Source organism: Thermobia domestica, chromosome 1 (assembly GCF_964235325.1).
Source record: "Thermobia domestica chromosome 1, izTheDome1.hap1.1, whole genome shotgun sequence".
NCBI classification, from domain to species: Eukaryota; Metazoa; Arthropoda; class Insecta; order Zygentoma; family Lepismatidae; genus Thermobia; species Thermobia domestica.
Window position 1 is genome coordinate 244,757,806 of NC_137454.1, and position 72,089 is coordinate 244,829,894.

A 72,089-nucleotide genomic window follows, 5' to 3' on the forward strand; every position below is an offset into this window, starting at 1 on the left:
TGGGCGGCGATTAGGGGGCAAAGGGGGACAGTTACCCCCCCCACTCTTTTGAAATGACCCATTAATGTCGCTATATAGTTTCATTTGGAAATATAAAGTTTTTGTATGTATTAAGATTCATAGAATGAAAATGGTGCCATAAAATATTTGCCGTTCCGTGAGTACGTATTAGTTGTCTTCCCGTGCAGTTAAGAAAGCTACAGGAGTTGCGTTTTAATTGGCACAAAAAATGGCTAAAAAATTAACCTATCCGAGTGTACTTTCATATTCATTTCTTCTTACAAGGGCTCGATATGTTAGTCAGCAGTCCTTCATAAGCAGTGTTTCTTTCAGAAACAATGTTCTGGGGGGGGGGGCGGCACTGCAGGTACTATTCTATTCATTATTATATTATAGACGTATTATTTTGGTCTCCTTCGGGGGGAGGCTCTCAGAGCTTCGGGGGGCAGTACCCCCCCAAAAAAAACATGTCTGGAAGAAACACTCTTCACAACTTATTCTGTAATTGCACAAAAATCGACAGTTCCTGAAATGTCTTTTCTTCTTTCTAATAGTAAGGAATATTTGATTTGATTTGATTTTTTTAATATCCCTTCAGCAGTGAGACTACATGAGTAATACTATGTAACAAGCAGTAACGACTACATATTATCAGGTGCAACATTTAATCAATCAACATATAACATATAAAGCTTATAAAATTTTAATTAGTCGGCTGGATTACATCTTATGACAAAAGTTGAATAATTTCCACCTTATAATTATGTTAGTTGTTTGACGTAACGTAAGCATGAAGGTAAGCTTAGATCTTTGTTCGAAATTCACATTGAAATGATATTCGCAAAGAATCTTCAGAGGGCTGAATCTCTTTCGTTCCAGGTTGGCTACAAGACTGTGATAATCGTAGGACGTAAAAATGAAGATTTTATTCCCCAGTCAGAATTTTTAAACTATCCTATCTCTTCAAGTCAATAATTGTCTGTTTTGCATTATTACTTTTCAACCACAGCGCAAAATAATTCAGTCACTCTACTCCTGTTTTAATGGTGTATGGCAGCGTGTAACAAATTGTTGCGAGGTCCTGGGCAAGAAAAGTTTGTGATCGCCCTTTCAGTTTTTAATTGCTAATTATAATAAAATTTCTGGAAATCAGTTAATCTACACATTTAATTATTTGTGCTAAAGAAAATAAAGGTTTGTTCTCTTACTTTCCCGTTCCACCATTTCTTTCATCATCATTCATTTGCAATTTCATCCATCTCCTTTAGCAGTTACATAACTCTGGGGCGCTAAACTAAAGATTCCATCTTTTCTTTCATTACTACAATCTTAAAGTTTGCACGTATTAAAGTTTGCACGACATTATTAATTGTTGAATTGGTGGATTTATAAAAGTCAGTGCTAAATCATTTTAGGCTCGATAATCTTTCCAAGGCCTCTGGAGGCGCTAAGCTCTGAGCGTGCCATTTAGGGAGGAACGGTGGCTCAGCGATAGAGAAATTACCTTTGTTCGAAGGGTCGCATGTTCGATTCCCGTCGAGTAAGTTCGTGGTGGAGGACATCGTGTTCGTGGGTTTTCTGGGGATTCTCCAGTTTCCTACCACATTCTCATTCAACTATTTCTTTCATCATTCACTTCTGTCTCCTTTAGCATTTAGCTTGCATAATCGTGGGATCTTAAACTAAAGATTTCATTTTTCATTTGCCTTTACGTATTTGTAGTGTGAGGAATCCTTGAGACAACGTTTGAAAGATATCATTTCATAATTGTGGGAATTACTGAAAATAAACTTTCCAAAAATGATAGCTGCCAAAAAATGAACCAAGGCCAAAGTGATAAAGTGCACAAATTGGCCCCTAGGGTAGTTTCTTAAGACAAAGTTTCATATTTATGGCAATTATTGAAAAAAATTAAAAATTTTAACATTGTTAAGGTAGGACAAATGTATCTCTATTAGTGGTGAATATTAACAATATTTGAGCATCGAAATTAACCATACAAGCACATTGACACATTTCAGTTTATATTTTAAAATACCAATTAACTTAGATTCACATTCAAATCAATGAAGTCATTCATGTTATAGGTTAGAGTGGGTAAGAGTGGGTATATATTTCCGAGTGATAATTCAACAATAGTGTTCTGAAGTATTTCATTTGTTTGCTGACGGAGTTTCAAAATTAAGCTCTTTAGATCTTTCCCTTTGAATTTGTTCAAATTCCTCAGTTACGCTACATACATCAGGTATGGCCAACGTGCTGACTGTCAAATTCTGACAGATAGTCCGCGGCAGTCACTCTACCGCCACTCATCAAACCCTGATTTCACCCTCACCCTCATGAGAGCCGCACTTGTGTGGCTGAATACTTATGCTTGCATCGTAGTTCAAGGAACATTTTGAAGTAAAGGCATTGGATACTGTTGATAAATGATGTAAACGTCACTATCGACCGAGATCTCCATTGTAACAGTTGTTCCATTTTAGGTGTTCCACAGTAAGTTATACGATGATATGTTTAGTTTCCTTTCTTTAGGACGTATGTTAAGCAAGGGCGGATCCAGGACGGACTTCTGGTGGGGGTGGTGGGTTGTAATACTGCTACTTAGAGCTACTTTTAAGAGCTCCAAACTCTGGGATGCGTTTTATTTGTATATATAAAATAAAGAAGTTTCCTCTTCTGGGGGGGAGCGATCGCCCCCCCCTGGATCCGCTACTGACGATAAGGAAATAATTGAACAAATAGGTTGAATAATTGATGCTCTGTTCCTCACGAAGGAGGCCCTCTCGAGGCCTTCTCACCCTCAATTACCCTCGCCCTCAATGATATGAGGGCGAGGGTGCGCAAGGGCGAGGAAAAGTTTTGTGCACGAAGGCGAGGGCGAGCGAGGATAATGGACAACTACTATCGCGAGGGCGAGGGCGCGCGAGGGCGAGGACAAGCTTCGATGGCGAGGGTGAGGGTGCGCGAGGGCGAGGAAAAGCTTCGACGGCGAGGGCGAGGACAAGTTTTGGCCGCGAGGGCGAGGGTGCGCGAGGGCGAGTACAAGCTTCGACGGTGAGGGCGAGGGTGCGCGAGGGCGATGGACAATTCCATTCGCGAGGGCGAGGGTGAACGAGGGCGAGGGCCAACTGCTACTGCGAGGGCGAGGGTGAGTGAGGTCGAAGTAAAATGAACATCTATGTTCCGTAATGTCCAAGTCTCTGAACCATACAATCTAACACTCCATGTGTAGTGCTTGACTAACTTTTTCCTTAGTCCAATATTAAGACTGCTAGTTAAGAGCGATATTTTCTTGTTGAATGCTTGTTTGTCTATGGCAATTCTTGAACTGATCTATTTGGTACAGTAAGCATCTCACATCAAAATACCTCCGAAATACTTGAAATTATCGACCTCTTGAAATTCCCTTTGTTCCACTATGATCCACGGGATATTCCCATGACTTTTGATTTTTAGAGATTGATTTCCATTTCATATAGCTTCCCAGTATCAACTGTTTTGTCAATCATCTCCTATATTCCTTCTTTGGTTCTAGCTACAATAACCAATCATCCGCACATTCAACGTGGATAATTGGGACGACATATTACTCGTACATACTTGTCTGACTACTAACAGAAACCCAGAGCGATGGTTTGAAGTTAAACTACGCCAGTAACATATATAAAAAAATGAATTGTGAATATAGATCATATATAAATATAATAAATTGCAGTACTTCTTAACCATATAAATCACTACTAAGATAAATTCACAATTTATTCAATAAAATACTGCAAATAATGTAATAACAAAAATATCAATACTAAACTTTCTCTTACACGAACTCAACAGAAATTTTGTCAGATCTAGCAAGAAATGTGTTTTTACATAAATTACAATTATATAGAATCACAATATAAGCCATTATAATGCATAAATAGTAATAAAAAAATGAAACCGTCTGAAAGATAGCAAAACCTACAATAAAATGAACGAAAGATCAGAAATGTAAACCCAAAGTGATGTTTCAATTCATTACTGCTCACAGACTATATTTTCTTTAACATACCGACCAGATATTTGAAAAAATGCAAAATTAAAATTTAATTATGAAAAATTCCTTTTAAACGAAATTAACAATAGAGAATAAGGTACGTATAACTTGTTGTTCTCCTTTCATCTCATATGTAATACAGATCACGCTTGGCCTAGTGGCTACACGCTTACCTTTGGTGCACGTGGTCCCGGGTTCGATTCCCGGTGCGGTACAGTTAAACGAAAAAAGTGGTTCGGATTCCACTATAATCAATAGGTCCACGTCTCCTTTAGCGGTTCTGGCACAATCGTGGGACATTAAACAAACAAATCAAATATCATATGTCTGTTTATTAAAAATATAATATATACGCATTGTTATTTAGGGGTGGGAATTATTATGTCCATATATAATATTATATACATATATCATAATACATAAAAAATTGGTCTACCAGCTTTCCTGTATTTAACTGTAAGGGATCCCGAGATATGGGCATCTTATAATAATAATAATAATAATAATAATAATAATAATAATAATAATAATAATAATAATAATAATTCCCACCTCTTTTCTTCCTTTCTAGGTAAAATATCGGAAACGCTGAACTACGTATTGAATTATTTTAAGTGAGAAGTCCATATGCCAAATTACATATTTCTAACCTTCAAAGATTCTTAAATATTGATAACTTATTATAATAATTGCAATTCCTGCCCCTTTTGATTTCCACCTCTTTTTCCTCCAGTTTACTAAAGTATTAAAAAAAAAAAACGTTGAAACGCGTGCCAAATTATTTTAAATGAGAAATCCAGATACCAAATTTCAAGACTCTAACCTTAAGGTATTTGGAGAGATGGCCATCTTATTAAAATAATTTCCACCCCATCCCCCTTCCTTTCTTCGAATTTCCAAGAAATTCTTTATTAGTGAAACTCTACGTCACAAATCTTATCTACTGTCCGATTTACAAGTTTCTAGCTTAAGCGGTTTTGCCTGCGCAAAGATCAGTTATTCACTCAGGACTTCGTCTTTTATATTTGAATTACAATAACAAACTTGTGTTATTTCCCAAAAAAAAGGTGAAATGTCATTAAAAGTCACAATGAATTCCTGGTTCCTTCCTAATGTTTCCGTGTTGAACCCCAAGACACGACTCTTTTTGTTGATCTAGTAGCTAGTGAACGCACCTTTGAACTTGGATTCCCGGTGAATGACCATCGGACGCACTACAGTGGTTCGGATCCAACTTTAAACTCTAGTTCTTGTTCTGTAAGGCATCGCTTTTGACAAACGACGTAAATACATATAAATCAATCAACCAACCGAAAAGCCTAATCTCAGATTCAGAAAGCTCTCCGGTAAGGAGCGCTGAAGATTCTATATTTCTCTTTATTCAAGGTAAAGCTAATTGAAGCTTCGGGACCCGAATTCCATTTCCATATTCTTTTTCTAGAACACAATTTCAAAATATACGTTTTTAGTTTAAAGAGTGAGCCATCTTACCGTCCTTCCTACAACTGTTCGTCCAACAAATGAATCATATTGTCGCTCCTTTGGGGCTTATGGTGACCGTCTCAAGGAACTAGGAGCAAAAATATTCACAATTCAAATACAGTAGACCCCCAAGTATCCAGCCTAATGTGGCGAAGAGCAGTCCGGATGACAAAAAAAAAAAAAAAAAAAAAAAAAAAAAAAAAAACGGATAGGCCAGAGTTCTATGAACTCATTCCTTTACCCCACAAATAATTTCTCCTCCATAGTAACTACAACTTTCTTTCGTTTATTACCAATCTTCACTGTAGTACACTTAAAAAAAATTAAGCATAACCAAAGAACATTTTACGAATATAGTACTGTACGTACTGTACAATTATAATCAGGAATAGCGGTAAGCGTACTGTATTGAGGTCCTTTGAACATACTGACGAAACAATAAACAAGGAGCAAAACACTGCTCTCTTCCTGTCACAACTCGTATTTTGCACCCGACATGTAGGAGGATCGTAGCAGACGCCCGCATCCAATGTTTTGGAATATAAATATTGGAAGTAAACAAAAAGACTTTTCCGGGGGTGGTTGCCCTCTTCCCCCCCCCACGTGGATCCGCCAGTGTCGTCCGATCAATCTCATGAACACTAACCTAGAGGCCATATCGTTCAACATATCTCAACCAAATTTTAAACTTAAGGTTTTATGTGATCCTCCAGAAGGGAGGTTCGAATTTTCTTCCTACCCTTGAAGATCAAGGTAGTTTATTTAAGGGTAAAAATGAAAATTGCAAATTTTCTCAGAAACAGCTTTAACAATTTTGTTTACATTTCATAAACCGTTTCCAAAAACAACCACATCACGTGGTATAACTCATTTCTCTGGTAAAAATTGAGAAGGGATTGATTCTTGAGGTCGAGTTTTCTTTCGTACGATTTTCTCAAAAACGACTCAAATGATTTTGTTCAGATTTCATAAATAAATATGTCATAAATAACTCTTGGCGTGAAGTCGATTTACTAGAGAAGTTTGACACCGTTCTGAAATGTGGACTGGAATCGTTACTCAATCTCTCGACTGCATTTAAAGAGCAACGCATGAATACAGGCCTCCCTTCCAGTTGATTCTGGAGGTCTTGATATTCGTCGAGCTGTCGATTTGGCGTATCCTTCATTTTTAGCGTCGTTCTATGGCTCCCGGCATACCATTGAGATACTCCTCAACCAACTGAATGAGCTTCACATAGAATCTGATGTCCAAGACTGTATATCTGACTGGTCTAACCTAGTTGGTTTAAGCCCTCTTGAAATAACGGGCAGAAGTTCGCAATCAATTTGGACAAGCCAATCATCAAATTACATCAATCAGTGTTATTACAAGAAGCAGACAGTCAAGAGGATAAAGCTAGACTTCTCGCCTCCTCATCACCAATTTCAGGTGCTTGGCTACAGGCATTACCTTCACACACCCTAGGACTGCACCTTCCAAACGAAAGTTTTCGTATTGCAGTTGCACTTCGCCTAGGAGTAGACATCTGTGAATCACACAATTGCTCTAAATGTGGTGCATCAGTCAAGCAGAATGTCTTATATAAGTAGCTCCGGAAGACATGTGAGGCATTCGAACGTGAATGACATTATCTGGAGAGCACTCACATCGGCGGAAGTTCCACCTATTCGTGAACCTGTAAGGTGTAACAGACCTGATGGCAAAAGACCAGATGGCATGACGCTGGTACCATGGAAGAGGGGAAGGATTCTTCTCTGGGATTTCACCTGCTCTGACACTTTCGCATCATCTAATCTCACTCTTTCTTCATCTCGAGAAGGAGCTATTGCAGCCCGCAGAGAATGCGAGAAAAGAAGAAAATATAAAGATCTGCTCAATAGATACATGTTCGTGTCCGTAGCCATTGAATCGAGCGGCATTTGGGGCCTCGAAGGGCTCAATTTCATCAAAGAAGTAGGGCAACGCATTGCACACCTCACTGGTGACAAGCGGGCTACTACTTTTCTGATACAACGTATCAGCGTGGCGGTTCAGCGAGGAAATGTGGCTTCCATTTTAGGTACATTACCTCCTGGAAAATTATTAGAAGTTTTTCTTTTATAAGTAACTGTTCAGAATTTGCTGTTTATCAGTCTGTAAAAAAATGTCAAATATGTTCCAAATCATTAATATATATATTAGAGAAGATTTCGTATTCTGCATTCAATCAAAAAATTAATAACTCTAGAATAATGTGTAAATTGTTCTTTACAAAAAAATCACAAGGGGTGGTTTACCTTTGCGGATATTTCTTGACAATTTTGTAAAATGCGACTTCTGCAATGTTGCTATTTTATATACAATTATTGCATTGATAATCCTAACATATGGAATAAGTTTATTTTCGTATGCAAACGCCGTATAATTTCGTTTCTATTTCACAAGAAAATAGTAACTGCAGCAGAACATGATTGGGAATAAAGAATGGAGTGAGAAATTTTAGTGTGGTGGCCGGTACCTTTTATTTACGTTCATGCGCTTTTGATACTTTGGACTTAGGCTCTTTGACGTGAGGTATTTTTGATTTGGTCTCCTCTGAGCTGCGTTTTTTTTTTTTTTTTTCATAAGCTGAGTCCTACTGACCATGGTCCTGCTCACATGTGAACTTTTCGACCGGAACCATTTGAAGCGGAGGTTCTTTTCACCTATGCCCTTTTACCATACACTCCCTCTTTGTTCGCCCTCTTCTGACGACGAGGGACAATTAAGATCCGGTCGTTTTTTTATACTGAGACGTTTCGACCTTCTGATTCAAGGAAAGTTTGACTCATTGTCTTCTGTCTTCACCTTTCTGTCCGGACCCTTTTAACATGGAATCCAGATAATATTGAGTGATATCAATTTATAATGTGACATCCCACTTTGACTTTCAAATAACTACAAACCGACAAGGGGATACAAATTTCCAGAAGCCATAAACCTTAACATATGTGAGATCTTCGTAGTATGTAGATGACGAACATCAGAAAATATTCATAACTATCCTAGTATTCGTCACCAACATACTGCGAAATTCTCTAAATGCTCCCTGGATATTTCCTGAATTGTCCTTAACTGTCTAAACAGACCAACTCTGAATGCATTCCGAGTATTTAATTTTAATTTTCAATTAATAATTGAAGAATATTATTGCAGTTTCTGCGATTTCCATTTACAATTTGAAAAATAGTTGAGTTGATTTTTGAGTTTAACGTCCATTTCAGCAGCGAGGCTATATAAGACGTGAACCTACTGATTAACGTGGAATCCGAACCATATGAACTCCCACCACGAATCGAACCCGGGTCTCCCACGCCAAAGGCGTTTATGCTAACTGACAATTTGAAAAAGAATTACCGATATGATAAATATATTTTCGTTCTCTCTTTGAAACACGTCTTATTTGGTTTCTTGCTCTCTGAACAGGATATATAAAGAGATAATTATGCCGTTACGACGAAATATACTTGCGTTCTGTTTCCAGAATAGAATCGAATTAAGGCTTTTATTTATGTTTTGGTACAGGAACCCTAAACATTGAGATTTTCCTTTCCTTAAACAGAACCGACATGTTGAAATATATTCTGGTTCTGTTGCCAGAAGAGAATCAAGTTAAAACTTTTATTTAGGTTTTGGAACTGGAACCCAAAATATTTTCGGTCCCACTACCATTAACAACCCTATTTTAAACAGCATAAACGTTTCACTCAAGTTTCTTCTGTGACGAAACCTATGTACTCATGGAATATGTGTTACTAATGGATGCGTACAGGAGATACGTTGCGAATATAACTTAATAGTTCATTCGCAATAAAAATGTAAAGCAATGGGAGGACTAGGCCCAGTGTCCGTCCTACTGGAAGTTAATTGCACTACAAGCTAAGCCTGTAGTCCAGACAGAATGTGTTAAAATATATTAATATCAGACAGCACTATAATAATGTTTAAGGAACAAGGTGCGAAAAAAAATCTAAGCTGATTGCTGAGCAGGCAAAAAATGAAACTTAGGTATGAAATTTTCCGTAATTTTCCAACATATTAAGCAAAACCTGATATGATCAAAGCGTTATCAGTGTACTGCTAAGTAATCTACAGGACCAATAATTATTTCAACAGAAAAACTTTGAGGTCTTTGAGTAAGTTTACTACTACTGCATTGCTTTTAATTTATTACGAAATTTTCCCACTTCGAGGTAGCCTATATATTCTAAACCATTTTATCCAAATGTTTGGAGTGTGATTGATTTAAATTATTTGGAAAACATTTGTACATTATTTGCATTTTACTTAAATTAATTAGTTTTCCATTAGTTTTCCCATTGCAGTAACTAGTAAATTAATTAATTATACATATAATTTTTGTTAGGTAAATAGTTTTTTGACTCAAATATGACGCTGCTATAACAAGTTTACAAAAAATATTACTGTTTTTGAAATTTAAACTCATTTGATGATAGAGTAAACCAAATGTAGTCATTATAACAATTTAAATTATCTATATATTCAACGAATTTAAGAAGTTCTTTACTGAATTCTCTATGTCTGTGTGTCTGTCTGTTATTTGCGATTTTTCAATTTTGAGCCTTCCATTCGATAGAACATCAAACACTATCTGAAAAAGTGATGACATTTTTCGCGTCACTCTTACCGTTCCCGAGATATTGGTAAAAATTCGCCGATTTCGTGAGATTTAGGGAGCAATATTTCGGGAATCTTAAGTCATACACAGTTCATATTAGTGTTGAACAATACCTAGGAGGATGGTAAATAATTTTGTACCAAATAGTAACCGGTGGGCACTGTTCAACTGACCACTGGTTTGGAAAGTGGCCACCAATTAATACTGGTACCAAAATGTTTACCATTCTCTTAGGTATTAATTAACAGGAATATTATCTCTCTGTGACTTACCGTTCTCTTGATATTGGCCAAACATGGCTGACTTCCAGAGATTTAAGGAGCCTCATCTCTGGAACCATAAGTTATAGAAAGATGATATTGGTGTTGATCAATACCTAAGAGGATGGTAAATATTTTAGTACCAAATAGTAAGCAGTGATCACTGATCAACTGGCTACTGGCAAACTGGCCACCGATCTCTAGATATTGGCCAAAAAAGTTCGAATTTCGGGAGATTTAAGGAGCTGTATCTCGGGAACTGTAAGTCATAGAGAGATTATAGTTTGCGAAATTTTGCGAGAAACAAAACAAGATGCGGATAAAAAGATTTACTTTTACATGTAGGAAGAATCACAGTTATCCTTCCCGCTCCATTTTTCCATTCTTTTTAAGTTCGTTCTGGCAATGCTGTTGGAGCATTCTCAACTGGTTTGTTCATTATTTCTTGTATGAATGCGCATTTTTCTATGGTCTAAGATATGACTCTCTAAATTTCTAACATCAACCTCTACATTGTACATGAGAAATCAATTTTTCTCTTTTATCTGTTTTTAAATTTTCTCAATAATTTTAATTTTCCAAAATTTTCCCTCTTATTAAAATGTGTTAAATAAGCTCAAATTATATACTCCTTTACTGTGTAACATTTTAGTTTCAATTTAATTTAAACTAGAGTCCGGATTTATACGCACTAAATCAGTTTAATATAAGCATACAAATATGAGCTAAAAGTTAGAAAATATGCACTCATGAAATACTAATACTAATGAAATACTAATGAAATACATATGACTAATAGCTTACTCATTTAAAAATTACTCTTTGAAGTGTTTACTGTATGCAGAATTAATTTCTTCACTACACTACTAGGATGCTTCTTTTTGCTATTGTTTCTTATAGGTTCTCTGGTGTCAAGCTTTGTCTACTGTCTGTTAAGTTTATAGGCCGAAAATGACCTTTCAACATCAAATGGCATGATTCGACGATATTTGTACAGTTGCATAGGAAATCTGTAACATTCATCTGGTAAAGATTTGCTGATCCCACATACGTACTGGTTCATTGCTCGATCTTCCCTAATGCTGAATTTGAACTAAACACCTTGTCGTATTTCTTATTTGACTCTTTCCAGTTTCATTTGGGGCAGAACTTAAACAAGTTCGAGTAACTCGTAAAGAATAATGCATCTCGAGTTTCCAGACGATCCACTCTTTCAATTCTTGACAATTGTAACGAAAGAAATTAATATCTTCATAGATGGTTTCATTTTGTAGTGGTAGGAATGGTATTGTAGAAGGTAGGAAAGATCTAAGAGATCTAATACATCTGAAACTACCAATTCAATAGGCCTGCCATATTTTTCATGAGAATACGGGACACTTTCGATCTCCCCCCCCCCAAAAAAAAAAAAACTTTCCAACATACACCAATGAATTGTAGCTCTGGTTATGAACAACAGTATGATAGGCGAAAGTTCCCTAAGCTGCAGCTAATTTTTTCTCTTCATTCACTTCAATTAATTGGACGTAGTGAAGATATTTACAATCCAACTACAAAAGAATCGCCTTAAAATCTCGAGATGTCTTATAAAAATGCTTTACAGGAAAACAATAATTATGAAAATAATCTGGTTTTATTTAAATCAGTTATACAATGTACATTACCTTCAATATTTTTTTGCGTGTTTAGTAATATTTATTTACATGGCTGTATTTGTCAAAATTACATTTGTCAGTTTAATCTGACCAAAACTTAGCTGATTTTTCTCCTTGTGCCGTGTGTAATTGTCAGGGTTGCATCTAGACCACAGCATAATTCTGTGCCCTAGCCTCTCAAAAAGATTATTTAGAATTCTTTTTAACTTATCTAATATCTTGCTGGAGAAAAAGTCACTCATCTTCCCTGTGCTTGTATATGTAGAAGCACTCGAAGCCATCTCAGGTTTGCTTGTTTTTTGGTGTTAGAGAGTGTCCGAGTTTCCACTAGGTGCAATGGAAAAAATAACATTGCAAATTTTGAAGTCAATTTCATAGTTCAAATTCGTTACTTTGGGAAATACTTTTTCTACAAATTGGAAGAATAAGTGTACTTCAGTTTAGGCATTCTTATTGATACAAAATTGGGACAATTCACTTGTAATGTATTATCAACGACAGCTCAGTTCGTGCACTATAGGCTATCAAGTATTGGAGATCAACTTGACTACTAACGGACAAGTGCGACTCTGCGCTGCGAGTCTATTGACTTGCTCCTATCAAATTGGAGAGGGTGGTGTGATAACTTGCTCGAATTTGTTGCATGTTACAGCTTATTGCTCATTCACTAATTACGGATTCTCAGCCAATGTCTGAATGTTTTATTTTTTACTTTTCGAATAAGCTGATATTGATAGCAGAAATGGAACGGTATTAAAATACGGGACATTTGCCTGTTCTGACTACATTTACGGGGACGCGGGACACAAGGGTCCAAAATTGGGACTGTTCTATTTTTTACGGGACGTATGGCAGGCTTAATTCAAGACGTTAAAAAATATTAAAATGATTAGTAACTTCAAATATATGCAGAAATATGGAAATACACTTGAACATCTTTGGTTCTTTGTTAGTTTGAGTTTTTGCTTTTGGCGTTCTTATGCAATAGGCGGGTGCTTAGAACATTATGCAAGATGATTCTTCATAGTATAGGCCTTCTCTACCTCACAATCTCGAGAGCTGGATTACGGGGCCACGCCATCGACACCGGCTCCCTTGACCTATTGAAAACAATATCTGGCACGAAGGATAAACACTCTTGCTAGATAGAAATAAATTCGTTGATTCTATATTGTTGAGCTTATTTGTATCCTATATTTATTGTGTAAAATATACTGCAGTAAATATATCGCCCAATTTACGGAGATGATATTTAAAATAAACTAAATAAGCAAAAAATGAAAATAAGTAAAAAAAAAAATGAAAATAAGTTAAAAGATTGAAAATAAGTAAAAAAAAGTGAAAATAAGTAAAAACAAATACCTCTCTCTCTCTCTCTCTCTCTCTCTCTCTCTCGAGCTTCTGGGATTTAGCTCAAAATGTTCGAGAAATTAAACAGATAAAAGTCAAGCTTCATAAAAACAATAATGTTTCGAACACTTGATCTATACTATTGAGTAACCACTAGAAAACCTGCGAACTCTTCCTCATCTTCTAAAATGAGTAACGAAAGTACAGTAGTATTCACGGATGTAAATATTTGTGTAGAGCGTATTTACTAATTCCCATATCTCGAACTACATGAACTAGGTCACAAGCTAGGTCGGGAAAACGGCTGACACACTTGAAATAACTTTTGAAACATAGTATCTACGTCAATGTGGGTTTTATAAAGTTACTTGGAAAAGTTTGTATTTCATGAGGGTAAGGTGTTTCAAAATTTATGCCAAAAGTAGGGTATTTTACGGATTATTACCCCTACACTTTCATTGAAATACGTATTCTAAGGGGGAAAGAGGATTCAAATATTTCCTATACACCTATTCTCCCCGTGCGATCAACGGATATTTCAGCTAGTCTTGCATATACTCTTATGTATTCTTTATAAAGTTAAATGTATGTTTGTGCACTATAGAACATTAAGACCTTCCTCGAACTGAGATTTTAGCACTCACTTTGATTAAATGTGTCTCCTATAGGGAGGGAGGCGGTTGAAAGTTTATGCCAAAAGTAGAAAATCTCAAGAATCCGTAAATTAGAGAGGTGGAACTGAATATATCAATTCCTCATTAAAAAGGGTTGGACATTGTCCAAGTGTTTTCAAAAATTCTGCTTCTAATGTGGCTTGAGAAGCGCAATTTCATAATAATTCATATTCATAAAATAATATTTTATGATTTTCGTATTCATAAAATAATAATAATAATAATAATAATAATAATGAAATACTAGTTAAACTATTTAAAATGAATTTTTGAAAAAGATTAGTGCTTGGGTTGAATTTTTTTTTTTTTTTTTTTTTTATCATTGCATTTTGATTGAAATGCATGTCGCAAAACGGGAAGTGGATTTAAAATTTTTAGGAGTAAATGGTGCACCGTTTGGAATAAATTGTTGAACACATTTAGCATTTTCTTATAATTTCATGTCGATTTAAATACGCATCCTAGGGACGGAAGGGGGTGGGGAGGATGATTCAGATATACCTCTCGAATATTTTCCATAAAACCATTCTTTGAGTGCGAAGACTGGTGCATTTTAAAAACACAAATCAGGATATTTGTTCCCGTGCGTACATGCAATATTGAAGTATATTGTGGAAAACAACCACCTGGTGCTTACTTTTGATCTAATTTCCCTGTTGATGCGATGAAACGTTTAGAAGAGCCTATTGAAAATTCAAAACGTAATGTAACTACGGATAATTACAAGTATATCACTCGTACAAGTATACCACTCACAGATTACTTACTAACGAAAAAGATAACGTTGGTTGGAACTCTCAAGAAGAACAAAAAGAATCCAGTAGAATTTCTACCCAGTAAAGGGAGTATTGTTGGATCATCTCTATACGGATACCAAGAAGACAAAATGCTACTTTAGCACGTTACACGGGAAAGCAAAGCAGTAATACTATTGTATACAATGCATGATGTTCCCCAAGTAACCAATAATAAATCTGGAATGATAGATGACTACAATTGTAGTACTAACAGTGATAAACTATGTGCTACATATTCAGTTTCAAGAACAACAAAACAATATAGGACAATATAGGACAACAATATAGGACCTACCGTAGTCGGGTCAAGACTTTATTTAGAAACTAGTATGTGCCCTATCTCAATATCCATGTTTTAGAGTCCTGTGGTACATCCACAACAATTTGTTTTGACATAGTTGGTGAGTACTTCAAATTGTATGCCCGTATCCAAACTGCCTCCGTAAAAATTGTTGCGTGAGTGAGTACCTTAGGATTCTAAAACACGGATGTTTGAATAGCGCACATATTAGTTCCTAAGTGAAGTCTTGAGTCGGCTACGGTAGGTCTTATAATTTTGGAGCTATGGACCTTTAAAGTTCATTTTTTCATGTTTTCGACAGCCTAAACTCCGAAAAGAAGCATTTCTGCACCCGGGCTGGTCTATAGTTTTTGGTCTTATCTTGGTGTCAGGAATCACCTCCCAAACGTTGTCGGTGTTGTTTTAAAACATCCTGTATAAATAATTGAGACCTACAAATATATATATATATATATATATATATATATATATATATATATATATTGCTAAAATTAATTGATACTGTCAGTATAACCATATATCGCGGGGCCTCAGTGGTAGAGCGTTCACCTCTGGTGCTTGGGTCCCGGGTTCGATCCCAGCCCCCGCCAAATAAACTTTGTGGTGGACAAACACCGTGTGCGTGGGTTTTCTCGGGGTTCTAACGTTTCCTTCCACTTTCTTCCTTCCACCATTTCATTCATCACTCATCATCGCCGTCTCCTTTAGCCTAACCAGCATAACTGTGGGACGTAAAACTTAAAGATTTTACCTTATATCGCACAAAGCGCTCAACGCGCACGTTGGTGTTATGGCGTGATGCTCGCCCGTTCGAAGGTTAAGCAAGAACCACACTTATTGACACCTTTATGTTACTCATGGGCATGCAAAACGTTACTTCATTGCTGATCATAAAGAACTATCATTGTGTGATTTTCTCCTCTCAAAATGAGGAAGGGGAACAAAAACTGTAAACAGTAATTTGAGAATATTGACAACAAATTGTGAGACTTACCGTAACATCATTTTCAATCACAAAATACTGTGAATGAATAATTTTTCTGTGTCAAAATACCGTAAGAATGAAAAATGAAACAGACATTTTCACAATGTAAAGTTCTAACTTACTCATAACACTGCATTAGTACGTATAAATATTCAAGCTTGTATTTTTCAGAATGTATAGAGATAGTATATAACTATCTCTGGGGTAGTATAGGTGTGTTTATATTCGCATATTAAATGGATTCTCAATATATATGAAATATTTAAAGAAACTTTTATATTCAGGAGTACTTATATTCGAGTAAATACGGTAATTATCTAAACAATCATTGAAAGTTTAAGAGGGGAACTGAAAGTGATCACAGGGAGCTAAGATCACGTGCTAAACCCTTAGCTGGCAGTTGTGTTGATATGCAGGGTAGAGACCTGCACGGGCCGGGCTTGGGCGGGCCGACTCTTATTTCTTTGGACCGGGCCGGGCTTGGGCGGGTCGACACTGATTTCTCTTGAGGTCGGGCCGGGCTGGGGCCGATTAATTGCAATTCTTTAATTATTATTGACATTCGTTAAACGATAATTAGAATTAAGGCAAACGTTGAAGAAGCGTGCCCGTGAAAAATGTTATAAAATGAAACTTCGAAAATTTATCGGGCCCGGGCTCGGGCCGAAAATCTCCAAAATTTTTCGGGCCCGGGCTGGGCCGGGCCTACGTACATTCGGGCTGGATTGGGCTCGGGCCGAAAAATTCGGCCCATGCAGGTCTCTAATGCAGGGTCACATAAAGGCAAGCGTAAAATGAGTATACAGTGTTATTGGAGACATTATAGGTAGAAGAAGTGAAACCGCGTAAACCTTTATTTGCACTTCCGCTCAGGGGTAAAAATGAGGGGGAACGCGGGAGGACGCCGTTTTCCCAATTCCAAATATATATATATAAGCACAGAGGAGGGCGTGACGTCATCCGTCCCCCTCCCTTTTCAGCTCCACTTTTACCCCTGCTTCCGCTTAAAAGTGGAAAATATTAAATATAAAAAAAAACATGTTTCAAGAAAGTTTATCTAGATTCGTAAATGATCTATCCGTTGGCACCACTGTTTTCAGTGTGGATCTCACCGCAGTGACTGTCAACTCTTATCTGATCCCTTTTCTTCGGCAAAAGAAAATACTTCATTACAAAGGAGAGTGTAATGAAAATTCTGTTTGCTTTCGAAGGAAATGCCTGAAGGAGAAGGATTTCAATTATCCTTTGATTTAAGATGTAAATCAGACAACCCGATTCTTTCATCTCTTGTCCTTTTGCTGGCATAAGAAGACGGCAAATGAGGAAACTGTAGAGAAGGTCTGCATCTTCTCTTTCCTCCAGGGAACTAAATTCATTTTAAAAAAATAAGACACAAAACAAAACATTCAAGAAACAACAAAACTGAAAATTATATATACTGTGCATTCAGTTCAGAAAAACAAGGAACAATTTAATTAAAAATCTTTGTTTATCTCTAGAGTTCAAATTAACGAGACAGATGAGACGGAAATTGCATCAAGAAAGCGTATAGTCTTGGCTTTCGTAACTTCCTTCAGGGAGACATATTGCGATCCATTCGTCATACTTTCTTATTTTATTATTTGTTTTATATTTTTTTCCTTTGCCAAGACCCTAGTTTTCTTTTTCTTAAAGAGAATGTTGAATGTAATTTGCCTTTGTTTAATTTACTTGGTGATACGATAATATAATCACAAGATCGTACATGTGCAGCACGTACCGCAGTATACGCCTTTTCTTTATTTGTATTATTTTATCTATATATCATGAATTATTTGCACACCATATGTGTCGAATAAGATGCACATGTTTCTTATCTCTATATTCAATATCATATGATTACATTTGTTGAAAATTTCCGTACTGCAAAGAAATTGTGCAGCATTGATTTTTTTTAAAGCAATAATATTTATTATAGATACGTGTTGCATTTACGGCAATGTAAGATACATTCAAGTTATAACATATCTATTTTTTTTTCTCAGGACTGGTAACAGATAGAAATGTGCTGTTTATTTTAAAACACCTAAATGAAATTTGCAAATGCTTACATTCTTTGTAAATTTAGTTTATGCAAGACCCGTACTACTTTTAACTATTCTAAGTAAGCCTATACGTATTACAATGCTACGTATAAAACGTGAGCTTATAGAACCAAAAAGGCTTAAATCTTTAAACCTCCCCCCCCCCCTTCACGGTCAAAAGTGCGTTCGAACTCATCATCTCCCGAGTATGTGACCACGACTTACGTGTAGGAAAGCAATTTGCATAATGATCTGTGATAAACTTGTTGATTTCACTAAAGAAGTAAGGAGTACATCTATATAGTTAAGGCTCAATCAAATTCGCATCGTGAGTGCAATATCATCTCTGAAAAGATTTGGGTTCTCAGTTTCTCAATTTGTTGTCTGCTACGTTACCGTAAGCACCACAATATGTGTCAGTGAAAGGGTAAATATTTAAAATTGAACTTTGAAGTCTTTATGTCGAAACATTCAAAAGTGAGATAAATAGAAGAGAAAGAAAGAGATATAATGTCTAGAGTACGAAGACAGGGGGAAAAGGAAGTAAGTCAAGAAATGGTCGAAAATGAGTTAACAGCAGAATTATGTAGCCTGAAAGGTGTAATTTGCATGGACTAAATCCCACAGTAAGAAGGTTAATCACTAAGATATTTAATGCTGACGATTTAACCTACAGTGAAAGAAGGAGATAAGTCAGTGGAAAAGAGTCCAAAAGAGTTAAGTAAGTCAGTTGTTTAAAATATATTTAAACTGACTTGCTTCCTCTTTCCCTTGTAGTCTTCATATATATTTGATTCACTAAATAGTTATACATGGTTTATAATCCAGGTAAAAGAGGACCAAGGAGATGTGAAAACTGCACTTTTAAAACTGACCTAGAGAGGCAGAAATACTTAAAATTGCCAATATAAAAATATAACTTCTCTCTCTTTCCTTATCTTTTACCATGTCTAGTTGAGCATCCTAACTCTTCCTTCCACCATTACAAGGTAAGTGGAACATAGTAACATCTCTCTTTCAAAGCCTTAAATCAGGAAAAAAGTTCTGTTTTTTCCTGATCTGGACTTGAATCTATGACCTCCTGAAACGTATCGAATACTCTATCGTTCAGCTAAACAAAATAGCTGCCTTAACGATGATTCAAAAATTAGTATGCCTGGAATCTGTAATGCTGACTTGTCAGGTCTTAAGTATTTCCTCATATACAAACAAGCGACTGTCCGTTTATTAAACATGAAAATACGTATATGATAAAAAAATTAAGTGGTTATAAGTATCAAAAATTTCACTTCTAAGCGATCAATTTCTAAAACATTTTGTCAATATCTAAAACTAACAACAACATTCTTTGTTCCATCATTACAGAAAAACGACTGAATCGTTTGAAATGACCATGCGAATATTGCACTCAACTGGAACCAGGTTTTCATGTCATTTTTATTAAAACGTGTATCTTGAGGAAATGTGGAATTACCATACACGCCGACAATTATTATTTCACGACCCTTACATATCAGTAAGATAAATTTCGTTATATAAACTATTTACTTAAAGAAGTGGCCACATGCTCCTGTATTTTCGAAACTTCCTCTTCTAAAGATGGTTAGGCCACAATTTAAAATTATTTTAATTCCCCATTTTTTAGTTAGTCATAGTATGACCGAGGTATGGAAACATTTAAACTGTTTAAAATTAATTTTTGATCATAATTACCTTTTGGTTCGAGCAGATATTTTTGAATCAACTCAGCTTGAATGGAAACAAAAGCTGAGTGCAATCCACTAGCCCAGAAAGAAATGAAAAATATGCACTCACGGAATATTTTATGTATCTTGAGTGCATCACATCCGACGCTTCCTTAGCACATTTTAGTTTTTGGCAACTGTAGATAACAGGTTTTCTTCGTGCATAAAATGGCAAAATTCTGGAAGTACAACAGACATAATTCTATTATGTAGCTATTAATTTTATATCCACGACCTGTGTTCAATTAACATTTACCCAGAATGCACATACGAAAAAGTAATATTCTATATATACGAACAAAATCGGCTACAACAACAATATAAGTACTGCTATTAATTAAAAAAGAAATATTGCTGTGTACATTAATGAAGCCAGGGTTGGATTAGCATACTTTGGCACTGTTTTCTTTCCCCATCCAGCACAAAAGTAGTATAATGTAATGTCAAATATATTTCTCCTTGCCAAATTTGAAGGTGCTGTTGTTTCCTCTGACTTAATTCGTTCAGAAAACTATATTTTGATCGTGTTATATTTTAATTTCGAAAAGCGCAAAATATGTTACAATCTGTCACGTAGAAACGTTTACGTGCAAAGTTTCCAATGCAATAAACTAGTTTATTCTGTAATATATAAGGCAAGGGAGGCGAAACCAAATTTTTCGCCTCTACGCTGCATACCACCCCAGATTCTTAGTCTAGCCTAATCTAGCCTAAGTGTTAATTGCATCCTCCAATAGCATGAAAACGAATATATGAAACGTAATGTTCACTTACCTTGAACTTATGTTTGACTTTTCAGCATGAAATTAATGGAATGTATGGTCTCCAAGCACAATGCACGGAAATCCTTTCTCGAATATATTTCTATTGGTTCCACTGTGTTCTCTTCTCTTACATAAAACGAATTTTAATTTTCGATGTGTGTTATTTATTCTACTTGTAATTCACAAGAAAATGAAATGAAATAAAAATCTTTCAGTTTTACTTCCCACGATTATACCCTTTGAACTAAAGCAAGTGAATGATTATGGAAATATTTGTAGAATGAGAATGTGGGAGGAAACAGGGAGAAAACAAACAGTAATTTACAAGGGACTGTGCATAGGGAATAACAGAGATATTTAGAGTTTACCCATTTAAAGGTGATTGAATCTTTAGACGTGTCCAAAGACTACTAAATCGAGGAGATCACCTACAAACGTGCTTACTAAGGAGACTTGTGTGTTCTCGAAAAATGCATTTAGAGGCGCAATCTTTTGTATTTATGCTTGTGATGGTTCTGCCATCCCTACAATAGAAAAATATAGAGTAACTATTAAAAATAAGATTCCTATTAAATAGTTAATAATAGTGGATAACATTTTTGTAACGTAAAATCAGTCAACCAGTGCCTAAATCTGTTTCAGACAATGTGACACCAGCGCAATGGATTTTGTGCACTCGTGTGTTATGCCACAATCAGACACAGCCTCTTGTTTGTGCACTTCAGGCATAGGGCCAAAATACTATCTTAAGGAGTGAAGCAAGTTTAAATTTCTTGTGAAGAATTGAAGTTCCATCGTATTAGAAGCATTTACTGGAGACGAACTGAGCTTTTTGTTTCATTTTTATTGAAGTAAAACTCGTACTGTGGAAGTATTTTCAAATATTTCCCATAAACGGATATTTCAGCTACAATCTATAAAAATCTCATTTTAAATCCAGTTACTAATGGGTTACGGGCTATGCTCTAAAGTTACTTACAAGTACGTCCAAACCTATAATTATACCAAGCCAATTAAGTGGATTTCTATCAAAAGACTTCAAAATGAAAATTTTCAGCTCTATGTATCACAGTTATACCACTTAAGTGAAAACATATGATTAATGAATTTGCGTGACAATGAAAGGATTGGTGGAATGAGTATATAGGAACGAGAGAATCCACGTATATAGAAGATAAACAAGTAACATTTAGCTTTATATTTAAGCAAGGGCGCCCATGTTGTGGTTTCCAAGGGGGGGGGGCAAGTATAAGCAACATTTCAAATGCAGCCTCAAATTTTGCGGTAACTATTCTAAAATATTTATTGGGTTTTAGATCTTCCGAAGCACAATTTCCTCTAAAGGGCCCCTGATGGACGCCCTTGTATGTAAAATACAATAAACTATTAATTAGATTTTGACATTTGTGACTATAAGCTATACCAATAAGCGGTGTTTAATAATAGGAAACTCAACTGTTTACGGACAGTCAATTGTATATGAGTAAATAAATTTAGCTGAAATCTGACAAGTCAACATTACATTCCTGGAATACTAGTTTTTAAACAATCGCAAGGCAGCTGCTGTGTTCAACTGACCGGTAGAATGTTGAATGTGTAATCATGAAGTCTCAGATTTAAATCCATGTCAGGAAATACACATTTTTTTTCTTCTGATTTTAAGCTTTAAAGGGAAAATGTTCCTACGTTCTGCTATTCTCGTAATGTTGGAAGAAGATATTAAAATGATCAACTAAGTACGTACAAGAAAGAAAGAGAGAAGTTACATTATTACATTAGAAATATTAATCATATTTATGCCTCTCTAGGATGTTTTCAAAAGTGTAGCTTTGTAGATCTCCATCGTTCTCTCCTATCTACCTTGTAAATTGAGTATAATTCTTCAGCGAATCAAATAGATGTTCTACATGTGGTATCTCTGTCTTTTTCTTCTCTCTATCTCGTCTCTGGAGATGAACGTTTCGACAAATAAACTGAAGACGATTTTCAAATATAAAAAATACTTATACGGTCACTCATACAAATTATGGTGCTTACGTTAACGTAACATACAAGAACTTAAGAAACTGTGAATCTATACCTTTTCAGAGATGATATTGCACTGATGCTATATATACCTACTCCTTACTTACTTCTCTAGTCAAATTAACAACTCTATGACAGAATATAAAGCAAAGTGTCTTCGAATTCGTAAATTATGATCACATACTAACAAGGTGATAGGTAAGAGCGCACTTTTGATCGTGAGGATTGATTTACTATGTCTTCCAAACTATGCTGTGCATATGTATCGGAAGTATTATACAAAGGTAACCAAGAAAGTTCTATTACTTTCTCACTCACCATCCTCGAACATAGATATGTCATCTAAGACGTACCTGGAAGATCAGAAACAGTCCCCATCAGCATCGACGACCTTCTTCCAATGTTCTGAAGGGCCATGGAGACCATCGCGTTAGAATTTGGTGGGCTGTGAAGCGTAGAAGGTGTCAAATGCATTTTGCACCTCAAAGGGTTTTGAACTGGCGTCCTCTAAGGTGATTGTCCAAGGAATGGAGTAGGTGATATGTCAGGGGAATATGACGGATGCAATAGTGTTTCCCGTCCAAGGCGTAGAATGGTGTCCCAGATCATCCTAGCCACGTGGGACTTAGCGTTGTCTTGTAACAGGATGACCACTTTGCGATTCAGAAGTGCTCCCTCCAGAGTTTTGACATTTTTCTGGAACACTGCAAAATTGCTGACAGTACACAGTTGCATTGATGCTCTGATCAGCTGGTAGCAGTTTCCGATGCACGATGTTGCGAGTAGTCCACCAAACACAGAAAAGGGCCTTCTTCTGGTGCAGTACTGGTTCTGACTGTTTTGGAACTAGTTCATGGGATACTAACCCATGATGACGGCGCCGTGGAGCTTCGTACACGACCCACTTCTCATCACAGTTCAACATCCTGTCCAAAAATGGTTCCTTTCTCAGACGAGACAGCAAAGTAACACAGGTGTGTGCTCGCGTTGCGTTCTGGTTCTTAATCAAATCATGTGGGATCCATCGATCCAACTTGTAGTGCTTCCCAAGTTGATGGAGGCGCTGCCGAATGGTTTCTCCACTCACACTGTATTATAGTTCCAGTTCCTCAGATGTCTGGCCACTGTTTGCCTCAATTTCTACCTCAAGATCTTTATTTTATACTTGTGTTGGTCTTCCGGCACGTGGTGCGTCTTCGAGTGTTTCGTCACCGTCCTTAAACTTGTTTAGCTACCGCTGCACTGTCCGCGTAGTCAAGACATCCTCACCAAATGCCTGGCATATCGTCTGCCCCGCTGCAGCGGCGTTTGATCCCAGTTTGAACTATTACAGCATACACGTCCTTATGATGCTCTGTGGATGTCCCATGTTCACCCTATCCTTACCCAAGTTCACGGTGTAACTGAACTGCCACAACCAGGTAGTATGTTGGATATACCCACACCAACAACTGACCTTCGCTTTATCTCCATTGTCATTCAACTCACGACGTGAGGGCCAATGGAACACAGACCTTTACAAAGAGCAACAGAACTTTCTTAGTTACTTTTATAGAACGGCGATGTCTGTCTTTTAGCCTCTCAACTGGTGCAAAAGCAAAATTATTATCTTTGCTCTTGCTCTTACAAATATATTATCTTTACTCATATCTCTGTACTAGAACTGGAAGTGATAGATTTTTACTACTACTTCCTCTTTCAGTATTGAACTCCATTGAACAAAAACGACAAGAGATAGCGACAAGTGGTTTCGTACAATCGATTCACCATCCCCGGAACAGCTTTCACCTACTCTGTTAACCCTTAATTCATACCGAAAGGCAACTGTATTATTTTGAACTTGCGGTTTCAATCTTTATCGCCATAGAACCAAAACAGTAAAACATAGCGTGTAGTGACTTTTCAATATGGATTCAGCGTCTGAGAAACAGTTTCCCATTAATCTTAATAATCTATTGCAACCGGTAGCTATAGATGTACTACTTCAAGTTTGAGTTTTGAATTCTTATACAGTATAACCTCGTTAACACGAACTCGCTTAAGCCGAACACTCGGTTAGGACGAACAAAATTTCGGTCCCGGCATCGCTGTACATTATCTTATAGGAAGTTTTATCGGTTAACACGAATTTCGGTTAGCACGAATTACGAACTAATTTTTAGTCCCTTGAGTTAGCAAAGGTTTTCATCCTTTGTTTTTTTTAGATCATTTTTCTTATTTCAGATTTCACTCCAGATTGTTTTTTTTTAGATTATTTTTCTTATTTCAGATTTCACTCCAGATCAGTTTTTGTCATACAGTATTTATACAGACGAAAATATCCTTGTAAATAAGAGAAAAAACAGAAACAGGTATCTTTCCTCTCTCATGAGGTGTTGATTCTGTCCTCCGTCAAGCGCTGAACATGCAGGTGCTTGGCAGACGAGCTGCTGGCGACAGCTCGAGACAAAACATCTCTTCAAACTGGTGACAGCAGTCATAAATACCTTTCCGCTACTAGCGGTACCCAACCTGCTAGCGGAGTTATCAATGTTATAACTTGACCTGGATTTTCTGCGTGGAAACTTTTATTTTTTTTTTAATATTCGAAGATAGGATAATAAGCTTACTGCAGTGTTTTCACTTTTCAGAGGACGGTACCAAGACCGAAACCAGTCTCGATCTCGATCTTAACTCGAACTTGAGACCGAGCCGTGCTTTTTGAAATCGAGACGAGACCGAAACTCTCAGTCTCTTCTCGATACAATTCTGTGGATGGTATCAAGACCGAGAATAGTCTTGGTCTCGTCTCGAATTTGGAACCGAGACTACCCAGTCTAGTCTCGATACCATCTCTAGTGTTTTCTATGACATACATAATATACTGTAGTGGTATATATAGTCTGTATACTGTAGTGCGTATGTATGAAGAAAATGTATTCGAATAATAAAATTTGGGTCCCCGGTTAACACGAATTTTTATAACACGAACTCCTGATTTTTCAGTCTCTTAGAATTCGTGTTAACGAGGGTTTACTGTAGTTTGGAAGTAGTTTAGTGTAGTTATTATGAGTACTGATTCTGTCTTTTGATTAATAAATGTTCACAAAACAGCTTAATTGTGTTAAATGAATAAATGTTTATTGGCACTAACTACGCAACATCTGAAACACTTACAACAACTTACTGTTATATATATATATATATATATATATATATATATATATATATATATATATATATATATATATTACGAATTCCGGAGGACCGTCTTGTATGGATCTCTTGGTGCTCAACTTGCTGACACACACACAAACTGTTTTTTTTTTAAAAAAAAGAAACATTATGCAAATGTAATAGCAATGATACAAACTCACTATAAAAGTCTCTACATTCTCCCCTCTCTTGATTGAACGAAGTCAATCAACTTACACATAATCCACATTATCACTTTTAGGTAAAGGTACAATTTTAGTAATTGGTCTCTTAACAGTCCCTTCTATGTTTTACACTTCACACTCACTACTCTCACTAGTCCATCTTTTCCCGGAAACACTTGTTGAATGACACCTAATTTCCATGACAATGGAGGAGAATTGTCTTCTTTGATTAGAACCACATCTCCAATAGAAATATTAGGTTGTTTTGTTGTCCATTTTCTTCTCTGCTGGAGTTCATGTAGATAATCCTGAGACCATCTTTTCCACAAATGCTGCTTCATCTTCTGAAGGTGATTCAATCTTGATAATCGGTTAGTCGGAATGTCCACTAGATCTGGTTCAGGAATGCTCATCAAAGGTTCACCAATAAGGAAATGTCCTGGCGACAAAAATGAAGGATCATCGGGATCATTGGATAGAACGGTGATTGGTCTTGAATTCAAACAGGCTTCTATTTGTGTTATAACTGTGTTGAGTTCTTCAAATCTCAAAATCGTGCAACCTACTATTCTTTTTAAATGAAACATAAATGACTTCACTGCACTTTCCCAAATGCCTGCAAAATGACTTGCTCTGGGTGGAATGAAATGCCATGTAAATCCTTCTTGCACTGCAACATCTTGAATTGAGTTTTGAAATTGTTGTGAACTGAGTAGTTGTTGAAGCTCCTTAAGTTCTCGCTGAGCTCCAACGAAATTGGTTCCGTTGTCACTATATATGTTCGAAAATTTGCCTCTTCTTGCTACAAATCTTCGAAGAGCTGCTAAAAATGCTTGGCTACTCAAATCACTCACTAACTCCATATGAATCGCTTTGGTTGCTAAGCACACGAATATTGCAACATACGCCTTTGTCACTTTACGAGATCTAGTTCCTTGCTTAATCATTAGGGGACCGGCGAAATCCACCCCTACGTGAATAAAAGCTCGAGCTGGCTGTACTCTTGCTGATGGTAATTGACCCATGAGTTGTTCTGAGGCTGACGCTTTCAATTTAAAACAAACTAGGCACTGATGAATGATAGATCGAACGACTTGTTTAGCTCGTGGGATCCAATATTTTTGCCTCAATGATGAAATCTATAACTGGGCTCCAGCATGTAACAATCTTCTATGTTCCGCTTCAATTATCAATTTGGTGAGATGCTCTTTAGGTGGTAAGATGATCTGATCGGCTATCATACGGTAAGTTGGAGTTTTTTAGTCGTCCTCCCACTCGTAGCAACTGTTCATTATCTATAAATGGATACAAAGATTTAAGCTCATTTTGGGATGAAACTTGGCCTGACGAAGCTAAATCTTTGAATTCTTGCGAATAACTAACCTGTTGGATTAGCTTAATGCATTGTTGTAAAGTATCACTAATTTCAATAGTGGAAATAGTTCCTACTTTCTTCTCGTTATGATTTTTACAATTGTAAATAAAACGACGACACAAACAAATAACTCGCAATATTTTCCACAATGATGAAAAATTCTCCAGACAGCTTATGTCACCTTCATAACTGACTAAAGATATGCTCGTTACTTTCCTTTCTTCTGGAACATCTTCATCTACCACTTCTGATTGTTCGGGCCATGCAGATGATTCAAGCCATGCGGGTCCATGCCACCAAATATCTGCTTCCTTCAACTGTTTCGGATCCATTCCCCGTGTAATAATGTCGGCTGGGTTGTCCATTGACGACACATGATGCCACTGGTTGACTGATGTGATCTCCTGTATCTCTGCAACCCTGTTTGCCACGAACTCCTTCCATCTGGCAGCTGGAGATGATGCCCATGCAAGCACTATTTTTTAATCGGTCCAGAAGTAAGCACTATTCATTGAAATGTTTAATATCGGAATTATTTTGTGATACAACATGCTCAAAAGTACTGCCGCACAAAGTTCAAGTCTTGGTAACGTTACCTTTTTAATAGGAGCTATTCTCGATTTAGAACCCAAAAGTTTAACAGTAGTTTTGCCTGAAATGTCCACAGTTTTAACGTATATGCAACAGCCGTAAGCAAGTTGACTGCTGTCAGCAAACCCATGCATCTCGACATGAACATAATTCTTCAATACTACACATCTATCAATTTGTATTTCGTTAACACTTGGAAGATGATGACACATGTCTAACCATTGCTGATAGAGCTCTGATGGTATTTGATCATCCCAATTGATCTTATGGATCCACATTTGTTGTAAGAAAATCTTGAACGGAGTAACTATCGGGCTTATAAGTCCTAAAGGATCAAATATTTTTCCTATGGTCGAAGTTACTTGAGATTTGGTTGGTATGTTGGTCGTGAGACATTCTTTAACTGTCTTGTTGCTGATGAGAAGCTTATCTGATACAGGATTTCACGATAAACCCAATGTTGAAACACCTGACTCGGACTCAAATTCAAACGGTAAGTGAATTTCCCTATGTTCTTCTGGCACTGCTTCCAACAATGCTGGCTCGTTCAAACACCATTTTCTTAAAGTAAACTCACCGCTTTGCAATAATTGAATAAGTTCTTTCTGAAGCTTTAACGCCTGTTCAACATTATGGCATCCTGAGCTTACATCATCCATATAAAAATCACATTCCAATACTGTTGCTGCTTGAGGATATTTACTTCTTTCTTCTTCCGCTAACCTTACAAGACACGCCGTCGCCAAATATGGTGATGATGCTTCACCATATGTGACCCGCTGCAACTCATAAATCTTGACTGGTTCCACTGATGAATATCTCCACAGAATTCTTTGAACTCTAATGTCATCTTCATGAACTTTAATCATTCGATACATTGACTGAATATCCGCCGTAAAAGCAATAGGAAAGGTTCGAAATATCGTGACAATTGAATGTAAATCTTGCTGGATTGTTGGTCCTGTCATAAGTATGTCGTTTAATGAAACCCCTGTTGAAGTCTTTGCAGAAGCGTCGAGAACCACTCTTAGCTTTGTTGTGGTACTGGATGGTTTCAATACAGCATGATGTAGCAGATAACATTTCATAGCACTATCTTCATGTTTTTCTTTCACTGGTTTCATATGATCTAATTCTTCATATTCCCTCATAAAGTTACAGTACTGCTCGTTAATTTCTGGACACTGCTGCAACCGTCTTTCTAGCTGATAAAATCTACGAAGAGCTAAATTATATGATTCTCCTAATGGTTTATGGCTTGGCTTAATTGGCAGACGTACAACGAATCGACCACTGCTATCCCTGGTAGTGTTTTCCTCAAAGTGTCGTTCATATTGCCTTTCTTCTTGAGTCATGACTGTTGAATGTATAGTTTCGAGCTCCCAAAATGTCTGTAACTGTCTATCAAGGTTACTTTCTTGCACAAAAAATGACACTTGTGGCATACTGGAATCTCTTGTTGTAGGAACTTTACCCGACAAAATGTACCCAAATTCAGTCTCTTGTACTACTGGATAATTCCCTGGTCTAGTCAGTTTATGTGATCGCAAAATGTTCAAAAACACTTCCGCGCCTAACAAAATGTCAATAGTATCTGGTTGGTGAAAGTTAGGATCTGCATACACTATGTCTGTCGGCAAGTTCCAATCAGCATGATCTATTGGCCTACTTGGAATGTTATCTGTTATTTTGAGCAAAACTAAACAGTTTACATCAATTGCAAATTCACGAATTCTTGATTCTATATGCACATCTACACAATGCTTTGTTTCATTAATCACACTATTAATGCCTTGAATTGAAACTCGGTGTTTATTTTTAGGTAGACGCAACCTTTGAATTAAATCTTCAGTCACAAAATTACCTTGACTGGCAGAATCTAATAATACTCTACATGGATGTAATTTACCATTTGCATCTCGTACATTTACTATAGCAGTAGATAACATAACAGTAACATTTGGTTTTCCCTTGAAAATGCAATCAAGAACCTTGTGTCATATTTTCCTTATTCGTATTAGAATGACTCGAAAAATTTCTTGATTGTGAATTAGCAAAACTGGTTTTCTCATCTGCTTTAGACATTACGTCATAATGCAGCAAGGTATTATGCCTTTTGGGACAGCGTTTACAGCCACCTGATCTGCACGTCTTTACTTTACATTCTTTTTTTGAGACAGTTGAAACACGATAAATTATCTCGAACATAGTCTTGTCTTTCTTTTGCTTCAGCGTTTAAAAATGCAGGACATTTAAACAACTGATGTATTAGGTTTTGTTTACAAAAGTTACAGAAAGACTGAGTTGTTGTCACGTATGATTTGGTTGTTTTTTCTTTTTGTTTTGGTTCAGCACTCTGTCTATTTTTATAGCCCCTTGACCTTGACACTACTTCCTGCGATGGTGTATTTTTTATAGTTTCAAATGCTTGACACCTACGTTCCAAGAAAGCAAAGAACTCTGATAAAGGAGGGAAAGAATGATCTGTGATTTGTAACTCCTACGCACGCCTAGTGTTATTGTCTAATTGTGAAACGAAATGTTGAACTAACAAAACCTCTTCTAGTGGTGTTTGCAAATCTAAAGATCGTAATGCATTCAAGTTACTAGTAGCTGTATTAATAAATTCTCTTAATTCTGATGTAGTTTCCTTTGTGATACATTTAATATGTGACAAATTACGGACATGAGTAGCTTGAATCAAACGGTTATTTTCATACCTGTCTTTCAATAATTGCCATGCAATTTTATAATTAGCTTCTGTAACTTGCAGATTCGCTATTAAATCATACGCTTCCCCTCTCAATGCACTCCTAAGGTAATGGAACTTTTGCAACACTGACACGTTATCGTTATTATGAATCATAACTTTAAAATTGTCTGAAAATGAAAGCCAATTTTCGTATCGTCCTTCAAATGATGGTAATTCAACACGAGGCAATTTTAATTGATCATTTGACGCCTGATTCTCATTTTTCGAGGAATTGTTTGAATGAGATTCCTGGCTACGCTGAATAATAAAATCCTCTAGTTGCGCTAATACGTCATAGTAACTGGTTTCAAACTCCTCCCTATAAGCATCGTCCTCTACTTGTTCGTAATTTATTTCTAACTGTGATTGTACTTCATGGAACTTTTTATACAACTCAATCATTGCAGTCGTACGTACTTTCACCTGACTAATTGTAGTTGTTGAATTAATAGAGGAACTGTACCAAAAGTGGGCCCCCATTTTGTTTTTTCCATATATCTAAGAAAATTTCGATCAGAAAAAAATGCTATTCAGGCTGAAAATAATATGATATGTAATTGCTTTGTTTGTTTCTTCCCATAACAATCAAGGAAAAAATAGGTTGAGAAAAAATGGATTTTCATATGGACTGCATTTTCGGCATTCGAAAAAACTGTTCCAAAACCGGGCCCCTTTAAATTTAGATAAATTACACAAAGCGAAAACCTGTATTACTTAAATTAGTTACGCATTTAAGCTAGAAACAACATCCTAAACACTGGGGATTGAAATAAAATGAAATATGAATGTTTAAAAGACTTTATCAGAAGAAATTGAAACAAATTCCGAAAAGTAAAGAACACACTAGAATTGAACTTAAAACTTAAATATTCTACATTCTAGTGGCCGAAATGCAATCTGAGTATTTTTCTTAACTCCAGCACAACCTTTCAAATAGATTAAACTTGTAACTGAAAATGTCTAAACTTAAATATTCCACATTTTACTGGCGGAAATAGCAAATCAAAAAGTTTTTTAAGCTCCAGAACAATCTTTCAAATAGACTAAACTTGAAGACTGAAACTTTCAAAACTGAAATATTCAATATTCTACTGGTAGAGATAAGAAATCTGAACATCTCTCTTTCTCCAACCTACTTATTTGGCATTAAAAAAATTCCTCAAACTTCAGAACCAAAACTTCCAAATTAAACGTGATAAATGAAATGTTTCACAAAGTTAAGATTTCTACTGGCGAAAGTCACAAATATAAATGACTTTGTCTGTCTCATCACAATCTACATGGGCCCACTAAGAGCACATGACACAATGGACCCATGACACATGACCCAATGGACCCATGACACATGGCACATGACACAATGGACCCAGAGTTCAACTCTCGTATCACTCAAAAAAGTTTCAGTGCAGAACATGCAGGTGGCATCGTCATCCGTGGACGGTGTTTTCCCCGGTGGAACGTTTAAAGTTGAGAATATTGTTGATGCTTCCTTATATCAGAGATTGAGCCACAATTAGAATCAGGGGCCGCGGTGGCTTAGTGGTAGAGCGTTCGCCTCTGGTGCATGAGGTCTCGCGTTCAAACCCTGCTCCCGCCAAGTGAACTTTGTGGTGGACAAACACCGTGTGCGTGGGTTTTCTCGAGGTTCTCCCGTTTCCTTCCACTTTCATCATTCCACCATTTCATTCATTTCTTACAACCACCGTCTCCTTTAGCCTAACCGGCATAACCATGGGACGTAAAACTTAAAGATTTCATTTCATTCTCATTTACAATTAGAATCGTCTTCCTTGGCTCTTCCTTTCACCTTCAGCGGTATCTTTTACTTTCCTGGATCATAGGATCTTGATAATGAGTTGACACTACCATGCCCTCGACCACGATATTGAGTTATAAGTTTCGGCTTTGTTTTGGGCATTTTGGTCCTCTTGAAAATTGTAAATAAATTGCACGAATCATGAGAATTTGGTATGAAATATATCTTTTACTTTTGCATAACATAGTAGGGGCTCGCTTTAGGATTGACAAGGGGCCCACTTTACGACCATACATGTTTCTACTTTCGCTGCAAATAATTTGTCACTCCTACGTCTAAATTACTAGCTAATTACATAGAACATACCTCTTACCATTCAGATTAAATAAATAAATAGTTGGTTCAATTATCTCTTTACTAACTATAGAAAACAATGGAGCTTCAAAACTTTCCACTGCATGAAAACTCGTCAGATGTTCATTGCAGAACAAAGGATTAACTGATCAACACAGGAACTAGCGCTGCATGCAACAGTAACGGTAAACTACAATTCAGCTTACTTCTAGCATTCTACGCCAATACCCGGAGCAGCAATTGAGGGGGCCCGTTTTATGGACCCGGGCCCGGGTTTGGTACAGTTCCTCTATTACTTACGTAGTTTTGAATTCTTGTCAGCTAACTTATGCACACACCACGTTGTTTCACTAACTTGCTTCTGTCTGAGTCCTCCATCTTGAAAAATATTGTAAGATCCCACTAACACTAATAAACAGAAGTCCACACTGATGAACGTGTTCTCACTTATGTCTATTCACATAGTTTCCAGAAGAATTAATAAATGTCACTGCAGCACACATGAACAGCACTCAACAAAGAGCAATGTAACAATTGTTCACATACACATTCACAGTTTGTATCAAACGCTAGTTCACTGTGATCCGGTCGGAGTTGACCAATGAATCTGTCTGTTGATGAATAAATGTTCACAAAACAGCTTAATTGTGATAAATGAATAAATGTTTATTTGCACCATTTACACAACAACTGAAACACTTACAACTTACTGTTTTATATATATATATATATATATATATATATATATATATATATATATATTACGAATTCCAGAGGACCGTCTTGTATGGATCTCTTGGTGCTCAACTTGCTGACACTCACACACACAAACTGTTTTTAAAAACAAAAAAAGAAACGTTATGCAAATGTAATAGCATTGATACAAACTCACTATAAAAGTCTCTATAGTTACTATTAAATAAATATGTTTCTGCCATAAATTTTCAAAGCTCATTTTTTCTTTCTTTTCGTGTTGCAAGCTATATTTTCTACATATTAATTATGTATAGATCCACTTCCTCATTATATATATTAGCATAGTATAGTGATTAACTTTATTCGCTTCGCAATTGGAGAATGCCGTGTTAATCTCTATACTCAGCCATCCTGCCTAAATTTCTGTTGTTTTTACTTTGTCTCACTTAGGCAAATATTCAGTGGCACCTTTAAACATAGTTCCTAACCAGCATCCTGGAATTTCTTTTTCCCTATGTTGTTTATTCTTAATAATTCTAGTGTAAATTAAGCTCGCAGGCTCTATTTGGAGGTTTCTTAAATGAATAAGTTTATTTGATATTTCGTCGCTGCGCCTCGAAAAACCGTTATGTGTTAAAACCACAACTTTTCAGAAGTAACAAACATTCTAAACACTTAAAATATTGCCAAATATACATAGAAACATTTGAAAAGTACGATAAAATTCGTTCTGTGTATTTTATGCACTGGACATTGTTGTAGCTTGCTTCAACATTATATTACTATTTTTGTGTTTACGTAGCACATGTCGGTTTACCTTTTGCGCCTTTATAAGCACATAGAGCATTTGAATACACTAATCAATACGTAGGTAATGAGATCCTGAAACCCTTAATTTGCGTCTATTATTTTTTTCCTTGTTGCAGCGAAACAATTGAATATTCACTTATCACATTATAAGGAATGCTGCCTGATAGCTTTCAGGTTTATTTGCACGGAATAGCTCATTTTCGACAAAAATGTCACATAGCGGGTCTTCGAGGTGCAGCGACAATTTATTGCTGTAATAGAGATGCATATAAATTGATTAATTAAGATAATTTATTGATTAAGAATTCAGTGTTTTATCCAGATATATTTCAAGCGACTTTTATCCGTCGACTTAATTCGATGTCTACCTCATAAAATAAGAAATGTAAATGGGTTAAATATAATGTTAGAATTTTTGCTACATATAATACTAGATTTTTTGGTGGGTATATACTAGACCGTTTTCACAAATACAGCGTATATCTATCTTCATAAACATACATTCTTTTGTATATTTAAGGTGTGTATACGTTGAACTTTAAAATTGGGTTGTTATATGTCATATATACCTGTATAGGCCGCATTACATCCTTGGTTGGCACCTGTGTACTAGTTAGTTTGGGGATATGCCAAGAAACACAGCTAAATTTCTGTGTGAATAAATTTAGAAATGTTCAAACTTGTTTTGCCTTGTGTCCGAGTTGCTATCTGTATTTTAGTACATTTCACTGCTTAAAATCAGTGTAGATTAACAAATGACTCCTAAATTATTGTTTCACAAGCTGGTGCTGAGGTCACTTGTGATAGCTTCATCTTCTTAGTCTCCTATAGCACCATCTCTGGTTGAAATTAATGGAAAACAAAAAGATAATAAAGGAGAAAAAGCAAGAAAACAATGGCTTCTTAACGAGTACTCGGTTTACGCGAACATAACATGTGCGCTCTTTCAGGCTTCCAATGGTGTGTACAGGTTAACATTGAAATTCTTCAATGAAAAAGAAGATAAATTGACCCCCAAAATTAAGAGGAAAAACGTGTTTCAGAGCAACGGCACCGACTATTCAAAATTTATGGGGGTGCATATCAATAGCAGTACGTGTTATGTGTTTTCAGGGGAGTCGGTATTGTTTGATTAATTTCCTTTTAGTTAAAATATTTTATGAATACTGTCATAAAGGGCTGTGTTCGATTCTATTCTCAATACAGTTCTATTTTTATTGTGGAGACTTGCCTTTGACTAGGCCAGAGACAGGCAAGGAAGGGGGAGTGTGTTGCTTCGCTGAATTTACACACATTTGGAACAAACAATTATGTTAACTTCCATCTCAATGTTTTTAGTTGTTTATTATTTTTTGATTATGGCAAGTGAGAAATATTTTATTTCGTTTCTATCAAACTAAAATATGTTGTGAATGCGCCGCACCCACAAGATTATTTGTGTGGGTGCTGGAGCCCCGGAGCACCCACGTAGTCGGCGCATATGTTTCAGGGTAATGTAATATTTAACATTTTGACTTTCCTGAACCATGTATGCTCTTCCATGAATGAACGGGTAAGCAGGTGTAAAAGTGCTGAGTATTTTTGCCTTTATTATTTCAGTCCATTAATTTATATGGGAAATTATTTTTATGGTTTGTTTGAAATAATCTTTTTTTTTAAATAGATGTAATTTTAGTGGTTTTTCAAAAAGTCCAGTTAACTTTTTCTTATTTTCCAAAAATAATTTCCATTATAGTCAAATTTAATAAAGATTCCAACTTTTGAATGCAAAATAACATAAAATTTATTGATGAAATTAAGTAATTTACATATTTACATATTTTTGCAGTTTATGCTACCTGTGATTATTTATGAAATATGATATCAGTCAAATGGTCTCCACGACTCTGCATTACACTTTCGTTCTTTTGATGAAATTTTCCATGTTTTTTTTTTTTTTTTTTTTGTTTTTTTTTTGGCATACTTGCATCTCTAGTTCTGAAATTACACGTTGCATTTCAACCTTTAGCTCTGGAAGTAATCGTGGTTTGTTGGCATACAAACGAGATTTCAACTACCCCCCGCCTCCCACAGCAATGACATGGTGTCAAATCACAAGATCTGGGTGCCTAATTCACGTCACCATTGTGAGAAATCAGCAGGCTAGGGATCTCTCTCTCTCTCTCGTAACAAGTTCATACAGTTTCTACTCATACAGAAAATAGATGACGATCATGCACTATACACTGCTCCGTGACTGCTTACAACAAAAACAACAGATGAAAATCGTGTATACTTCGTTTTTTCAACTGAAATGCAGTTCATATATAAAGAATACCGCCTTCTATGCAAGGGCACCGATTTTTCTGTAATTTTGGGGGGGGACACTCATTAAAAAAATGCATATAACAATACATATAACAAGAAAAATACATATAAAAATATATAGTCATAAAAATACAGGGGGCCCACATGACCTTTGGGGGGGGGGCTGGGCTCCCTGGCTTCCCCAGGATCGGTGCCCTTGCTTCTACGTATGGTAGTTCGTGCCACAAGTAAGTCATCATCTGATCATATGGATAGGGAACTTCTGGAAAACATTCCTGACAACTAAATAACCAACCATTCCCTTCATTTCAAACAATTGACAGTCACTTGTCAACTCCACGGGCACTACCACACTTCCAAATGCTGTCTCTTACCTGACACCTGTTTCATGTTAACCATAGTATTGGGGAGAAAGTATTGGGTTGGCAACTAAGTTCCCGCCGTTTTTTTTAAATTGGAAATATCTGTATGACATTAAATACTGTTGGCACGAAGTTGTACGTCATTCGAAAGAGAATATATTGTTCGACCTAAATATATGTTTCGTTGTTACTAAGATACATTTCTTTGTCATTTACAGATCATTAACATAGAATGTCAAGTTGAGAAGAGTGCGCAATTTTGACACCTCCTCCTTTTTGCCTTTAATAAAGGTTCTAATACCGCAGAAGCTACTCGCAACATTTGTGCTGTGTATGGAGTTTGTGCTATAGCTGAAAGAAACTCCCGTGATTGATATGCAAAGTTCAAAAAAGGAAATTTTGACCTCAAAGACGCCCCTCGTTCTGGCCGTCCAGTTGAGTTCGATGAAGAACAATTGAACCATCGTTTGCATGAAAATCCGCGTCAAACAACAAGGGAACTGGCAGAGACAATGGATTGCTCCCACACTACTGTAGAAAAGCATCTTCACTGGATGAGCAAAGTTCAGAAGTGTGGAGCATGTGCGCCTAACACTAAAAACGGCGGGAACTTAGTTGCCAACCCAATGCCAACACAGTGGGTGTTAAGACCTTGCAACCCCGCAAATACGTTCAAAAGAGGGATTAAGGGAGGAAGGGATGCTGTTGTAAAAATCAAAACGGGAACTTAAAAGAAAGTTGCCGATCTGCACCTATGTTGAGTGGACGCAGTATGACGTTCAGTGCTGCCAATTTAATAGAACACAAATGGCGGACATTTCAAAAGTTGCGTTCTTTATCATAACTTAAATCAGAAAATGTAATTTTTCACGAAGTGTGAGGAACATCGAAATAGATTGGAAGAAAAAAATTAGTAAGATGAAACTAATAAAATTTCAGTTCATTTGAAAGAAAACAAATATAATTTCTCATACAAATCAATGGTTAAGAAGCAAAAATGGCGCAGGTATTCAACACGGTTAAAGCACAAAAATCATTATTTGTACTGAGTGTGGTACCGCTAATGCAAGAGTTGAAACATTCAGTATATGTTAAATGTTCGATAATGCTTTGAAATTCACTATATTAGAAAGAAGTTTTAAAAAATGAGAACAGAAGAAGATTACTTTTAAACTTTTGATTTCCTAGTATTTTCTCCCTTTAATTTTCAAACTTGATTTTTTCACTTTTAAGAAAAAGAAGAAAGGAAGGGAGGGAGAGTGATGGAAATAAAGAAATCGTAATAATACTTTCGTTTTGTTTTTCTCATAGAATTTCCATTAAGCTTGTGAAGAAAGAATGAGTCAATTCTAAGAAAAGAACTTTTTTCTTTTTCATATCCCAGTTAGTTATTGTAGAGTAAAGCCAGGTTGCTAGGTGACGGAAATATCTATTGATCCCTTGTAAGCTATCTTGTGCAAGATCCGATTTCATATTTCTTTCAACTTTTTAGCACCTAATTAGAAAACGCTTCAAAGGACAAATGACAAAGACGGACGAAGAGGATTTCCAGGAAATATAGGAAAAGTCACTTTGAAATACATTTATGTATTTCCTTCTGAAATAAGTTTTTTTATTATTATTATTTCGAAAGTTCAGGATATATTTGTTATATATCTTTATTTATTTTTTTAAAAAATTTTATGTCTCATAGACAGAATCAATGAAGCGAAAGGAACGAAGTTCCGAAGATAATAATGTTTTCTTTTATCTCTGTCTATTGCTTATGAAACAGCTCATAAAGACTCGTTTCTAAAAGAAATGTTAAACACCGAACAAGCACGAAATCATTTTGCAAAATATTTTAATATTTGCAATTTCATTTCTGAAAAATAAAACGTTAAAAGAGTACGATTAATCTATTCTATACGACAGGAAGAACTCGCAATAGTTTGCAATGTTGCGAACAGTACGCAAGCAAAAATACCGCGCTTGTAAAATGAAGATACGTAACTGTATAAACCTGGTACAATAGGTTACAAAGTAAAATATTAATAAAAAGGAATTATGAGACAATTTATAGGACATAAGGAGGAGTTGTAACCCTCCTTATTTCCATGTCATTGAATATTCATTAATTTGCATATAACTAATTTTTATATTATCTCATTTATGTCCATGAATATTTAGCTTTAGAAAATTCCAAAGTTAGTATATTCAAAGTGTTCTCAGTTTATTTAGCATATCTTATTTACTGGTATTTAGTTAAATAAAAAATATATCAAATGTTATTTTAATATTAAGTATGGTTTAGAAGTCACAAAAACAGTACAGTTCCTTCTTTTTTTTTTTTTAAACTCACAAAGATACAAAGACTTTAGGAAATTTGAGCTACACAGCTGCGGACACAGATGTGCATTGTAGCAATGTTGCATACTTCATAGTACAGTAAAGTCTAAAAATCAAGTTCTTTTTTTTTTTTTTAAAAGGTTATAACATTAGGAGGGTCTGAAAGACTAGGTAAATTATTGGGTTTGCTAAGCTGTACTTGAAAACAAGATCCTTTGTTTCTGAAAGTTCAATACAATAGCTGTGAAATTCATACGATCCTTCCTAAGCCACGTACCGGATTCGCCGTAGCGTTAGTGGGTAACGGTATATATATATATATATATATATATATATATATATATATATATATATATATATATATAGAGAGAGAGAGAGAGAGAGAGAGAGAGAGAGTGAGTGAGTGAGATTGGCCAGCGAAGCTATCCCAAACGACGGTATCTTTCAAAAATTTTCAAAATAAATAATAATTGTTTGTAAGTATCAAACAAAGTATTCAAAGAGCAGTCAGAACATCGGAATATTTTGTCCATATTATTTAATCCCCATCAGGATGCCGCGGTCGGCAAGAGGGATTGCCGCCGTCGACGGTGGCAGGCCGCCGGTAGGCAGCCGGCACCCGTCCGCGGCGGCACGACGGTCTACTTGTTCAAAATTGCCGACCTTTTGCCAAGGCGGCAAGCGGTCCAAAATCGTAAAAAAAAAAAATGCCCTTTGCCGACTGTTGCCGACCGCCAGAGTCGGCAAAACAGTCGGAAAGACCTCTTTCCGACCCTCTGCCGACTCCTTATGCCGGCCTCTTTTCGACGGCGGCGCTGGCGCATTTACTGCACCTTTACGGCTGTTTGCCGACTGCTCGGCAAGGCAACTTTCCGAAGGCGGCGCCGGTGCATTTAATGCTTATTTCCGGCTGTTTGCCGACTGCTCGGCAAGGCAACTTTTCGACGGCGGTGCCGGCGCGTTTAATGCTCATTACCGGCTGTTTGCCGACTGCTCGGCAAGGCAACTTTCCGACGGCGGCGCCGGCACATTTAATGCTCATTTCCGGCTGTTTGCCGACTACTCGGCAAGGCAACTATTCGACGGCGGCGCCGCCGCATTTTATGCACCTTTTCGGCTGTTTGCCGACTGCTGGAAAGGACCTCTTTTCGACGTCGGCTTCCCGATTCTCCCACAGGCGGCATCCGACTTCTTGCCGCCGTCAAAAAGTGGCCCTTTGCCGACTGGAAATCAACGCTTCAGGAAGGCAAAATTTTCATAAGCTTTTACATTAGTCTTGCCTAAGTCTTCCTCCATGCTATGATTTCTCGACAAGGAGCACCCTTGCAAGTTCTTGAAGTATAAAATACTTGCATTTTTTTGTGTGTCCCAGTATAAAATTTGTTCCTTTTTGCTTTTTTGCAGCACTCTCAACCAAAAAAGAAGAAATTGAATGGGACATGGAAGTATTATATACTTTCAGAACTAGCAATTGTGCCCTTCATGAGAAATCATAGCACGGAGGCAAACTTAGGCAAAGCTACTGTAAAAGGTGGTGAAAATTTTGCCTTCCTGAAGGGTTGATATCCAGTCGGCAAAGGGCTACTTTTCGACTGCGGCAAGAGGTCGGATGCCGACTGGGAGAATTGAGAATCTGACATCGAAAAGAGGTCCTTTCGAGCAGTCGACAAACAACCGGAAAGGCGCATAAAATGCGCCGGCGCCGCCGGTGGAAAGTTGCCTTTCCGACCAGTCGACAGACAGCAGGAAAGATGCGTAGCACTGCAATGAAAATCATGGCGGATTTCCACCAGTAATGTTGCACTCGGTACATACGCAGTACATTTCTACAATTCTCAGTACGATGTAATAAAAGGTATTTGGTGGCGGAGAGATTCAAACCGAGCCTGCACGCAAAAAAAAAAAAAAAAAAAAAAGTTACTAGTAAACAAGAAAAAGGTGGACAGTAACCAAGTTAGTTTGTCAATATATGGAAAACAGAGACGTGTGTCCAAGTAGCAAGCCAAAAGGTTAACGAGAGAAGGTGATAGCAACCTTGCGTTACAGGTTAATATTGCTAGGTTACAGTGTAATAACTCACAGGGGTACGCTAACCGATCACGTAGTTACCACTATCAATCATAGCCTGTAACCGGTAACCTAGTTAGTATGTTGGAATAACCGACTGCTCGGTTAATGAAACAGGGTGCATCAACTGCAGTAACCGAGTATTTTGGTTAATATAACATATTCAATTACTGAAAGTAACCCATTTACTGGGTTAAAGTAATACGGTAGGACAAAAGTATAACTAAGTAGATCGGTTAATATAACAAATTAAATTAGTTAAGATAACATATTTACTCGATTAATGTAATAAGGTAGGGCAAATGTTTAACCGAGTAGATCGGTTAATTTAACCTGTTCAGTTAATTGAAATAACCCGTTTACTCGGTTAATGTAATAGGGTAAGTTAATTCTAGTAACCGAGTATTTCATCTAATATAATCTCCTTTATTAGTTGAAATAACCATGACTCAATTTGTTATAACCTCTTTTGCTTTGTTGTCCATATATTGACAAAGTTTCCAGGGTTAAAATTGTGTTTAACCTTTCTAAAGTTTAAAAGTTTATGCCCAATTCAGAATTGTTCTCGCTTTATAATTTTTGAACCACTTAACGTAGCGATGTGAAATAAACGTTTATGTACAAAACTAAATTTTTCTCTAGTTTATAAAACCACATAAAGTGACGTACTTATTTTCAATATGAATCTGAGGACGGTGTCTTATACAGAAAGGTAAAAGCATTGTTTAGAATGATTCAGAATGAATAATTGGAAATATTAATTAATAATAGTATAGAAAAGGATTATCAATGCAATGCGATATGGTAATTCCCGTTTCGGCTGCAACATAACAGATTTCTAAAAGTACAGTAGAGGGTCTATTTAATAATCCATAAAATTATGTTACTACCTTTCTGTATCATTTGAAGAAAGACGAAAAATGTATAGTTTTATAAAAGGGAAAGAATTTAGCTTTGTGGAATGGATTTGTTTCAGGTCAAACTTAAGTGGTTCAACGGTTTATACTGGGACACATTTCTGGGTTCGACATAAAATCTTAACCTTAAAATCAATACAAAATTTTAACCCTGAAAAATATAAAGCACTTCATAGTCCTGTAAAATATAAAGCTTTTATAGTCCTGTAAAACACAGTAGAACAGGAGCTCCGTGAGTTTTTACACATTGTGAACAATATGAAACAATTGAAATAAAAGCAGAACAATGTTATAAAGAGTCATGACAGTATCCCACCGCCCTTAATGTGAATTCTACTTTCCATTTCCATACTGCAGAGTTTTTGATATTCTGTTTAATTTACTGCAAATAGATGGTGAATATAAAATTAACTAGAAAAATTATTCATAGAGTCAAATAAACTAATTAAAATATAATAATACTGCAAAATATAAGTTATCCGTATAGCTCAGCCGTTAGGGATTATGTGTATGAATCAAGCTTCAAATACTGGCCACAATGTTAAACATTTTTCACTAGCAATTCCACGCCTGCGCCTCTGAATGCATTTATTTTCTTATACTACACTGAAATCAAAAATGTTTCTGCATTTGTTGTAACTTTGGTATTTAAAAAAAAAAAAAAAAAAAAAAAAAAAAGTGGCCGGAGCGATCACTTGTCTGCTTGTCCGGCTATGGTTGAAAGTGTGGGGCAATAATTTAAAATCCCCGATACTAATGCATCATGTAGATCTATGTATTGTTGAAACCAGGGTCAAGGGCGCCGATCCTGGAGGACCTAGCCCCCCCCCAAAGCTCATGTGGGCTTCCTCGCATTGTATTTATGAATATACCATATTTGGTATAATTTGAATGCAATTTGTCTTTAAATCCCTATGTATGCCTTTTGCATGTAGATGCCCCCTCCCCAAAATTTACAGAGAAATCGGCACCCTTGGCCAGGGTACAGCTTTACTTGTACCCAGGGGTAAAAGTGGATTTGAAAAGGTAGGGAGACGCATGAATTTACCCGTACCTATCTTTGCACATTGTAATTAAGTTAGAAAGTGGGGGGACGCCACGGATATATCCTGGAAGCAAGGGGACGGCGTCCACCCGCATTCTCCACACTTTTATCCCTACTTACACCTATGACTATATTCGTAGAAACCAAACACTGAAATGCACCAAACACAAGTTCTAACGACTAAGCTAACAGTTCTCACTCTATGCCTTAAATATTTATTTAAATACACTTTAAAAGTGGAAATCATATTAAGTTAAAATAACAATTAAGTAGGTAACTAATTGTTCATTTAATTCGTTTCTATATGATTTATACATTAATTGTATACAATGAAACAGAAAAATGTGAGAAAATAATTTATATCGTAAGTGAAACAGCTACATGTACAGTATACTCATAGTGCATACCTATTATATAGAGAAGAAAAGGTTAATGAAGTCATTTACATCAAAAATGAAATGTTTTAACATAATACTTTGCAAAGATCCTTTGTTTTAAAGGAATTCTTTAAGAGAATAAATGAAGGGAAGATCACAATTTTTTTCTGGTCTATATTAGCACTAAAAAACACACCAAATTGTATTAACAAAATACAATGCACATCGTATTAACTTATATACATTAGCCTATGTAATGAACCTTATCATTCAATAGAAGTTATACGTAATATACCTTCGGATGTACTACTAATTTTTTTTAAAGAAAAATTTTTAGCATTTCATAGCATTGAGTTTTAACACAGATAGCCTTCATACAGTATGTAAAATCAGAATAGTATTTTTTGTTTGGTATTTTTCTATATGTACCTATAACAGCACTTGCCCCCCCCCCTCCAAACACACATCCTGGCTACGCTACTGCTCTCTGTGGGTCTTCTTCCATTGCAACACTTCTGTCTTTCTTGAGCAACATTTCCCCTTGCTTCCAGAAATAAACGAAGTATCTAAAATAGAACAAATATAATGCTTTGTAAAATATACTCTTCAATGTGTACGGCGATGGCACATCACGTATATTTATTACAATCGAATATATACTTCATCACACCAAAACCAAACCAAACTACACCGTGTAATAGACCTTGTTGCAATGAACCGGCTTCAACGCTATATGTTAGAGATTGCAGGAACTACGTCTACCTGAGTGACGAATATGTAGTCAACTCATTGTGTTACCTGCCTCCAACAGGTGTACCGGGGAAATTCTAGACCAAATGGCCGATACGTCTTTTATTTAAATGATTCCAGTGTACATCACGACGCTGGGTAGATTGCGAAAATTTGTGGTACTCCATCAGGGGATTGAACCCGGGACTATACATACATGAGTCCAACGCTCTAAGCCCTAGACCAGAGATCGTCAACTGAGTGAGACATTTTTACATTCTTCGGAGCTAGTGGGCAGCGAGGTGCATAACTGTGCATTTACCTTGAGTGAAATCAGAGTAGCTAACTGAGTGTAAAACGTGTTTGAGCTAGTAGTCACATTAGAAGGAGAAAAAAATTTGGCCCTTTGACGTACTGATTATTACTTCAATTTTATCGTTTGTAAGTTAAAGGTAACCGGTTCTCAACTTGGACGGTTCTCAACTGAAGCACCGATCCCAGACCAAGTGAGCTTTGTGGTGAGCAAGCACCGTGCGCATAGGGTTTTCTCGGAGTTCTTCTGTTTCGTCCCCCTTTCTTCATTCCACCATTTCATTCATTTCTCATCATCACTGTCTACATTAGCCTCAGTGCGTGATCGTGAGACGTTAAACTAGATATTTCATTCTTAAAATGAAAGCAGTCATTTGCTTCTAAATTCTCTAATAAACATATTAGCTATTTATAGTATCTAATTTTAATGGATGTTACAAAATGTTTACAAAGCAGCTTTACTATGACAGTGATACGCGAAGAACACGGAGAACCGAATAGACTGATAAGTTACTTTGATACAAATCAACATTTAAAAATGTACAAGAAAACCTGTAAGAGTAATCAAAACTCTAGTCACTGATGAAGAATTCAATCAAACGTCGAAACAGTTAACTTTTGCTTAATCTTTATTACAACAGTACGGTCGCCACCCCAAGCGAGAATCAGAAAAGAAAAGAAATCCTGCCATATATCCAATGGTAGGAATCGGAGTTTCTTGAGAAATCTTTGAAACATTACCTTGAAGCTGCAAGTTAAACAATAAATCCCTAAGTCCCTCACCAGACAAAAAGGTGTATTAAAATAGAATATTATATTTAGTGAAGATAGCATTATATTACTTTGAAATAGAACTTCGATACGCGTCAGGGTTTTGCGACACTATTGTATTGGCAATTGAGAATTTTGTATTCGGCTGAATACAAAATATTACATCTTAAAATAAAACCTTGTTAGTGGAACAAATAAAATGCACATATACTTAAATAAACTAAGGGTAAAATTGATCAGATGGGCAAAAATGATAAAAGTTTCAAAACAAATACATTTTATGTTCTCCTAGAAGTCAATTTGAGTAACATATCTAAAACACAAACCATCTGTAATAAGAATTCAATCAAATGAACATAACTTTGAGAAACGCTATAAAAAAAATCACAAAACTATAACTCGGCAGCAGAGACTCCAACATTTAAAGAATAAGACATAATACATAAACCGTATTACGTTATTAAAAGAACATATTTAATATACAGCAAACAAATTATTTTATTATTACATATGCTTAAGTTTAAACGAAGTTTTATTTATAATTTTAATTTTTATGTTTCAGTCTTTGTTTGAATTTAAATAGTCTTAAGTTTCCAGTTAAATAGGTACTTGTAATAAGTTTATTGAAGCTAAACCGAATAAAGTGAAGCATCTTTGAACAAAGTATAGTTCTAGTAGTATTTTAGATTACTCAGAAATCGTTATGAAAGTCAACTCTTCACATTAAAGTCATAAATTCGGAGCTAAATACGAGATTGTGAATTATCACTTATACCGTAAAACATTTAACTTCACATCAAAGTTAAAAAACTGCTTGTCTTCATTTATCTTATTATAATAAGAAGAAATTAAAACATTGTACTTTCCACTGAAATACCATTAACACTGTATGATAAATCACTGTCACTGTCACTATTCTTAAACAAGAAAGAAAACTTTACTGCAAGTATCAGTCAATGTGCAACTATCTGCACAAAATCACAACTCAAGAACAGACATCACCGCTGTAACTGCTACAAAACGAATTTTGCTTGATTACGCTCCCGTTTTGAGTCTCCCTTTTCCACGATTAAGTAATGGATCAGATGTATGGAGAATAAAGTCGTTTTTGTTGCTGAATTACTACCTTGATGGAAATTCGTTAATAAAGATAAAAAATTAAGAAGTTGAACGCTTAAAATTTCCAAGTTCATGACAAAGTTTGCACAAGTGAGCCCAGCCCGAAAAAACCCGGTGGGTTTTTTCGGGTTGGACCCACCTGAATAAACCCACCTGGGTTTTTGACCTATTTGTTAGTATATTATTGGTACAACTAAGGTGATCACATTGTAAGTGATTTTTATCAAATTTTAGACTTTCCTTGGGCGAATTATATCCTTTCACGTTAAGGTATACAACAACATTCAACATAAGACCTTTATAAAGCTCTGAATGCACTAAATGAAGTTTAAAAAAAATACCTTAGCTTGAGATAGTTATAGAACAAATTAATGTATGTTATAGAACAAATTATTATGCTTATAGCCTTTTGAAGTAAAATAAGCAATTTTGTACTTTAGAAAATATTTTCCGTGAATAGTGTGCTCGTCGACTCGGCGACACCGAGGGACGTTATCACTCATACGTTTGACGGGTTTAAGGTCATAGGTGCCGGTACTAATAGACATATGTAAATACATTAGTAAAACTATTGGTATTATTTCTTACCTTTGATGTAAAACACAAGTTTTTTCAACTAAAATTTGGTTGATCAATAACAGTTTAGTTCAGTCATTTGTTGCTACTCTTCAAATAAGCATTCTGTAGAATCAACACCAGCCATAGCGTAAAAATTCTTGTCAAACTTAAGAAGCTTAATGCTCGGGTTTCCGAAGACTATGTAACGCTTACTATTTCAAGTGCTGAGTTCAAATTTCCGTACTAGCGGAAGTTTTGATGTACACACCGTGAAAGAAGTGCTCGGGAAATTTCCGAATTAAACTCAAAAGGATCGGAAATGAATACTTCAACAATAAAACTATTTATTTTACGCTTAAGCCTGTCATACATCGGGACAGTCCTGTTTTTGAGCCTCGAGTATCCCGTATTTTAACTCCGTTCCATTTCTGCTATCAATATCAGCTTATTCGAAAAGTGAAAAACAAAATATTCTGACATTGGCTGGGAATTCTGTAATTAGTGAATGAACAGAACGCTGTTGCATGTAACAGTTTGGAGGAAGTTATTACACCACCCTATTCGACTTGATAGCGAGCGAAATTTGCAATACTACTTTTTCCATTGAAATTGATGAAAACTCGGATACTCTCCGGATCCAAAAAAAAAAAAAAAAAAAAAAAAGCTTTGAGTGTTTCTACATTTACAAACACAGGGAAGATGGCTGACCTTTTCTCCAGTAACACATTAGGTAAGTTAACAAAAATTATAATCTTTTTCAGAGGCTAGGGGCACAGAATTGTGCTTTAGTCCAGGTCTTAGAAAAATGTAACTCTGGTCCTGACAATTACAGACGACACAGGGTGAAAAAGCAGCTTTTCATCAGATTAAACTGACGAATGTAATTTTGACAAATGCAGCCATGTAAATAAATATTGCTAAACGCGCGAAGAATATTGAAGACTGTATATTGTACCACTGATTTAAATAATTTGCATATTGTTCTCCTGTAAAGCATTTTTATAGCACATCTTAGGTTTTTAGGCATCTTTAGTCTATACAATTAATTGCAGGGTACGAACAGAGAAAAGCAGCTGCTGCTTAGTGAACCTTCGCCTATTATACGTATTCTGAAAAAAAAAATTACTATAGTTCAATTCATTGTGTTGGAAAGTTGAGGGGAGGGGGGATCTGAGGTGTCCCGTATTCTCATGGAGAAAATATGGCAGGTTTATTTGCGCTGGAAGATGTTAATTTCATGTAAGACATTTTGAAACGTTTATTTGTTTCATACAACATGAATTGTATCTTTGTTTTAAATTAATAAACCCCTTTTGGTATCCATATTTGGCGAACGTCACTCAGGCTTCTGGATAACTTAATTTACATTTGTTCGTTTGTCTGCCGAGCTCCTTTATGGCTAAGCGGTTAGTGTACGCGTCTTCGGCGTGGGTGACCCGGGTTAGCTTCCCGGAGGGAGCTCACGTGTTTCGGATTCCACTTTAATCAGTAGGTCCCGTCTTATATAGCCTCGCTGCTGAAAGGGACATTAAACACAAAATCAACTCAACTTTCTGCCTTTTAAGTTAAAATTTTCAGAGTACGAGCACGAGACACTCTAAATTTCCTGTTTAGATTTTGGCGGCATACCAACGTAAAATATGAAAATGGCGGCCATTTTGTCAAATGAGCGAGTATCTACGCTACGAATCGCAATTTTCAGTCTTTTAAGTTGAAATTTTGACGGTAGAAGCACAAGATATGCTAAATTTGTTGTGTAGATTTTCTCGGCGGTCCAATGTAAAAAAAAAATCAAAATGGCGGCCATTTTTTCAAAACGGCAGTGAGTAGAAAATTGTTGCAAGTTGTGACAATGACAATATTGAAATATAAATCACATTTTAACACTATTACCCCAAAGACATTGAAATATTTCGAAAAAAACCGATTAAACCCGAAAAACCTAATTAAACCCGAAAATACCCGAAAAAACCCATATGGGTCCAGGTGGGTTTGGCTTTTTCAAAAAAGCCCGGGTTTTTTCAAACCCTGGTTCATGATGAGCTTTTCTCCTCAAAAAAAAATATAATAGTAGTCGCTAATGGTTTTCTACAGATGTTAATGTTAAATTGTTTAATTTTTTCAAACTTCCGATGTCCAAGTTTTTGTACCTACACATCGTGAAACAGTGTCAGGAGAAAGGGTCAACACTCGGAAAATGAAAATGAAATTTTTGAGTTTTATGTCCCACGATTATGCCGGTTAGGCTAAAGAAGACGGTGATGATGAGAGATGAATGAAAATAGTGGAATGAAGAAAGTGGGAGGAAACGGGAAAACCCGAGAAAACCCACGCACACGGTGTTTGTCCACCACAAAGTTCACTTGACAGGAGCAGGGTTTGAACCAGGAATCCCATGCACCAGAGATGAACGCTCTACCACTGAGCCACCGCGGCCCGCAAAAAATCAAAATAAGACAGTCTGGTGCAGGTGTAGTTTTGGTACACTACATTTTGGAAGATTTACAGGTAAAATTCAATACTTTCCATGAAAAGACATGTTTATAAGGAACGAATTTCTACAGGTAACTCAATTACATTCAATGTAATACAACTGTATCTTAGGTTTACTAATGTTAAATCATTACAAGTGCTTTACGACGAATAAAACAAATGAGTGCATATGAAAAATGGCTCTATTAGATGTTATTTTCCACGGGCGGCTTATTTCTGCACCGTGTACACCGGCATCATATTTCTGCACAGTGTGCAGAACCTGTATTTTGTTTACAAGTGGAGAGTTACTAGTATGAAACAACAACAAGTGTTGTTGAAATTTGTATTATTCTCAAAACGCACTTCCTTCCACTACCCTCACTTCTGCTCAAACACACTATCGCTTACGGGCTTGCTCTCTTCGGACGTATTCCCGCGCGGGCCCACCAGCTTCGCCCTATCTGACTCAGTTCGATAGCATTCGTGCTATTTAGTGGCCACCCAGCACAGATTGTATTGTGCTTTTTTGCGTTGTTTTTATGCTAGACATCTGGAAGCCTTATTTATACGCAAATCGTAAAAGAATTATAATTTTTCAACAATTACTTTTGGAGGTCCCCTTGAATTTTATTTATGCCAAGTAAAATATATTCCGCCCATTGGAAACCGTCTAGGGGACAATAAAAAAGAAAGTGGTGAAAGAATTATAATTTTTCAATTTTTTTTTCTAGTATTTTGCCACAAGTAAACCTGTACACAACAGCGTTTAACCACTACCTCATTTCTCCTGTATTTTTTTTTTTTAATTGGAAGTTTTCGCTCACATGTGAAACAAGTCCTGCAGTATATAATCTAGTGGATCTTATTAGGTTACTAAAGAGACACTAAATACTAGAGAATACTAAAGGAACACAAACCTTGTCATGGCACAAGCATTACCGGTATGAGAAATTGTCCACGTTTCTCTAAGATAATTATCTTCCTTTTTGTTATTTAGGCTTAAAACTTATGTACAAATCCGAACTTGTGTTCGTTCAGGTTTATTTTCGGCGCACCACCCGGAATAATTGATGAAAATTTTTAATTATTTCACCAATTTCCTTCTTATTGCTTCTAAAATATTTCCACTGGACGACATGAAAATATCACACGTGGCATACATAAAATTATTAACTGCTTCTAGCAGCCAAGTTATCCTTTAACCTCCAGTTGGTTACCGATTAATTTTCTCAGTGTACCACTCACCGCGCTGACGTTTTCCCCTGGAGTAGGATTTGTGCTTGGAAATAGCGTTCCTTTGATTGTATTATAAGAGTGCAGCCTGTATACCACCTCGCTTTATTAAGTATTTTTGCCATAAGAAAAGGTTGCGGGTCACTTTCTCACTCTATTATGCAACAACTATTCACAAAAGACAAAATCAAGCTATCACCTCTAGCAGTACATCAGAGCACTTAATCTAAAAATTATCCAATCTAACCTACCCTAAATTTAGGGATTTACTGTTGTATCGCAGATCCAATTTGAAAATTTAAAAAAAAAAATGTACCAAAACGTACTCCGATCGGTTATATTTGGTTGGATTAGATTAAGTTAAGTTCGATTACTTTACATTAGGTTAGGGGCATAAAAACTACAGTGCAAAAGACACAAACCAACCTGTGCAAGTCAGGGGCGGATCCAGGACTGATTTCTGGGGGGAGGGAGGGAGGTTGTAATACTACTACTTAGACCTACTTTTGAGTACTCCAAACTCTGGAATGGGTTTCATTTATATATAAAATAAGAAAGTTTCCTCATTTGAAAGGGGGACAATCGCCCCGATCGCTCCCTCTGGATCCGCCCCTGGTGCTAGTTGGCCACTAAAAAGCACGAATTCAATATAACTGAGTCAAGCAAGGCAACGCTGGTGGGCCCGCGCGGGGGGGGGGGGGTGTTCGAAGGGAACAAGTGCGTCAGCGACGGTGGGTATACGCGTAAGCGAGGGTAGTGAAAACATATGGGCTTTGGTAATCATACATATTTCGATATCACTTGTTATGCTTTCATACTAGTAACGCTTCAGTTCTAAACATAAAATACAGCTCTCGTACACTGTGTAGAAATACATTGCCGTTGAGTTAAAAACTAAGGCATGTAAACTTTTGCAATTTCAAGAAGAAAATCGTGTACTACAGTTTCTTAACTGTCCTTCGTTTTTTTAAATAAAAAATTAAGTGAAATCCTTAAGTTTGTTGTCCCACGGTTATGCCGGTTAGGCTAAAGAAGACGGTGATGATGAGTAATGAATGAAATGGTGGAATGAAGAAAGTGTAAATAAACGGGAGAACCCCGACGAAACCCACGCAGACGCTGTTTGCCCACCACAAAGTTCACATGGCGATGGCTGGGATCGAATCCGGGATCCCAAGCACCAGAAGTGAACGTTCTACCACTGAACCAGCGCGGACCCTACAATTGTAATGGAGTTCTTGATATACCTTAGGGGGTCCGTGAAGATAAGCAGAAAGGTAACAATTAGAATCGAAGTTAATACACAGGTTGGGCTAGGTAGTACCATTTAAATCACTTTCTTTGATACCTTCCCCCCAAATTTTACATGCCACAGACGCCAGTGCGCGGGAACATACTATAACCGAATCTACCAATTAACATATGTAACACAACATATAAAATTTATGACAATTTGAAATGTATATGCATAATATTAAATTAACTGACCAAATGTATATTGCTCTCTCACTTCATACTCAATGAATAATCCATAAAACTATGAGCGTCCTGCTCCTTCGGGAAGTGATGCAGCATGATATATACTTTAAACGAATATATTTATATTTATAAACATTTTTCCCCACTTGTAAACTCAACCTCAACGAACTTTGTTTGAACCCTTCACCCACACTGCATCACCATGTGACAAATGAAGAACGCGAACCGAACATACAGGCAGCGCAACCAGACTACGATTTCTGCAATCAGGCTCTTCAGCGGCACTGGCGGCTCGGCGCCTGTCCGAGCATCTCTTCAAGGTCGGTCCATTCGCTGTTTGCCTACCTTCTTTCGGCTCCTTTACTTGTCGGCACGCCGTCAACGTTTCGGCGTATTTCCGACAACATTTGCCGCGGTCGCCGTCCGCTGTTTGCCGTCTCCTTCCAAAATGTTTGTCAAGGATCCTCTCGTACTTGTATTTTATTTTAAGTATTTACTTCTCATATACCCTTTACGTGCAGTCCCTTTACTACATTTCTTTTAATGCATTTACCTTTTCTTAATGGTCGGCACGCCGTCAACGTTTCGACGTCTTTACAACTATCATTTGCCGTTGTTGTTCCGTCCGCTGTATGCCGACTTTCTGCCGACTCCGTTTTCACAAGACATGTTTTATGGAATTAGTGCCCACCCACAAGAAAAACCTTCGGACAGTTTCAATTTTTACTTCATCATTAAAGAAGATACAGGCTCTATTCATTTTCCAAAATTCGACTCTTTGCCGCTGGTACGCGTTATTGCAACTTTCGCCGACGTCGTTTTTCAAGAAATTGCCGGCAGTCTCTTTTTGCAGTCGTCGTCCGACTGTCTGCCGACTGTTTCGAGAAAGCTTTATACGAGGGAAATATAAGCCCTAATTCGTATTTTAAAGCAACAAATTACCTTCTAACTCTCTTTGTTTTCTTTTGGTAAACGAATCTCTTTTTGCTCGTCGCGGTCGAAAATTGAGCGGAAAGACGCCGGTGTCCGGCGCCGGCAATCCGACCGCGGCATCTGGTCGGCATGGACAAATTGTCCGACTATAGGCGGCAGGATCCTGATGGGGATGTTTTATCCCCGCGTTTCATCCAATCAAAATTCTCAAGCAGACAACGCTGGACCACACGTGGGTTACTACCTACACATAGCAGACGGTTATGATACAAACATCTGTTATTTCATGTATTTTGATAATGATATAGCATGACATCTCTTTTTCAGTATATAACAAATTAAAATGAGGTTAAAGGACCTTATATACCTGTGTATGTAGTTGTCAATATTATTCGTTTATTTATATTTAGTTTGTTTTATGATGTAAACTACCAGACGGCACTACCGATCGCGTGAGGGTCAATGTACGTGGGATGAAAACAAATCCAATCCAAGATGTATTTTTCTTTCTTTTGGCACTCTCAATCAATGGAATTTTGATATCGTTGTTTTGAAAAGTAGACATTTTTCCTAGCGTACATATAATTGTATTTTATGTTGTCATCGTGTCTAGCAATGAAAATCGTTAAATATTCAAAACTGTCATTGTCTGTTTTGGTTAAGAAAGAAAACCCGCTCGGAACATCAGAGAAACCGGAACGGAGGAGCGAATCTCCAAAAAGTACCGTTACTTGTGGATAAAGGAAATTATCCAGCGCCAAACAAGGAGTTAGTCAACAGTCAACCGGAACCAACTGCACTGGTCTCAGTGTTTGGTGGCCGAAAATATATAGAATTTAAGCTATACGGTTCGGAGTACAATGTAGTACCCTGTTTTAGATACATATGTGATATTTCCAAAAGAAGCAGAACTAAATGCTATTAATACTTACTTCTTATCAAGTGGTCATACGGTGTGAAGTAGTGAATTAAGTAAATATGTCAAAGTGACAGAGTTTGATATCGTAAAAAAAAACTAATAATAATTCAGTGTTGTTGAACTGCCTACTACCGGGGCTTCAGGTTTCGCCTATTCAAGATTCGCCTAATACCTCCTAGCTATGCAAACGTCAATCAAAACGATGACACAGAGCTAATTTTCTTATTAGGCGAAAGTTGAATTTTTCTTAAACCTTGGTTTAGCTCGCATATGTTGGTAGTCCTGCACCTCATTCATAATTTATAGTGTATAAAAGACACAAAAATTAACCAATCCTTGACACTGTGCAGTATTGGGACATGAACGATATAGTCCGGAGGCTTAAGGCAACTTTTTATGAGAATTGTGCATTTTATATGTAAAAGCATGAAACTTGCTGTACGTGTTATTTATATAGAATTAATAATTTTGAGCGTTGTAGGCATCGTCGGATTGCCCTTTGAGCCGCCATATTGGAAAATGGCGGCCAAAATTGGTTTTTAGCTTATAACTTTTGAATGGATAGTCCGATTTTCATTTTTCTTTTTTTATTTTAAAGCTCTTTTTAAGGCAAAACTTTTTTATTATAACAAAGATTTCTCTAAACTTTAAGGTTTCAGCACAATTTTTAAAAATCTAAAGATTTTTCGATGAGAATTGGTTTCTTCATTCTATAACTTTTATATGGTTCACAAAATCACTTTTGATCTCTGAATACAAGAAGATGATAATTTCATGATCTTTCCAATGATATATGTTAAGCTATAACTTGAGCAACGGTTTCCATAGAAATCATTGATCAAAACTAACATGTCATTAAGAAAATTTATTCTGCTTCTGAAGTTTTAAATTTAATATATGGTTGTTTCTACCAGCACTTGTAATTTTTTTCTTTATTATAAGTTTACTTTTACAGAACGAAATAATAATAGAAGAATATTTAGATATTATACTCTATTATTACTCTATTACTCTATAATTACTCTATTATAATTACCCTATTATGAAAATGAATATAAAAAGAGATGTGCATTATTTTTCTTGAATGCAGAATAACACTTTTACATGTGGACATAAAAAGTATGAAAATAATTGTAGAATTGCTTAATTTTCACAATCTTTAACGTGCATATTCAAGTATGAACTTAGACAGGGTGGAAAAGAAAAGTTAGTTGAAGTCTTGGTCACAACCACCACATGAACAAAGATGAGTGCAAGGTAAATCGGCTTTCACACATTTGCACAACATCGAACACGAGATTTTACACTTGCACCTAATTAGCTCACGAGATTCCACAGCAGCAGGAGGTTGTGTGATCCATTTTGGTTGCCATGTTGAAGATTCCGAGTCTCGAGTCCAGCCAAACATATGCAAATCAGGAAGATGAGGAGCTGTTTGAAGTGCCTGTCCCCATACGTGACCAGCCTGGTATGCTACTCTAAGGACATGCTGTTTAAGGGCGTCAAGCGTTGGTGGAATATTGTCCAAATCCCTGTTTTTTCGTGCAAACAACACAAGTCTGGCTTTGTTTACATTAGTTTCTTCACTACAACGATCATATAGTAATATAACAAACCTTTCGATAAAAGGCATAACAGCATCAACTTCTTGTACCGAAGGTGTGCTAGCAAGAACACTGAGTGCATGGGTCACTTCTGGGTAGCTATTCCACGTTGCCCAGCAAGATACTTTACCCCTTCCTGAGAATTTCGAAGTAGTATCACAGTCCGTTAGGGCATGGAAAGCTGGTAGGGCTTTGCATTTTTCTCTTCCCAATGCTTCAGCAATTTCTGTTATGTTGAGGGTGCGAAAGGTTTTCGATGTGCCAAAAGCAACCCATAGATGACAATCCAGAACATTAGAATAATGTACTGCTAAAACAACCACATCTGTATCCACACTTCTAATGAGGATTCTTTTTCTTCCTTGTGCAACGCCATGAGCTGCATGCAGAAACATTCGGGTATCAGCTTCTTCATGTGTGCAGGGGTGTAACTCATCCAACGAATATCTTGAAGGATCTGAGTAGGAGCAAAGAACATCTTCCTCCAAAGTAACTACAACATCTCCTTCATATGATCCGGATGCTATTTGGGTAGCCAACAAGTGGAAAAGCTCCCGCTTGTTTACATCATCTTTTAGGAAATCAGACCAGTTAGTTGGTGTTCTCTTTAACAGTTCAACCCGACGACGAGTTCCTTTTCCTCTTTTAGCTCGAATGCAAAACTTCAGGCTGTCTGACTTGTAGACGTCAAATACGATGTCTATTCTGCTTAAACCAGGTTTCTGAAACTGTTTTGCAATGTACTTGATAATCTTTTGTGAATAATCATGGAAGGTATCATTTTTCTCTGGCGTAATCATGTGCACAACAGCTGGACCATCAAGGATCATCGTATCAACATCTGGACCATCAGGATCATCACACGCACTAACGACACTATCATCTTCTGTTGCAAGCAAGGTCTCTAAACATTTCATCAAGTCAGACTTCCCCTTACAGTTTAACGATCCATCATCTGAAAGCGACGGAGGATATACGTGGTTTTCATGGCAGAAAAAATCATCAATATCGCCCTGCCGAATCTGACAAGCAATATACAATTTTAAGAATACACTTCGATCCCGTTTCAAAGTTTTCATTGTTGTGGAGGTATTGGATTTATTTGATTTCTTATGCTTGCAGTTGAAGAGTTGGAATTTGTTTCGGGTCATAGGGGCATCAACTGCCTTTTCACAGTCAATCAGTCTTTCCGTGAAAAACTTCTCACTCAATTCTTTTCCATTCTTTTTTATTGACTTTAAGGAATTAACAACTTCCTTCTCCATAATCTCCCTTGTGTTGAGGATCAACAAATCGCCACTTTTATCTGTAAATGGATTTCCCATTTCCTTGATTGCAATAATCAAGTTACAAACTCTATCTAAAAACTTGGTTTGTTTCCGTGGTCTGTTTTCATGATGAGACCATTCGTCACATTCAGGGTGTTTTATTTGGGTTTTGAATTCCTCAACAATGCGTGCGACTTCCGGCCCACAAACCATCCACCGAAGCAGAGCATCTGTATTTTCAGTCAGGCCTATTGCTCCTCCAGTACCTTTGACTATCGCATTGTTCTGCTCGTGAGCTTCATCAAGAGGCATATTAGAAAACTGGCGACCAGTTTTATTGGCAGTAAATTTTCCTTTTAGAAATTCTTGATATACTTCAGGATGCTTTCTCTCCAATAGCATCATGTCTCGAAGATGAACAGCAACATATCTTGCGTAGTTGTGATGATCTAGAGCATGGAAAAGCCACTGGAGTTTAAATAATGTTCCGACATACTTTTCATAATTTCCTTCATGTATTGCTTTATCCCATGCAAAAATTTCCAGTTCTGTTTGGAGAATGAGGTTCCAAAAATTGAACTGAGGGTGTCTTTCCTGCTGAGATAAACACCATTCTTCTTCAGAGATAATTGCAGTCTGATCTTTTCCTTCACAAAATTCCTTGTATGCTTCCCTCCGAAGCTTGTACAATGCGCATGCTGTTACATGATGTGCCTGCAAGGTCTTCTTTATGTGGACAACATTCAAAAATGAGTTCGCTGTTCCTGAGGATGCAATTTTGGCTTCCTCTAGGGCGGAAGTCCACCCACTGCCGTCTAACAAATTTCCTATGCACTTTAGTAGTGCTAACTTGATGTGCAATCCACCAAGAACAATAACAAAATGATCCTCTCCGTAACTATTAGGCCAAGTCCATTGTATTTCCTTCATAATTTTGAACAATGGTTGATCACACGTAATTACTGGCGTTTGTCCAGGATTAGTAATGTCAGTTGCTTTTCTAATTACATCCATGGAATGTCGTAACATAGCAACTGACTTAGAATCGTCTTGAAACAGGGGAAGAAGTGCAGTTCTAGTAGATGATATTGGATTTCCTGTTTCCTTCTGACTATGAAACGCAGACCAGCTTGCATTGGTGTTTGTTTCTTCATTTGTTCCCTTTTTGTCAACAAGCTCTGAAACATGCTTGCACCAGGAATATTCACTTTCAACATTTTCATCTGCTGGTTGTTTTAATGAACGATCAAAAGTTTTGATTTTCGGGGGAGAACTTATTAGTTTAGTGATCGAAATGGGAGGGACAGCTGAATAGCTTGTTGGCAGTTTCATGACTTTCTTGCTGGACTTGATCGTGAAGTTGATTGCTTGATTTAAACCAGTGTTAGTCTTTTCAGATTGCTGAAAAAGAGAAATTCCAGTACCATGAAATGAACCTTCTGAGCTTGTTGCACTGGGATTATGGTCTATATTGTCAACTGCTGAAGTTGTAAAGATACCAATCTTTAAATTTGGAGGGACTACAGCTCCAATGTTGCAAAAATGGATAATGGCGGAGTTACCTAAATCTGCTGATAAACTTAGCACTCGATCATATGACACTGATATTCCCAAGTTAAACAAAACATCAATTAAATCCTTCGAACGAATTTTTGAGTGGATATAACTACCTAAAAATAATGGAACTGGTGTCTCTTAAGCTCGAGAATGTCTGCTTCCTATAGATGTACGACGCCGGTCTTTGCAAGTATGGTAACTAATCAACTGTGCTAAAGTAAGACTTGACTGTGATGCGTTGGCTGCCTCTTCACTTTGAATTCTGGGTTCGTGCATGACCATGGACAGGAAACTCACCAAGGTAGGAGGAACTGACCTCTCTTGACATCCTTCTGAAAATGATCCATCAAATGGCGGCTGTTTATGATTGAGAATATCTCTGCGCAATATTCTCGCAGCACGAGCTAGGATAACCGCTTCTGACTCATTGTCTAGAATACATGTTTGCCTCAGAGAACGTCCCACTTCTCTGTTGATAACTATAAGAACATCTCTACCTTCTGGGTACGCCTCAAGTTCAGGAAAGTTAGCTAATATTTGTTCTTTTAGTCTAGTTGAATGCACATTAGATGCTTCTCCCCCAAGCTGCTTAATTCTTGTGCAATACATTCTCTTTAACTCGCTCAGTTTAAAAACTGGCGCCTCTTCTTCATTTTCAAGGCAGAATTCAATAAAAGACATAAGCTCCGCAAAAGAACTTTTGAGTATTAATTTCTGTGAATCGTTTTTCTGTGTCGGACCATGCAGTTTTGCATTCTTATTGTATAAGCTCGTGAGACACTTCGCGTGATATACAGCATCTCTAGCGATCATGTCACCCTCACTCAATTTTGCTATGAGAGATTCATCTTGCAAATTCACAGCGCACTGCCGCACTCGGCTATCAACTTTAAAGGTCGTAACAAGAGACAGGGGTTTGTCTTGAAGCAGGGGATCTTTGTTATCACAGAAAAAACACGCCTTTTCAGATTTGTCCTGTGAGGTTGCACCTCTTCCTCGTGTATAACGACTTGTAGAAGGTTCGTTCTGTTCAATTTCTGGTTGTTCCGAACTATTGCTTTCTGGAGAACACACCACCTTCCTTTTCTTCGCCCAACGTTGAGTAGCTCGATCGACTTCTTTTTTATTGTAACGTAAGTTACACTTTCGGTGGAACTTTGCTTTGTTCTTTAAAAGAGTTGTTCTAATACCACTTCCGTCGTTCAGTCGTTCAAGTGAACCTATCTCCTCAGGAAGACCCTGAACCGCTTGTAACGACAAGAGATTCTTCTCAATTGTCCCATATCCAGAAGCTGCATTCCGGGATTCCCAGTCCGCCGGACAAGTGAGCTTGTCAACTTTGGTTTTTTGACAAAAAATACATTTTTCCCAATCTGTACTAGTAGTTTTGGGGGGTGGAGGGCTACCACCTTCAACTAACTTGAATGTTCTTTTCATTTTCTTTTTCTTTTTTGGACTTTCGTTTGATCTACGAAATGTTTTGATCCTAGGCGAAGACCTTTAGAGTAGATTTCACCAGTTCAGAAGTGCATAATATTCGCTTCTGTTGCTAGTATCTCTAGACCTGAAAGATATAAAAAGGAAAGAGAAAAGAGTTATGACCTGCAAGTTAAGTATTGTACAAATATAACAAAATTAAACAAACGAAAACTTGTTTACATGATTTCAAAAACAAAATGCTGTAGGATATATAGAAATTGACGCACTCAACAAAGAACTTGAGTGCTGATTCTAACTACAGTTTGGAGGATTAAACAAAATTGTTCATTTTATATCTAAAAGAATGAAACTGGATAGTGGTAACTTTGAAATTGTAAGAGTTCGTTATAACTGAGCACCTTATATTTCCTTAACATGCTTATTTTGAGTAACGATTTATGAGGAACCGGTGTGCTGCCCACAGTTGAAGCTGCCCATGCGTTACCGGGGGGTACAAGATGAGCAGCCAAAAACTACCCCCCAATAAATCATATTGACATCCGCTTTTATTCTTTCCTTCTTGTGGAACCAGATATATTATCAAAAGAATACCGTCTTTTAAGTTGGTTTCAGGGTTGCCAGTAATATAAAGGTACGAGTAAGGGACAGGGCGATCATTCAGCGAGTTCAAGTAGTGCTTATGCACAAAGATTACCCCCCAATAAATTATTTTGACAAACACATGTAGTAGCTCTTTCTTCTAAAAGGAGATGATTTTCACCAACAGGTGCCGTCTATGAATACCAGTTTTAAAGAAAACCGAAGATTGACAATAAAGCAGGAGGAAAGGATAAGGAAGTTTAGTTCTCCTTACCTGCTCACGCGGTCATCGGGTCTCTAGTTGGCGTCAAAAGACATAAACAAAGCTCTTTATGCGATTCACAGCCACACCCCTAAGTTCTCCAACGTAAGTTACGAGGAGCAAAAGCCAACGAAGAGAATTATGAAAGTCAGCTCAAATAATTGTCATATTTCTTACCTGCTGCAATACTTACAGATTCATTGAAGCTATTATGTCTATTCCTTCTTGCGTTTCATGTTAATTTTGTCTGATTTTAAAGTAGGAAATTTTCCATAATATTATTGTAAATATATATTTGTTTTGTGGTTTTCTTTGTTTTGTTTCATTTTCAAGGCGTGTTATTTTTTAAAACATTTCTTTTACCGAGAGTTACTATTTTTTTTAAAAAAAAAATCCGACTTTAAAAAGTCAGTTATTATACAAGAATAGTTATTATTTATTACTTTATTTATCGTACTGTTTATTAATTTTTCTTTGTTTCTCTGCCTGCATTATGTTTTAAATAAATATTTTAGTAATGCTTATAAGAAAAAGAGACAAATGATTGGATAATGAACCAATTAGTTAAAATAGATACACATATTTTCCCAAGTTGTAGTTCATAAAATTACCTGTATGCTTATTCGAAGTGACTGCAAATTGCAAGGAATAACCAATGGAAATCATAACACTATTTCACTTTGAAATAAGTATAATAGGCTATCTGATTCTCGTTTTATTGGGTTGGATTAGATATCTGAGTTTAGTGTCCCGTTCAGCAGCAAGGCTGTGTGAGACGTGGATCTACAGCTTATGGTGGGATCCGGACCACATGAATTCCCGCTGAGAATCGAACCTGGGCCTCCCACCCCAAAGGTGCGTATGCTATACACACGAGGGAGTTATTTCTAGTCTGGTATACACTAACGCACATACATATTGTATATATATATATATATATATATATATATATATATATATAGAGAGAGAGAGAGAGAGAGAGAGAGAGAGAGAGAGAGAGTGTGTTATGTATCCACATAATTAAAACAATACACAACTAGATAGATAGATAGGTATGCAGAGAAGAAATATCCTGGCGATACAAGTAGTTGATGGAGAAATCATAACAAATTCCTTCAAATTGGAGGCATTTCATATGTCAATGGAATGAAAAAAAAATCACTGATAGTGATCCGTCTTTGAAAAAGACGAAATTCGCTGGGTTAAGTTATGACCCTTAAACTCCTATTCTACAACTGCTTCAACTTCAAAAATGTTATTATTCCCCTTGTTTACGTTCATTTTCAACGAATTTAAATAGTTGGTTACTGAATTCTCTATGTCTGTGTGCCTGATATCTGCATTTTTTTTTTCCAATTTTGAGTCGTCCATTCCATAGAGCATCAAAAACTACCTGAAAGAAGTGATGACATTTTTGCGTCACTCTTACCGTTTACAAGATATTGGAAGAAGTTCCGATTTCGGTAGATTTAAGGAGCCACATCTCGGGATCCTTAAGTGATAGTGAGATGATATTGGTGTTGATCAATACCTAAGAGAATGGTGAACATTTTGGTACCAAATAATAACCGATGGCCACTGGTTATATCTGCATTTTCAGTATATATACGGTGATAAAAATGTGACAGCTGTATATAGCTAATTCAATAGATCCCCTAATACGCAGGTTCCAAATATGTAAGTGTATTATCTATCGAATTTAAACAAATAAATTAATTATTAAATTTCATATAAATTTCGGAAAAAAATAATTCGTTCTAAGTTAGTTCTGGCAATACTCTTCGAGCATTCTCAACTGGTTAATGTTCGTGCGCAAACAGCAACTTGCATGTCTCTTCGCTACTCTCATTTTCATATCTTCATTCTCGCCATCGTGGTTAATCTAATTGAGTAAAAAATTATGATTAACTAATCAAATTCATCACCATCGCAATGCCGAACACGTATTTCAAACTTGGACCGTTTCCGATTTTGAAAACGCTCCTCCGTACACTATAAGATATTATTACACCCTCCCTTGTATATCACATCGTTATTAAAAAATCATATACAATACATTTTTTAAGTAATAAGTTAAAACTTGCAATCACTCTTATTGAAACGTTCGAATTGCAAGCGGAGCGAGTAAAATTTTTTTTTTAAATCTATTTTTTTGCAAACTGATAAACATATTGATTTAATAGGACACCAATAAGTTTTTGGAATGACTCGTCATTTACTCATTTCCAGGGCTTTTTCTTTCTTGCTTGTTCGTCGCCCCTTACTATCAGCGCCCGGTGCGACCGCTCTTCTTGCCCCCCTCTTTAGCTACGGCTCTGACAATGTACGAACTGCTTTATATATATATATATATATATATATATATATATATATATATATATATATATATATATATATATATATATATATATATATATATATATATAAAGTTTTCAAAATAGCAGGATATTGAAGAATTTATTTCGTGTTTTCATAATTACTAACAAATTTCAGTGAAAATATATATCCTATATCCTAGCACAGTGGTGAGCAAATTTTTGTGAGTCCAAAGAGAAAACTTTAGGTGGGTGTATATATATATATATATATATAATTATTATTAATTGTATATATATATATATATAATAATTATACCCTTAATTATTTATAATAATTAAGGGTAAAAGTGAGGGGGAACACGGGGAGATACCGTCCTCCGACCTTGAAAAAATATGTACGGCGTCCCTCCAGTTCATAAAAATTACAATGGGCAAAGATAGGCAAGGGGACGGCGCGACCTCATGCCGCTACCTACCATACCCCTACCTTTTCAGATCCGCTTTTACCCGTAATAACAATTAATACGATTATCAATAACACGCATGCTAAGATAATTTTATAATTAATGTCACGTATTTATGTATTGTTATAACGTATTAAATAATCTTAGTGACTATAGTGAGTGCCTCATCATTACAAAACACTCATCCTCTGAAACACTCATCGTAGGTTTGACAACAGCGCGCTGATCACTAATTGGTTGCCAAAAGTTAGTTTAGCTGGCTCACTGTATGGTAACTAACTACAGTGAATATAAGTGTTGTCTACTGTAGGGATATGTATCTTTCTTTAACTTAGAAATATTTAGACATTTCTGGTAACCGTAGGGACATATGGACGGAATTTTATAAATTGGTGCGGAAGATAGGGATTTAAATAAAAACTTTGGAGTGAAAATAAAATGCAATTAATCCTAATATTGGTAATAGTAATTGTTCAAGGTCACAGTGTTTCATACTAGAGATGGAGTGGGTCATTGGGTCGTGGGTCAACAGCATGTGACCTACTGAGACCCACCAATCATCATGACCCACTGCAACCCACCACTCACCATGGCTCGACTCTCTGCATTATAGACAGCATCTTCTGAATACTGGTGAATTTGTCTACGTTTTACTTGCATGGCTTTCATTTCCTTTCCTTTTTCATTTGTTTCTGTTTACTTACTTGAGATGAGTATATTTAAGTGAAAAAAGAACTTCAGGCATTTTTGGATATTTGTAATCGTAATAAAAGCAATAGGACTTATACTACTACTTGGCTTTACAACGACTCACCAAAGGTAGTCGTTAACCCTGGTTCAGTTATATCTTTAGTGGCAATAATCGTTTTCACCTTAAAATATCTTCTGAAGTTATATTCACTAGTATGCTCACCTTTTCTACTGAAATTACAAGTCCATGATGAATATTAAATAATTTATTCTTTGATTCCTTTTTAATGTATATTCACACTAACTGACTTGCAATCAAACATGTCCACTGAGTATCTATAAACAACGACATAGCAACCAACTAGACAATAATGTATATTTCTTATATATTAAAACATTCTTCTTTTATTATTTTTAATTAACATTATAACAGGTATAGTGCTTGTGTAAAAGCACTTTCTGCCCGAGATATATGTAATTATGAGCCGATACAAAGTATCTCGTTATATAAAATGTCGCCCGATAAAGGGACTAAATATAAAAGTTACAAGGGAGCTTGACTTTTATATTTAAGAACCACTGGTCCGTTTATAATAATGACATGATAATAATTGTGTTCTCTACATTTTGATCGCCCTTCATATATAACTTCATTAAGTTTCCTTCATATAAATACATTTATAATAAAACTTTTATTCCATTATTATTTATCTTTTATCATTAAAAATGTCGTCGCTTACTAATACAATCAACGAAGGATGCGAAATCAAAAGCGTAAGAGATAATTACATTTTAAAACACAAATTACAATGATCAACGATTTCATTCATCATTAAAAACGGTCATGGAAAAAAAATGTTTGCTCTTTCCAGGGCGCATTATATAACAATTACGTAAGATGGTATTTTAAAGTATACATCATATCAACAAGGCGTCATGATACAAAAGAATCTTATCCAAGTATCATATAAGGTGACACATGAGTACAGTCGTCGGATAATTAGCTTAATAGAATGAACCTTCTACTGAATATAATCTTTGACAATAAAGTTTCAACATAAATCAATATAATATAAATAATCTTTGTTTTTAATCAGTAACAACATTAACATCTTCCCGTATGGTAGATATAATAATCTATGTTCAAGTGAACGAAAAGAAGAAATTAAATTTATTTTCACACATAAATATTCATAAGAATCAATAGCTGATATGGGTTTAACCCCTACCACATCAACTGCAATCAGTTTAGATTCGTACTTGTATATGATTCCAATAAAGTACATTGTACCGCACAATCATGATTATGTTCCGCATTATTATTCTGTACATGAATTGCGTCATTGTTTTGATTTTGATACGAAGTGCCATCTCTTGAACTACGGTTACGTCTATCAATGTAGTTTACAGTATTTCTAGAATTTCGCCATGTATTTCGTCTGTTTTTGAATCTACTTTGGTTAAATGGTCTGACATAATTATTGTCACGATTAGTTAGGTTAGATGTATTCCCATCATATCTTTGCCTATTCTGATTGTTCTGATTGTTTAAATTTACTCGATTTAGGTTATGTTCCGTATCATCTACATTACGGATATTTAGATTCCGGACTGGTACTGATCTAAAGTTATCTGAATTGTTTTTAATTTTGCCTATTCCCGCTTGATGATTCTGTGCCTGGTATTGAGTTTCATAACATTGAACAAGCATCAATAGATGATTAAAACTCATGCATTGCGTAGAAAACAGGATTTGTTGTAATTTAAACGGTAGTAGATTTCGAATAGATGCAATCACTCTAGATTCAGATTGCAATGGATTTACGATTTTTAATTCATTATACGTATTCACAACAAAATCAACAACAGATTTGTGCAAGCGAGGATTAAAAGGTTGATTTCTAATCGTAGCGTCTCTGTTTGCAAGTAGAAAGTCATTCTCATAATTTGAAATCAGCGCTGCCTTGAATTCCTCATATGTCTTGACGTGTTCCCGTACCGCTTTAAACCATAAAGAACACGGTGGAAGTAATAAATGAGGGATTAGTTTCATATATTGAGATTTATCTATACACATTATACTGCATTCGTCCTGAAATTTTTCTAGGAAAGAAGTAGCATTTTCATTACATCTACCACTAAACTTACTCATAGCACGTATTTCGCTCATTTTTACACTTAACTTTACATTTCTTTCACCGTTTCGTGTTCGTGTTGAGTGAAAATTTCTACCTACTGCGTTATGTGTGGTTCCACCATCTCTTTTCCGCCCATCTGTATTCCTTGGTTGAATTCTTTCCAAAATAATATCCTCATCGGATGAGTTACTTGAAGAAGAGATAACGCAAGGTCCTTGTCGATCTGCTTCGGGTGAATGCGAGGGCATCACTTGTGGATGAGGGAACCCCAAACGATCAGTAACAATGTTGTTGTTGTATGCATTGTCTTTAATCTGTAACGTCCTAATTTCTTCCTGTAAGGTAGATATCAATTGTGCATTTGCACGTATTTGGTTAGAATTATCTGTCACCTGAATCTTTTGCTGACGAACAGAAGATTCTATTACTTCAAAATCTTTTTTTACAATATTAACTTCTTGGATTACATGATTGTAATTATCCTTGCAATCTTCAGATAATCTTTTTAACTTCTCGTCGAATTGTAACGTGATGTCTGTCACAGCTTGTATTACAGATTGTTTCGCTTCTTCGGACTTTTGATCTATTTGTTCTAACTGCCTACCCAATTCTTCATGCTGTCTCTCTAATCGTCCATTCAATTCTTCATACTGTGTTTCTAATCGTCCATTCAATTCTTCGGATTTTTGCTGTACCGTTTGTTTTAACTCTTTGGACATCTGAGTTAAATTTTGTTCTAGTCGTTGTTCCTGTCGCTGTAATGCTAGTAGAATTCTGTCTTCTAATGTCAACATTCCGGGTGCAATAGGAGCTATATTCTGCCCGTTGTTAGCATCATCAACAGTTTCATTCTCTACTGTCTCACCAATCATGATTTTTCTTGTAATTACTCTACCACTTCTAAGAATAGTTGAGTTCGTATTCATGAACCTTCTTACTAAGGTAAATTCACACTTACTTAGACTTCGGGATATGAATTTACAAGAATCCCGGGTGAGGTAAACCAAAAATTTTACAACGACTCACCAAAGGTAGTCGTTAACCCTGGTTCAGTTATATCTTTAGTGGCAATAATCGTTTTCACCTTAAAATATCTTCTGAAGTTATATTCACTAGTATGCTCACCTTTTCTACTGAAATTACAAGTCCATGATGAATATTAAATAATTTATTCTTTGATTCCTTTTTAATGTATATTCACACTAACTGACTTGCAATCAAATATGTCCACTGAGTATCTATAAACAACGACATAGCAACCAACTAGACAATAATGTATATTTCTTATATATTAAAACATTCTTCTTTTATTATTTTTAATTAACATTATAACAGGTATAGTGCTTGTGTAAAAGCACTTTCTGCCCGAGATATATGTAATTATGAGCCGATACAAAGTATCTCGTTATAGCTTTTGAGAAACAGCGTGTAAGCTTTTAGAGGAGCTAAATACTGGAAATAATAATTTTTGAATTACTGTAATATATAAATTATTATAATAAAAATTTGAATCTAATTATGTGTGCTTAACCATCACGGCCAAATTGAAAAGTCAAATGAAATGACTTTTGGCTTAGGTCTTAATCCAAACTGGGATGGTATCACATAGCTTTTATTATAAAATATATCCTAAGGGGGTAGTGGGGATCCGATTTTTTGCGCAAAAAAAAAATGAGTATCTGCTACGGATGGGCACGGGAGAGTTTTCTTTGAAACTCGACTCGACTCGAAACAGACATTTTTCAGCTCGACTCAAAAATTTCGTGCAACTCGATTCGAATTTGGGCCGTTTCGAGTCGAGTCGAGTCAAAATGAGCCAATTCGAGCTAAACCCTGTGTGTAGTTCCAAGTACTCTTTTCAAGTATCCTACAGAGACAAAATAATTATCAATTATGCTACTCCTACTACTACTTCTTATATTATTATTATTATTATTATTATTATTATTATTATTATTATTATTATTATTATTATTATTATTATTATTATTATTATTATTATCAGAACAATACCGTGTATAACCATGAAAGGTAGGCGGTTTGTATCTGAATAATGAAAACTAGTTGACTGTAGTTCTCGGTCTTCGAAAAGTCTTCAGGAGGCAAAAACATCGGTCACGAGGTTCTGGGTTTGAGTTCCGGAGGAATAAGTATTCGGACTCGAGCGAAAAGTTGTTTAAAGTTATACGGCGCCGGCCACAGATGTTCAATACTGCTCGGCCTGGGTTTATGGTTGTCAACAGCTCGAACGGCTCGGCTCACAGCTCATTCATATCGAGCCGAACCGAGAAGTGACCTGAGCCAGCAGCTCACCTAAATGAGCAGGCTCGAACCGATGGCTCACCCAAGCCGAACAAAAACCGAGCTGATTGATCACCCAACCGAGCCAGTTCGAGCCATCGACTCATTTGACCTGAGTCGAACCAAGCCGATGGACTCGTTTCAACGGAGCTAGCTAGAGCCGAGTCGGTAGCTCATCCCAACCTAGCTGGCTCGAACCATCGGCTCAGTCGATGGCTTGTCCCTACCGAGCCGATGGTTAATCACAATCGAGCCGGAGCGAGCAGCTCGCTCAGTTGAACCGAGCCGAGTCGGTTGACATTACTACCCGGATTGAGCTTCTATTTGGGCTCAAACATTAGACCGTGCAGGTCCCAGCCTTGATGGTAAGAACTACATACTTATATTGGTGGTCATGACATTTGAGGCAGTCTCGTTATTAAAATCTATTGCCTCGTTATGAAGATGAGACGAGACGCACTAAAAGTTCCCCACAAGATGCACTAAAAATACGAGACGAGGTGCGTCCCTGTCGTGAACAACATTAAAAGTATTCCGCATTACTGTTTACATTCCTCATGGCTTTCGTTTTCCAGGCTAATCTGGCGATGATTTCAAAACGAGTTAAAACGAGCTGAACGAGCAAGCCATTTATCAAACTCGACTCGACTCGAAACTCGACCTCAAAACAGTGACTCGACTCAAGAAAACTGAATTTGACTTGACTCGAAACTCAAGTCGAGTTGAGTTATAGCTCGACTCGTGCCCATCCTTAAGTATCTCGCAAGTCCTTAAACTTACGGAGCTGAAATTCAGTGTGTTAACTCTTTATTGAAAACGAACAGAACGTGTCCTAGCATTTTTAAAAATTCTCCTTTATGGGGGGGTCTTTCTGTATATGGAAAAAGGATAGTGGGTTGGTTTGTAAAAATAATCGAAAACGATTGATATTAGTTGAGAACAAATTCAGAAACAATTATTAATTAATTGAGAAACAAAAAATAGTGCTTCGCTTCATATATCCATTGTTTCTTATTATTGTTGAATCTTATGTTTATTATATGGAGCGCTTAGACCACAGGGGGCAATCAACCCATAAAGTTATGAGAAAAATAGACACAAAATTTGTACTGTAAGCTTGATTACACGGAAATTTTAAGTTTGGACTGTACGCATAACTATATGGAAAATTTTACACTTTTTTCCCCTTTACGTTAGTGTACTTTCCTTGATTTCAGACTCAAATTTCATCCTTTTTCCATTGAAAAGTATCAATAATTCAACAAGGAAATGTTAATTTAATACAATGATAATTTAATTGAAATTTAATTTAGACCATGACAAACACTACCATTTTATATCAAAAAGGTCAAATCCACCGATATTCTAACAGAGTGGTGCTTGAGCGATTGATCATAGAAATACAAACTCCGATTAGTCAGAATTTCACAGCCTGGTTTTATTACAAGTGTAAACACTTTAGAGGCCATGGATCATGTGTCAGACTTGATAACGATGGGTTTTGGTGGGTCACAGTGAGTGAGTGGTTTATGATTGGTGGTGCGTCGGAGTGTGTCATAGTGGGTGATGGGTCAGAGTGAGTCATGGTGGGTCGTGGGTCACGATGGGTGGTGGGTCAGTGGGTCGTGGGTCAAGATTTCATTGACCGACGGCATCTCTGCCCATTAGTACCTCTGGGGTGGTGGGAAGGAATTGACATGTGAAATTAATCAAAAACGATCAATATTAGTGTAGAATCCATAGTTATCGATGTCTCAGAGATTAACAATTACAATCCTGATACTGTTAAAAAATGAAATGAAATCTTTCAGTTTTACGTCCTACGGTTATGCCGGGTAGGCTAAAGGAGACGGTGATAATAAGAAATTAATACAATGATGGAATGAATAAAGTGGGAGGAAACGGAATAACCCCAAGAAATCCCACGAACATGGTGTTTTCCACCCCAAAGCCCATTTAGTGAGAGCTGGGATCGAACCAGGGACCTCTCGCACCAGAGGTGAACAATCTACCACTGAGCCTTCGTGCCCTGATAGCGTTAAACTCCAAACTCAGCCCCCACAGGTATGAGGTTGACAAGATTGAAAAATGAAATGTCTGAAATGATTGAGATTAGTGTCGAATCTATAGTTTGTAATCGTCAAGCTATTAGATTACAATAGCAATGGCATTTAAACAGAAGTTTAGGCATAAACGGCATGTCAGCTGCATTGAGAATTTACAAGGGCAGCACTGAAGGCGTTGGTCGCACAACTATAAATATTTTAATGTACGTGTATGAATTTATATTCCAGCGAACTTCTGGAGTTATTTTAACGAAACTTTCATATGAATTTCAATATTAAAAGAAATAATTAAAAAAGATAAAACTGTGGAAGTAAGTAAGATACTTCAATGGATGGGAGTTTGGTGGAATGGCATGTAAAAATAATGCACAAAGACTGATATTAGTATGCTATCCATAGTTTTCTGGGTCGCTGAAATGAATAGTGACGCTCCCAAGGACGTTTAAGCCCAAGTTCATCCCATCAGCAGAGAATTACAGAGGGAGGGGGTTTAAAATAAAATATTAAAAAATACTTAATTTTTGTCTAATTCGTAATTTTCGAGGTCATTAAAACATCTGATACGTTTTTAATGCCTTTTGAAAGGTAGGTAGTATTCACAAGCAGGGTGTTTTATTCATATCAATTTGATTAAAGGAGTATTTTCTGAGGTTAGGGTTTTTCAATATTTATGTCAAAAGTAGAGTATTTTCTGCATATTTTTATTAAACTTTCATTGAAATAAATATTCTAAGGGGAAGGATATTCGAATACTTCTCGTAAACCTACATATATTATATAACGTGCGCGCTTTAGTAAAATCTGTTGAGTATAAAACTATTAGCCGTCTTTCGGAGTGAAGATTAAAGAAAATTATCTCAACAATTATAATAGAACTCAGAAAACGACATACGTAAAATAAAACTTTCCAATTGAAAATTAACTCTTGATAATACGGAACCAAGGAAAAGTCGAATTTCCAATCTTTTATTGCAAAAA

The 72,089-nt window shown here is 36.4% G+C and overlaps 3 protein-coding genes across 3 annotated transcripts; all 3 read right to left on the reverse strand.

The window, feature by feature from the left end:
- Positions 1 to 26,278: 26,278 nt before the first annotated feature.
- Positions 26,279 to 27,184, reverse strand: LOC145679275 (uncharacterized). Its single transcript, XM_081749864.1, has one exon. The coding sequence runs from the start codon at positions 27,182 to 27,184 to the stop codon at positions 26,279 to 26,281; it is 906 nt and encodes a 301-aa protein (XP_081605990.1).
- A 1,384-nt stretch (positions 27,185 to 28,568) lies between these two features.
- Positions 28,569 to 30,074, reverse strand: LOC145679280 (uncharacterized). The gene has a single exon (XM_081749870.1). It carries the CDS (start codon positions 30,072 to 30,074, stop codon positions 28,569 to 28,571), a length of 1,506 nt encoding a protein of 501 aa, XP_081605996.1.
- Positions 30,075 to 30,625: 551 nt separating this feature from the next.
- Positions 30,626 to 31,279, reverse strand: LOC145679286 (uncharacterized). Its single transcript, XM_081749876.1, has one exon. The coding sequence runs from the start codon at positions 31,277 to 31,279 to the stop codon at positions 30,626 to 30,628; it is 654 nt and encodes a 217-aa protein (XP_081606002.1).
- Positions 31,280 to 72,089: the final 40,810 nt, after the last annotated feature.

Bases quoted from the DNA above. Each gene is read 5' to 3' on its own strand.
- LOC145679275 (XM_081749864.1), bottom strand. From the start codon at position 27,184: ATGGGTCAATTACCATCAGCAAGAGTACAGCCAGCTCGAGCTTTTATT.
- LOC145679280 (XM_081749870.1), bottom strand. From the start codon at position 30,074: ATGTTATCTACTGCTATAGTAAATGTACGAGATGCAAATGGTAAATTA.
- LOC145679286 (XM_081749876.1), bottom strand. From the start codon at position 31,279: ATGATTGAGTTGTATAAAAAGTTCCATGAAGTACAATCACAGTTAGAA.